Genomic DNA, 72,089 nt, shown 5'->3' on the forward strand with positions numbered 1-72,089 from the left:
TTAGTAGGCATGGCTGTGATGGCTTCTAAGGGCACACTAGTTAAATGCTTGTTGATTGGCTGCCCTGCACCAGTTGAAACCGTGCCATTAAAACCACGCCAAAACATTAAAACCGCACCAAAACATGAAATAAAATTACCGAACAACGGACTGTATGCCGAATATACAGTAAAATGTTCGGGTCCGTGTCCGGGTGCCGAACATCCAAAAGTCCGGTACGATCCCGAACAATACAGTCCGTGTTCGCTCAACCCTAGTCAAGAGGTTATGCTTGCTACAAAATAAAGCAATGTAATATAAAGGTTATTTACTGATTATTAATTGCTTGATCATTTATATGTAATTTTCCTAAATGCTAGATCCTGTAAATACATGATATCTCAGATAACCAGCTGGCAATTTGTGTTTATTCAGATGTAAGGAACAGCAGCTTTGTTTATATAAATGTATTTACAATTTATCTTCCACTATCAACTGACTGTTTATTTGCAGTCTAGAACATTTCCTTTAGGAATATAAATGGAAATCGAAAGATTAGATTTAACTGGGTGTGGCGGTTAAAAGGAAAAAAAAAACAACCTTTTGGTCAGTTTTTAGTATTATTATTATACAGGATTTATATAGCACCAACAGTTTGCGCAGCGCTTTACAATGTGAGTATGGTTTTATTTGAAAGTATGCATTTCTAAACTGATCCTATATATCAGTATTTTCAATGTATTTGTATAAAATCTTTTTTTTAATAAATAAACTCTACAGGGTGCTTTAATAACACAATGTTTGCACAAAATGATGGGCTTTCTAATATGAGAGCCCAGCACAGCCTACTTGCTTTTTAGTTGCTTAGGTGAACTAGCAAGTGAAGAGGTTGTCATTTCTGCTGTGAGAAAAGGAGAGGAAATATGACTGTTTTTGTTATGTGTTGTATGATATTCAGCTGTTGAAGACTATATACTATCTAACTCAGGCTATTCACACTTCACAAAAAATGAGCTTATCTGAACATCTAATTTATGTAGATCACAACAGACGGGGGATAACACAGAGCACATACATGTACAAAGGCAATTGTTGTGCTACCAGATGTTTAAACTCTGATGTTTTATGCCGAGTTCCCATAGATTGGAAACTGATCTCTAAATTGCTTTACAGGATGTTTATATGTGAACTATAGCTACCATGGTATCACTTGCCTTCTTTTTGCACAGCATTTACCAGAAATGACCTCCAGTAAATACAGGAAAATTGTACTGTTATATACTGTTATATATACTCACCGGCCACTTTATTAGTACCGGGTTGGACCCCCTTCTAGCTTCAGCACTGCCTTATTCATCGTGGCATAGATTCAACATGGTGCCTGAAACATTCCTCAGAGATTTTGGTCTTCCTTGACATGATAGCATCTCTTAGTTGCTTTAGATTTGTCAGCTGTGAATCTCCCGTTCCAGCACATGCCAAAGGTGCTCTATTGGATTCAGATCTGGTGACTGTGGAGGCCATTGGAGTACAATGAACTTGTTGTCATGTTCAAGAAACCAGTTTGAGATGATTTGAGCTTTGTGACATGGTGCATTATCCTGCTGGAAGTAGTTATCAGAAGATGGGTACACTGTAGTCATAAAGGGATGGACATGGTCAGCAATAATACTCAGGTAGGCCGTGACGTTTAAACCAAGCTCAATTGTTGCTAAGGGGCCAAAGTGTGCCATGAAAATAACCCCCACATCAATACACCACATGTCTGAATCGTTGATACAAGGCAGGATGGATCCATGCTGTCAAACATGCTGATAAACATGTTGTTTATGTCAAATTCTGACCCTACCATCTGAATTTCACAGATGAAATCAAAACTCATCAGACAAGGCAATGTTTTCTAATCTTCTATTGTCCAATTTTGGTGAGCCTGTGGGATTTTTAGCCTCAGTTTTCTGTTCCTAGCTGACAGGAGTGGCACCTGGTCCGGTCTTCTGCTGCTGTAGCCCATCTGCTTCAAGGTGCCATGTGTTGTGCATTCAGAGATGGTATTCTGCATACCTTGGTTGTAACAGGTGGTTATTTGACTTACTGTTGCCTTTCTATCATCTGCAACCAGTCTGCCAGTCTGCCCATTTTCCTCTGACATCAACAAGGCATTTTTGTCCACATAACTTCTGCTCACTGGATATTTTCCCTTTTTTGGCCCATTCTTTGTAAACCCTAGAGATGATTGTATGTGAAAATCCCAGTAGATGAGCAGTTTGCGAAATAATCAGACCAGCCTGTCTGGCACAAAGAACCATGCCATGTTCAAAGTCTTTTCAATCCCCTTTCTTCCCCATTCTGATGTTTGGTTTGAACTTCAGCAAGTCGTCTTTACCACGTCTAGATGCCTAACTGCATTGAGTTGCTGCCATGTAATTGGCTCATTAGCAATTTGTGTTACCAAGCAATTGAACAGGTGTACCTAATAAAGTGGCTGGTGAGTGTATTATGTAATGATTGTCTCATATTGTACAATGATATGCTCTTAGCCAAAAGTGGAGATTTGATACATGTTCCAATTCACAAAGCATAACCAGGTCTTTAAGCCTGCGGGGGAGGGAAGGATCGGCCGATTATATGACCACTCTTATTCGCTGTCACAGTGGTCACATGATTGGGTGTGCTTCCCGCTGGCTACCAATCAGCAGAGACCCAGACCTGTTTTTGACAGCTTGGTCACTGTGCTATTAGCACTCTTTCGGCACAGAAATTTCTGCTGCCCCCATGGGCGCATATGTGCGATGAGTGAGCATGTGAGCATTAAAGCAAACCCTCTTTGTATCACACATGTGCGTTTCATGAATAGCAAAAGGTTGAATATGCCAGATGTAATATTGCTTCTATAATATGCTTCTTTTCTTATGAACTATACACCATACGATACTTAAAGGGAAACTCCAGTCAAAAATTACATTTTTCCTATTGATAGTATGGTAAATATCTTTATCTTTGATAATATTCATTTTTTGGCTAACTGCTTGCGAATCTTACAAAGTCTTATCTAGGTTGGACAAACAGCTTCTTCCTGTTCTTCACTGACAACTCTCTTTCCTGTTATCTGAATTTGCTAAGCTGTCTTTCACTTCCAAATAAGGTTTAGGTAGAAAGTAACACTTAAAAGAAAGTGTACTCCACGGGCCTAGTGTTTAAAAATATTCTGGATAATATAATGTAATATAATTAATAGAGGGGGAGCAGCAGCAGTAGTAAAAAAGGTAATTGTAGAAAGAATAGTCCTAATAATTAGGGCTATCTACAGCGCTTGCTAAAAATCAAAGTAGTTAGTGGGTGTTCAAATAAATATCATAAAAGTGAATATCATAAATAAATATCCAAAAACGATTAAATTGATATATCAATGTGCAATAATTATTGTGCAAATGGTGTAGAATTAATAAAAAGTGATCCAAATTAGATTAATAAAAATTATGCAAATATTTAATCAATCAATTATGTGACATGAAAATAAATTATAAGTAAGATCAGCAAGTGACAATAAAAAGTCCCAATTGAATTTTCTTCAGTGCAAAAAAGTTCTTCCAGATGAGTTTATAAGTGAAGGTGCTCAGTGATAGATTTTTCTCCAATTTTTTGTGACTTTTAAAGTGCAGGTGCAGGTCCCTTTTTTCAGTGGTATTTTAAAAGATGGGTGACTTACCAGATGTAATGGGTCTCATATATCATATGATATTAAGACCAATCACGCTTGTAGGCCCTTAGGGCCAAGGTAGGTCCCCTTGTACTGCCTCCTGGATATGTGGATTAAGGTTTCCTCCTCACCATCCCTCGTATCAGCATATGGCAGGTGTATGGAAAAAATATAAATGCTCCAATAGTGTGATATGGTTAACGGACTTTATTCCCCATGAATTGGGTATTGCAAATCAGGTAAAATCATATAAGTAAGCAGGGTAAAAGGGTAAAAAATTCCCGTGACAACTTGTACAGCAAAGCAGAGTGGCGAGCGGAGGTTTTCTGGCTTGCTTTACAAATCTCTGTGCGTATGCCACGTTGTGCGTTCCACGTCCTGACGCGTTTCGTCACTTCCTGTGACGTTTTCAAAAGTGTGGACGCACATCCGTTCAGCGTTATTTATACAGCGGACGCCGCCCCAACTCCGCTTATTGATTAGCGAAGCCGGAAGGAGCCGCAAGTGTCCCCACACCTTACTTTGATGCGAGACACAAATAATTTCTTGATAATGGCATATATTACATGAATAAATGAATTTGATATGTCAAACTTCCACACACCAGTTACAATATTAATGCAATTACATATATACCAAAACTAAAAACCAAAATTACGATCTTTATAATTTAATTAAATCATAAAACTCTATTTTATACTCATATATATGCACGAATGAACCACAACTATATATGTATACATAAAAAGCATGAACTAACCATAAAATATCCATATAATTTCATAAAAAATTTGAGAACATTGAGAACAAAATTGACTTTTTTATTCCATGTTCCAAGGCGTGTTTGTAAGGCGTGAATGGAATAAATGGTATTTCACCAGTAAGTTTCGGTTCCTCTTAGTAATTAAAGGGAGGGGGTATATTCACTCTTGCTCTGTGGAGCTGTTAGGTAGGCCATGGAAATTATAAATATCAGGGTGTGATGATGAAAATGATAGAGAAATTTCAGCAGTCACTATGCAATAAAGAAGCAGTTTGCTAGCCTGCCATGTAGTGTCTTTGTTTTTTTGAATGCTGTAAAATCTTACATACAGTGCCTTGCGAAAGTATTCGGCTCCCTTGAACTTTGCGACCTTTTGCCACATTTCAGGCTTCAAACATAAAGATATAAAACTGTAATTTTTTGTGAAGAATCAACAACAAGTGGGACACAATCATGAAGTGGAACGAAATTTATTGGATATTTCAAACTTTGTTAACAAATAAAAAAACTGAAAAATTGGGCGTGCAAAATTATTCAGCCCCTTTACTTTGAGTGCAGCAAACTCTGTCCAGAAGTTCAGTGAGGATCTCTGAATGATCCAATGTTGACCTAAATGACTAATGATGATAAATAGAATCCACCTGTGTGTAATAAAGTCTCCATATAAATGCACCTGCACTGTGATAGTCTCATTGGTCCATTTAAACGCAGAGAGCGTCATGAAGAACAAGGAACACACCAGGCAGGTCTGAGATACTGTTGTGGAGAAGTTTAAAGCCGAATTTGCATACAAAAAGATTTCCCAAGCTTTAAACATCCCAAGGAGCACTGTGCAAGCGATAATATTGAAATGGAAGGAGTATCAGACCACTGCAAATCTACGAAGACCTGGCCGTCCCTCTAAACTTTCAGCTCATACAAGGAGAAGACTGATCAGAGATGCAGCCAAGAGGCCGATGATCACTCTGGATGAACTGCAGAGATCTACAGCTGAGATGGGAGACTCTGTCCATAGGACAACAATCAGTCGTATACTGCACAAATCTGGCCTTTATGGAAGAGTGGCAAGAAGAAAGCCATTTCTTAAAGATATCCATAAAAAGTGTCGTTAAAAGTTTGCCACAAGCCACCTGGGAGACACACCAAACATGTGGAAGAAGGTGCTCTGGTCAGATGAAACCAAAATCAAACTTTTTGGCAACAATGCAAAACGTTATGTTTGGCGTAAAAGCAACACAGTTCATCACCCTGAACACACCATCCCCACTGTCAAACATGGTGGTGGCAGCATCATGGTTTGGGCCTGCTTTTCTTCAGCAGGGACAGGGAAGATGGTTAAAATTGATGGGAAGATGGATGGAGCCAAATACAGGACCATTCTGGAAGAAAACCTGATGGAGTCTGCAAAAGACCTGAGACTGGGGACAGAGATTTGTCTTCCAACAAGACAATGATCCAAAACATAAAGCAAAATCTACAATGGAATGGTTCACAAATAAACATATCCCGGTATTAGAATGGCCAAGTCAAAGTCCAGACCTGAATCCAATCGAGAATCTGTGGAAAGAACTGAAAACTGCTGTTCACAAATGCTCTCCATACAACCTCACTGAGCTCGAGCTGTTTTGCAAGGAGGAATGGGCAAAAATTTCACTCTCTCGATGTGCAAAACTGATAGAGACATACCCCAAGCGACTTACAGTTGTAATCGCAGCAAAAGGTGGTGCTACAAAGTATTAACTTAAGGGGGCTGAATAATTATGCACGCCCAATTTTTCAGTTTTTTATTTGTTAAAAAAGTTTGAAATATCCAATAAATTTCGTTCCACTTCATGATTGTGTCCCACTTGTTGTTGATTCTTCACAAAAAAATACAGTTTTATATCTTTATGTTTGAAGCCTGAAATGTGGCAAAAGTTTGCAAAGTTCAAGGGGGCCGAATACTTTTGCAAGGCACTGTAGTTACGTAATAGGTAAGGTTGAATAAATAGTCCATCCAGTTCAATCTGTGTAGGTGCACGTGTGTCAGTGTCGATAATCATTTCCCATATCCCTGTATATTGTGTTCACAAAGATGCAGGTCCAAGAGTCTTTTCAAAATATCAATATTCCCTGCTGACACCACCAATTGTGAAAGAGAGTTCCACTTCCGTATCACTCTGACAGTAAAAAAAAACCCTGCGCAACTTTAGGTTAAACTGCTTCTCCCCCAATCTCATTGTGTGGCCCATGTCCTCTTATATTCCCTGAGACTAAATTGTTTTTTACTATGCCGGGATTACCATTGACGTATTTGTATATCGCTATCATATCCCCTCTGGAGCGTCTCTTCTCCAGCGAGAATACATTTAGTGCTTGTAGTAGAGAATACATTTAGTGCTTTTAGATTTCTCGTCAATGGTCACCAGTGCGTGAGAGTTTGGCTCTCCCCTGTGTATACACAGCCATAAAAACCCTGACAGGGGTTTCAAAACTTCCCCTCTCAAAATAAATAAATCAATTCAATGTTCAGTGATGCACAATCTGATATATTTTTACCTTTAGGTTGGCAATATATATTTTGCTGTATTCTACTCAATAGAACATTGTCTGCATTATTTTTTCTTTCAGGATGAACATTATAGAGCTTATGGCTTTTCATCCCTTGAAAGACTTTGAACTAATGTTGTTTCTTCCAGCCCACTTCTTGCTGCAAGATCTGGATCCAGTTAATACATATACTGTATATTACAGTTTTGCAGAGCAGGCACTTCTATTTGCGCTATTTATATGACTTTTAATAATCCAGATGTGTAGTTATTTGTTCCAGACTGCATCCCACAACGACATACTTTCTACTCTCATACTTTTAAAGTAAAATCCATGTTCAACACCATTTCATAAAACTCATATCCAAATACAATTAATCCCTCCTACAGTGATATTAAGGATGCAATGCATTTGTTTCTCGATGAAATGTTCTAAATGGAGATTTTTATACCAATTATGGTTTGGCATTCACAGATCTCTCTTTTGGCATCTGATGACTTTTACTGAGATTGCAGTTGATAAAACGGACTTAACATTGTAAATTAACATTTTCTCATAACAATAAATAACTATTTTAGCACTGTACTGTGGAGTAGTCCAACAACCATGTTTCTATCTTAATAATGTTTCTTCATGATTTTTACCTAACAATTTCACTTTTGCAACCTAAAATATTGTAGCTATTTTCATGAACTCATCTTTTGGGCTTCAATGCAACCAGGCAGCTGGGATCTGTCCATGTCACTTTCCATCCTAACTGTCTTATCTTCTAGTTCCTTCCTCTTTAGCTCACTGTGCTCATAAATCTTCTAGTGCACTTTCTGCCCTTCATCGCCTTATGCTACTTTCTCCAGACTTCTTTTTTAATTTATGTGGCTGAAAAATCCCATTCACAGATTCAGGTGTTCTGTCCATCTACAAGGCATGTACAAGTATGCTCATATGGTGATGGTGTGCATACTAATTAGTTCAAATTCCTTTTAAGAGCAATTGTTGTTACTCAGAGGTTGCCTTCATAGAGTTTATTTCTTGAGGACATTTTATTATGTTTTGAGGTACCCAAGAATGTATGTGTGACTTGAAAATTGTAGACCTCGTCTTGTTTTTTTTGCTGCCTCTGAGTATCCTCTTGTAGGCAGGGCTTCACAAGCCAAATGGGGACCCTCACAAGTGCGCTCGCTAATGCCCTGAACACAGGCCCCGGTCATGAGAATATCAACATTAAGGCGGCACCCCTACTTAGAAGTGAGCCGTTCACCCTGTACAGTTCCACTTTATACTGTACATTGAGAACTTCACTTGTTAAGAGCTCATCCCATGTAACGTCTTTTCCTTTCTTCCAAATACAGCATTTTCGAAAGGACACCACGAAGCCTGTGTCCCGCTCCACCAGCACAGCCTTATGGCACTTTTCCACTGCAAGTACCGGCTCGGCTCTACTCGGCCCTGCTTGGCCCGGGTTGGTTTTCCACTACATGGTACCGCATGGTACGGTGTTGGAACGGTTCGGTACGGTTTGGTATGGTTTGCTTTTCCACTAAAGTAGTACTAAAGTAAGTGGGTGGGATAACAACAATTCTCTGACCAAGCAGTGGCTAGTAGTGACTGCATGCAAAGGATTGTGGGATATGGTACCGGTATGGTACCTCTTGGAACCACAATCGAGGTGGTACTGTTTTAGAGAGCCGTACCGTTCGGTTCCATGTAGTGGAAAAGCGCCGCCGTACCGTACCGAACCGTTCCTACACCATACCATGCAGTACCAGCAGTGGAAAAGCACAAAAGCAAGCCGAACCGTTCGGTTCCATGCAGTGGAAAAGCCCCAATAGTTGCCACCTCACTCCCAGTGACAATGTGATCTCACCATTCACACAGCTCAGACCTCTGTTACCAATGAGCCTTCATATTTTGTTTGTGATCCAGTTCTCTCTCTCCTCCCAAACCTCCAGGCTAGGTCCATAGGTTCCCTGTGCTACGATGTCAGTCCTGTGTAGGGGTGCTGATCACTAGGAAGGTACCCCTCCCCCACTACCAGGGTTACCATCTCCCATGCCAAGGCACCAACCTGCTGAATGGCTGCTTTAACATTCTTCATTACTTCCCTGGTTACCCATGGCAATGGTGCTTGGAAGCAAATCAAGGAATTTCACAGCATGATTAATCTTTCTGTGGTGACCCATTTGCATCTCTTCTTCATCCCCTGTTGTACAAGCCTTGTTCTTTTTTTGCATTGCAAGCACCCCTTTGGTAGAAGCTTCCGACCAGGCATGTGTAGCTCTGAAAATATTTACTGGACTTCTTGTGATTAAAAAATGAATGTGACACAATCTTTCAAAGATTATTTTCCTTATACAGCTTTAGTTCACCCTAGCTTAGGCTGCCCAGTTTATACCTTTTAGATAAGAAAAGTCCTTTCATCAGAGTCCATATCTGACTTCTGGTACCACGAATGGGTATCCCAAAAGGGAGGTCACATGCTCAGCACAGATTCACATGATAAGCTTTTCTATTCCCATGTGGAAGGGCTTAAAAGATCCAGAAAAGGCTGTCTACCCTTTCATTTATAGCCCACCACAAGGAGACAGAGCTATAAACATCCGGGAGTTAGTAGCCTTAACCCCTTCCTAACTCCCTGGGCATCCTGTTACACAACACTAACACAGACTTTATTAGGAACACAATGCAAATCAGTACCATAATGTAATGGGCACCCCTCCTATACACTCTGGAATCCTAGTGTAGCACACCCCTGAAGGGACTGCTGATGAACCTGGACCCCCCCCCCCCCCCACTTCTGCACAGCCAGACACACTGAAGTTTCACAAGCACCCAGAGTCAGAGAACAGACCGTGACTTTGTTTTTAATAATTATTGAGGGTTAATAACTTGGATAGGTATGGGAGCCTATTGGATGCCCCCCTTGACTTCAGCAAAACTTTCAGAAAAAACTTCAGGGAAATCTTCCTATATACCATTTATATACAGTCTCTATCACTTTCCTTCTGCACAGCACTTGCTTACTCCAGCTGAGTCACTTTTATTTATTTGACAGGCTTCTAGTCAGATTAGCAATGGCCCTTTACAGGCAGGAACTTGTAACCCCTTTTTTGTGTAGCACAGTGTAATAAAACAGTTTTTAACTCTTCCTCTGTGGCTTCTGATCCCAGCAGCACCTCTTCAGGCACTGCCAACACACCTGGCTGCAGCTGCCCCTTTCACTAACTCTCCACACTAGTCCACCTGACTGACTCTTCACCAGCCCACTCAGCTGACTCTCAGGAGATCTCTCAGGGAAGGATGAAGACTTAAGCACACCGCTGTCTTTAGGGAGACTGGCTACATGTGGCAGTCTCCTTCCTTGCTAGACCCCAACAGTGTTGCTCTTCTTACTCTGTCCTCTCTTGCTCCCGTGCCTCCTGGAAAACCTCCTCCTGTGTGTTTTAGCAGGAGCCATCCAGCACCCAAGCCCTGGCCCAAGGTAGGACACCCCACCCCCAGACTAGTAGGTACCCCTGAGGGCCACTGATAGCCTCCTAAACACTGTATCTCTATCTTCCACCAGACTGCCCTGCTGGCATGACCCATGTCTATTTATGGAGGGGTCTCAGGCCCCTGCCAGCCTACCTCTGAGGATTGGCTGAGGCTCCATAAATATTCAAGGCAGCTCTTCCTAACCTCCACCTACTAATTCTAGAATATGCTCCAACCTTCTAGACCAGGGGAGGCACCAGGGAGCTGCCAGGATGAGTCACCCAACCCTGAACCTTAGTAAACCCTGACCCAGATTCCATAGCTCAGGCTTAGCCCTGAGCTAAACTAAATTTTCCTACTCTACTTCTAGCACACACTAGAGGGTGCTACACAAGCTTCTCTGCTCAAGCCCAGTACAAAATCATTTCAGCTATATTTGTGCTTTGACAGGTTCAGCAACTCAAATGGACTGTAGTTTTGCTGCAGGAAGCACATTTGTAGTAGTGGAGGATCATTTCGCCCACAAACTCTTCACTGCGCCATGACTGCACACACTCTTCTGCTCTCAAAGTCTTATCCTAAATTCTGCTTCTTATGGTGAGTGGAGATATTCATAATTGACCTTTGTGCTAAGTCTGTTTCCCAATCAGAGAAATGTCCTTTTATTTGCTAAAAAAAACTTGTCTACTCAGCCACACATTGCACAAACCCTGAACCCACCCTTACATGTATATGAGTAATTGAAAGCCCATCTTCATCTTCCTCATTTGGTGCCTATGTTTTGCTGTTAGAAAGAGGCTTATTTGAGCAACACTCGGTCTTGTGAGCAATGTGTTTGATTATCTTTTTTTTCCTAAACTAACATTTCACAGGGATGCTAACTCTAGTATTCCTGACCATGACTTAATTTTAGTAATCTATACTTCATCTTTAAAATGGTTTATTAAGATTTATGCTAAGTATACTGCAGTGCTTCAGTGACCTCTCGCTGTAGAAGCCTCCGGTGATCAGTGGTGGAAAGCAGAGCATGAGTGGACGCTCCAGTCTCCCCAGTGGCAGCAGGGCATATGCTGTAATGTGGCCACACTGCGTTACCCCCAGGTATCCTCACTCCCAGTCTCTTGTTCGGATGTCCACTAGTATGATCTCCCACTGGCTAGCAAATATCCAGACAGGGGTGCTCTCTCTCTAACTCCCTCGGTGCCAAAAGGAAGATCTTTTCCAGGCAGTTTAATAAAAAAACATCTCTCTCCTCCTCCTGCACAGAGCCTATTGGGATCTGCAGTCTAATGTGTCAATTGGCAACAATATATGACTGCCATCTCAAACTACAACCTCCAGGATTCTCAGCGCTCTGCATAGAAGTCTTTGGACTTGCTTGACTTTAGCACTCCCCCTGCTGGCCAGAGGAGAATGGTGCAGCATAACATCAGTATCCCAGTAGAGTGAGAGAAGAATAAAAGGCAATGTCTCCTTCTTCTTATTGCTGTAACCCAGCACCTGGATACATATCTGTCATCTTCCACTGGGGTTCCATTAATGTGGACCCTAGGGCTTTACTTTCAGGAAAAAACTCTTGCTCAGAACTCTGAGGGAAAGACATCTGCCATCTTTACTGAAGCTTTGCCTAAGATGTCCAACACATTTCTCATTGTAAGCCTATCTGCTGATTGTGTGCTTAGGTGCCAGAACTGTTGGCCAATATGCAGTTCACAGCTGGACTGTTGCCGTTGTGGGAGGCTGGAACAAAGAGGCATTGCTGGCTGTACTCTGATGTAGATTTTATGAGTGGGATCTTCCCTACAAACATGATGATCTAATTTCATCAAACAAGAATGAGTCAATGAGCGGTTTATTAAACAATAGTTACCTATAAAAGCAATCAATCTTAAAATACTAGTGAAATTCATTTTGGGCTAAAACTTTAAAAGAAAACATGTTTCGACGGTAATTCAATGAAAACACTAGCACAAGCAAACTCCAAATAAGCATGCATGGTATACTGTACATTGTAGGTACAGATTGTAACCTAGCATGAGATGGGCAAAAGGAGGGTGTAAATTGACAGATGTTTTCCTGAGAATGAAAGTTATGGAGATATTCTCCTAACTTTGATTATTCTGGGATTTACCTTGTAATCTGCCTGAGAGACAGACATGCAGCATGTGCAATCAGTTATTTCCATTCAACTTCTTATTGAAAAGAGTAAAGGATTGGCCCAGTTTAATAAATATTTTTCTAAAAAGTCGATAATGCTATGCATGTAATTACAAGCTCATGTTATCTAGAATAATCTTTAAAAAAATGGTGCATCTTTATTTTAATTTTGCTGTGATAGCCATCCTTATTACATCCCATTAAAATACTCAATTCCTCTGTGTTGGAGATCTGTGCACCCGCCTTTAAACTCTCTCTGGTTCTCTAAAATTAACTAACTTAGGAAGACCTTACAGCTACCCTTCATAAACGAGAGGAGTCCTTTCTTGTCACCTGGAGACCATGGCAGCATTTCGTTTTCACAGATGCCTATATACAGGAGGTCTTGCAACATGGCTGATTCTTCTAGGGGCTGCTGAGAGGCCCCGGGTGAGAGAATACAATCCATTGCTATGGTCCTTCATGTCTCTGTAAGTCTTTGTTTCTTTCCTCCGTATGTGCTTCCCCTCCCTCTTTTCCATCTATTTTTCCCCATCTTTATCAGTCAGTAGTATGTTGTTTTCTTTTTTCTTTATTTACTCATTTTAGTTTGAAAACCTCTCCCTTGCAGTCCTCTTGCTGGTCTTATGTATATGATCGTGTTTGGTCGACCCCGGTATTCTTTACTCTATATCCCACAGGTTTGCAATATTATGTTAGGGCCTTTCCATGTAGGCTGGAACTTTTGGAGTTATTTACCATTATGTCTTCCCGGCTGTGTTTTAATCATCTGACTTGGAATTTGTCATGCTATATATAATATGTTTTGTTGAGCTGCCTTTGTAGTCCTATTGCTGATGTTTACTGTATGTTTTCAGTGGACTTACATCATTATATTTTGCTCTACCCCTACCTTGGTTTGTACAATGCAACCTTTGGTTAAATAAAGGAATTACAAAAAAAGACTCAGTTGTTTTAAAAATTATTTCCTACATTCAGACTTGGATAGATTTGATCGATCAAAAAACAGACTGGATAGATCACCAAAACAGAACCATAACCAAGACAAAAATTCAAAGTTGCCTACATTTAAAACTGAATTTTAGACAGATAAAGAACATGCAAATGTATGCAGCTCTATAATCATTAACCACTTCAGCCCCGGAAGATTTTACCCCCTTCTTGACCAGGCCCTATTTTGCGTTTCGGCACTGCGTTACTTTAATGGACAATTGTGCGGTCGTGCAACGCTGTACCCAGACAGAATTTACGTCCTTTTTTCCCACAAATAGAGCTTTCTTTTAGTGGTATTAGATCACCTGTGCGATTTTTATCTTTTGCGCTATAAACAAAAAAAGAGCGACAATTTTGAAAAAAAAAAAACAATATTTTTCACATTCTGCTATATGACATTCCCAAAAAAAAAATTAAAAATCAAAATGTTTTAACATTTTAGGCCAATTTGTTTTCTGGTATATATTTTTCTGGCATATTTTTGTTAAAAAAAAAATCTCAATAAGCGTATTTTGATTGGTTTGCGCAAAAGTTATTGCATCTAGATTTATGTAATTTTGTTGTTATTTTTTTACTAGTAATGGTGGCGATCTGCGATTTCTTGCATGACTGCGACATTGCGGTGGACAGATCGGACCCCTAACTGACAGTTTTTGACACTTTTGGGGGTACCAGTGACATTACTACAGTAATCAGTGCTAAAAATATGCACTGTTACTGTAATAATGCCATTGGTAGGGAAGGGGTTAACCCTGTGGGTGATCAAGGGGTTAAATGTGAGCCTAGGGGAGTGATTCTAACTGTGGGGGGCGTGGCTTCTGAAATAACCATAGAGACATGTGATCCTTTATAGCAGGACCACATGGGCTCTATGATCATCCCAGGGAGAAGGACAGTAGGCTGTGTTTACAACAGCTGACCGTCCTTCAATCTCAGCAGGGAACAATCGCGGGTATCAGGCGGCAATTGGAGCCACCTGACACACGCATCGGCTTCCCCGCTGACGATCAGTGGCGGGAGCGCGGCGGCCGCGCGCTCGCCGCCTAGACTCCTGGGAGTGAGCGCTGTACAGTTAGAGCAATTGCCTGGGAGCGGCTGCCTGCCGCAGTGCATCTGTGTCGGGCAGTCGTAAACTGGTTAACCACTTAAGCCCCGGAAGATTTTACCCCCTTCCTGACCAGGGGGTATTTTGCGATTCGGCACTGCGTGATTTTAACGGACAATTGCGCGGTCGTGCGACGCTGTACCTAAACGAATTTGACGTCCTTTTTTTCCCACAAACAGAGCTTTCTTTTGGTGGTATTTGATCACCTGTGCGATTTTTTGATCATGCGCTATAAACAGAAAAAGAGCGTCAATTTTGCAAAAATAACAATATTTTTCACATTTTTTTATATGAAATTCCCCCAAAAAAAAAAGTAAAAATCAAAATTTTTTAAAATTTTCGGCCAATTTGTTTTATGCTACATATGTTTGGTAAAAAAAATCGCAAAAAGCGTATTTTGATTGGTTTGCGCAAAAGTTATCGCGTTTACTAACAAAGGGAAAGATTTTTGTCATTTTTGTTGTTTTTTTTTTTAACGCGTAATGGCGGCGATCTGCGATTTTTTTGCGGTACTGCGACATTGGGGCGGACAGATCGGACCCTTAACTGACATTTGTGACACTTTTGGGGTTACCAGTGACATTTCTACAGTAATCAGTGCTATACATATGCACTGTTACTGTAAAAATACACTGGTTGTGAAGGGGTTAACTTTATTTGGAAGGGAGGGGCTGTGTGTATCCCTAGGGGCGTGCTTTCTACTGTGATTGGCTGTGGCTTGAGCTGTAAGGACACTGATCAACGGATCTACATACTAGATCCGTTTTATCAGTGTCTTTACAGCGAGGACAATGACAGGTGGCTTGTTTACACAAGCTGCCTGACATTCTCCCTCTCCCCCGCCGATCGCCGAGTGACCGGCGGACATCGGGTCCGCTGGTCACACGCGCGGGGGGGTCCGTGACCACGCGGGAGCGGGAGCGCGCCTCCGGGGGCGCGCGCTCGCTCCCTAGACCCTCACAAGCTAGTGACGTAGCCCTACGTCACTTTGCCTGTGAGGGGCTGACTGCCGACGTAGATCGGCGTTAGGCAGTCGGCAAGTGGTTAAAATGTATCTAAAAACAAACATCTAATATACAAGTATTGCAGTGTACACGTCCTTAGATGCAGTGGCTTTTTTTCCCGATTTTCCTTTATTTTCATCTGGTGATCCTGATACTAATTGTAGCCCTGTCCTGGGCTGGCAACATTTAGTTGTACCATGGCTAAGCTGCAGCCAGCTAAGCTGAAATCTATTTGTTAGTATTCTGCAGGTTTTCCCTAAACCTGGTGCTTGATTACTCCTCCTGTTGTTGGAAAAATATTCCAGCAAATAGTGTGGGATCAACAGTTTGAGTTATAAATATTAAAGTGATTGTAAAGTCTTGTTTAAAAAATAAATAAACAACAAAGATGTTATACTTACCTGTTCAGTGCAGTTGGTTTTGCACAGGGCAGTCTGGATCCTCCTCGGGTCCCTTTTCACTCCTTCTAGCACCTCCCTCCTTTCGAGTGCACCCACAGCAAGCAGCTTGCTACGGGGGCACCCGCGCTGAGCTGCAGCTCCGTGTATACATATAGTCACGGAGCTGTGGTTCGGCCCCACCCCCTCTCTTTTGATTGGCTAACTGACTTTAATTGACAGCCCAGGAGCCTGTATCTCAGCCAATCAGGAGGGAGAGGCTGAGGGACTCATGGACATCGCTGGATAGAGATGGGCTCAGGTAAGTATTAGGGGTTGCTGGGGCAGCTTCTGCACACAGAAGGCTTTTTATTTTAATGGAAAGAATGCATTAAGATAAAAAAAAACCTTCTGCCTTTTCAACTCCTTAAATCCAACTTTGCCAATCCTGGGAAGTTAGCCCTGAATTTATGGCTGGGGAGAGGATAAATATTTAGTCATGCTGATCAGACTCTCCGTACCCTGGGGCTTCCATGCTGCTTGTACTAGGCCCAAGCATGTGCTTTGGGTTGGAGCTATGAGGTAACTTTTTGAACAGGCTAAGACCTCACATCTGAAGACCATAAGGCAAGTTTCTTTGGCATTTGGTTACCTTGCAGAACTACCGGTTGCCAATGCGATATGGGGTTTTTACGCACAAGTTCCCACGATTGCTGCCACTTTCCAGCTTCCTCCAGACATGGTCCTGCAACCAGCTTCTAAGCATATTCATCCAGGTCCTCAACCTTGACACTGCTGAGGCCTCTAGAAGAACTACACAGTTCACGGGCTGTCTGAGGACAGAAGGCTTTGGAACCCTCCTGGGGATAGAGCTCTCCAGTGCCTCAGACTATTTATCACTCTTCCAGCCCCCTTCCTGATACTCTTCCGCAGAGATTAGCTGGAGCATGATAAATATTCAGGCTGATTATTTAAATCTCCCGCCCTAAGCTCTGGAAGATTATCCCAAAACAAACGATCACTGCTCCCTTGATTGCAGGAGGAGCCAAAAAAACAATTTACCTACCATTCTACGCTAGGAGGGTGCTACAGAAAATGACTTAGAAAGCAGATAACATTGCATAGGATTTTGAGTTAGCACACAGGAAGTTACAGTGACAGTAGATTTCTATCAGGATCAACTAGGGTTTATCTGTGCTTTCAGAAAATGTACTTACCTTGAAAAAAAACAAATGCAGCCACCAATGTAAGGGCTTGTAAGCTGCCATATATTATATTTATTATTGGGTTTAGATATAACTGAATTATTAATAATGAGGTATCCAAGTGAAGCACATTCATGCTATAAGCTCAACTAGAAAAAAAAAAGGTTATCCAGTTCTGTATTCATTTATACATCATTTCTTAAAAGCAAGCAGTGTAAGTCAACCAAAATGCAATACCACTAGTTGCAGATTAGTTAGAAGTAGGATTCTGTTTTCAAGTATACTCAAAATGTCCATTGTTATTAAGATTCTTTTTGACCTGGCTGCCCATTTATAGGCAGGGGGGTCTACATATGCACATAAATCCAAAAACAGACAGAGTGCACTGGCCCAGTGAAGGATGTATAGTATATGTTAATTATAGCTAAAAACAAAGCATACTCACAAAGATAAAAAAGTGTTAGGCCCCATTCACATGGGGCAGATCCATTTAGACTGACTCCGCTTGCTCAGCAAGGATCGCTCAGCTGATCCCCCGCTGAGCAGGCAGATGACAGGTCCGTCTCTACTCACTGAGCAGAGAAAGACCTGTCAGAGTCCTGCTCTCCTCTATAGGGAGATCAGATGAAAACGGACAGCCTGTCCATTTTCATCTGATCCCATCTGATCCGACCTGCTGGATGGATGGCGAACATATCGCCATCTGTCTGTTTTCAGTGGATCTTGTTGGATTGGATGCCAAATGGGTGTCAGCGGATCTGCCTCCCCATAGAGGAGAATGGGTGGCCCAAACAGGTCTGCCTGAAAAACAGACAGGTCAGCTACAGTATTTGTAGCTGCTAAGTTTTAACTTTTTGGGGGGAGCCAGTAGCTCCTCTGTAATTTGTCTCCTCCTAAGCACTAATATAGCACAGTATTATGATGCGTTTCTGAGGTAAAGGTGCCCCTTTTCTAAGACCTGCAAATCCAGAAGTGTCATTGCAAGGGTTTAGTTTACCTATGTGCCCTAACACCTGTTTAATTTTGTGAGTACAAGTTGTTTGGGTTTTCGTTAAAGTACAATTCCTGCCTAACCATAATTATTCCTTAAAATGTACCCTTCACCCTCCTCTTACCTATCCTGTCTATCCTATGTAAAAAAGATCTGTATACTTACCTATTTGCAGCCCACTCTGGTCCGGTCACATAATCCCCCAGCTCTGGCTACCCTGTGTCAGTAAGCCAGCTGCAGGGGAGAGGAGGGAGCGCCAACGACAGCTCAGACATGGATACCTATGAGTGATGTGACTGCTCCCAGAATTTCCAGCTATTGTTGAGCACTCACTTCTCTCCCCTGCAGCTGACACATTGACACTAAGCATACACATTTATATTTATATGGGGGGGTGCATTTTTAAGAATAATTATGATTAGGCAGGATTTCCACCTTCATAAATACTTAATATACACATATTTCACTGAACAAAAGCACTGTTTGTGTTTTGATTTGCAAGCAGTGTTAGCAATTTAAGTGGAGGGAGATATCTGTCTGAATGAAAAAAATAATATCCATGTATGGCCAGCCCAATAAAGCCTGGAAAATATGATCTGCCTTTAAAAATTCCAACTGTGCCAACAAAATGAATCACCAGCCAGTGAAGTCACTGTGAGGGTGACATTTCCAGAGCTTACACCATTAAAAACAAGTAAGCAATGGCAGCGCCCATATTTTTTTATCAATACAGGTTCTTTTTAGTACAAAAAAACATTGTTCACTACAAAATCCTTCTGAAAAGTTGTGCAATTGCCCCATTACAGCTTTAAAGAACACTCTGTAGATTTCCCAACAGCTTGAAAGTGAAACAGATTGTCATCACTTTTAGTTGGAAGCTCAGAACAAATATGACATACTATGTCAACACAAATTGAGTTAACCTGTCAGGGTCTACAATATTTGTAAAAAATGTACTTCTTAGGTTGCTCCTCCATACTGTTTGTGCTGCTGTCTTTTCCCCCTCTTCTGTAATGACATAAACTTGATAAGTCGCCAGTGACAAGCATGTACATATATGAAGAGTTGTATAGCAGTCTGAAGATCTTTTGAGGGTAGCTGGATTGTATCCAAATGTCTGACCGGCCTCTAATGTCTCTAAGCCTGCAAGGCCAAGTGCTCATATTAGGTCAAGAATATTACAAGCGTCCTTGTCCCTATTGTGAACGTCAGCTGTGGGGCATGGAATCTCACACCAATGTCTAAGTTCGGACAAACTTTGGTTCAGACTAAACCCAAGCCTGGATCCGAGCTCATCACTAGTGATGTGGAAGTAAGTTGGTTAGAAAACCATTCATATTTGTAAATTGCTCATTTGATTTTCCTGAATTTTTGCATCCAGATCTATTCAATCTGCATACAAGCATATACTTTTAATACATTTAGTAGGGTGTCCCTTTGTCCTTGGATCCCTCCAGCTGTTCGTCTGTGTTGCTAGGGCTATTCTGGACTTCACTGTAAGGGATGCTGTCTACAAGAATAAGCACAAATACTGTAGTTGTAATCTGTACTATATTTACTCAATTAGTGATTCCCAGCTAGATCCCATGTTGTTATGGTGTTTATGATATGCTAGTATATGTTATGCTATGTATTTTGCTTGTTCGAACATAAAATATTTTTAACCCCTTCCCATTGAGCATATGAAGTGGGATCAGCTCTGCGTCTGTGCAGCCACATGTCCCAATAGACATGAATGGGACTGCCTGCATGCCGATGCACGTAACATGAGTGCAGCTTGTGTGGGCAAACACTGACTTCGCACAACTGTACACTTAAGTACACCACTGTGAACATGGCCTAATGCTCCAATACTCCCTGCCATAGTAAAGTATAGAGCTATAGAGTTGTACCTAAGTAAGGAGCATGTCATACCACTGCAGATAGACCATTTCTTTCATACAGAGAGCAGTGGTTCCCAGAGCTCAGAGTTTTCTATTGCTGCTAAAGCTAATTTAGGGTGTATCTAATAATATATTTTAGCTGCTCAGTCCTTAGATGTGGTGGCTGTATTTGTTTTCTTTTTCTGAGTTTTGTCCTTTAACTTCACCTGGTAATTCTGCCAGTAAGACAATTCCTGTCTTGAGCTGCCCATAGATAGATCAAACAGATTCTCCCATCCACAAATTTGTATTTGATAGAATCCTCCCAGCTGCACCTTCGTATTCTCACAGCAGAGACTCCTCCACTGTCAGAATACAATGTTCCTGTTTGTGAGAAGTCGATCATTAGAATGACTTCTCACAAATGGGACCAGCCAAAGGTCTCTGCTAAACCTACCAAACTTAAATTCATCCATGGCCAGCTTTAAATAACAACACTCACCCACCCTTCTGTATCCCTGCCCATCTCATATTGCCTATAATATTGACAGGTGTCCTCCTGTAGGCCTCAGAGAACAATGTGATTGATAACAGCCAGCAGAGGTAGAGAGTGCAGGAAATTATCAGATGACACGATTTCTGGCAAGATCTATAATGTTTTTTGAGCTTATCACACACATATAACTATAACATATATAATTAATATCAAAATGCTAACAGCATCTTACAAAGCCATCCACAATTTAGCCCCAGCTACATCACTAGCCTAGTCTCAAAATACCAACCTAATCGCCATCTTCGTTCCTCTCAAAACCTCCTGCTCTCTAGCTCCTTCATCACCTCCTCCCATGCTCGCCTTCAGGACTTTTCCAGAGCCTCTCCAATCCTATGGAACTCCTTACCCCAATCTGTCCTATTATCTCCTTCTTGATTAGCTTTTAGACGATCCCTGAAAACCCTCCTCTTCAGGGAAGCCTATCCTACCCACACCTAACAAATGTACTTCCATTTTCAGCTCATCCTCTACAGTTATTGCCTTTTGTTTCGCTTGACCCTCCCTTCTAGATTGTAAGCTCCAATGAGCAGGGCCCTCTAATTCCTCCTGTATTGAATTGTATTGTAACTGTACTGTCTTCCCTCATAATGTAAAGCGCTGTGCAAACTGTTGGCGCTATATTATTATTATTATTATATAGTATTTATATAGCGCAGACAGTTTACGCAGCGCTTTACAACTTGAGGGTAGACAGTACAAATACAATACACTTAAATACAGTAGGAATCAGAGGGTCCTGCTTGTTAGAGCTTACAATTTAAGAGGGACGGTCAAGAGATACAAGAGGTAATAACTGTGGGGGATGGGCTGATGGAGAAAATAAAAGTACAGTTGTTAGGTATAAATCCTGTATAATAATAATAATAATAATAATAATAATAATAATATATAACAAAACACTTTGCAGACTCAGGAGGCTACCTATTCTCTATGATGCACTGAAGCCGAAAGCCCCATACACACAGGCCGAATGCCGCCGACATCAGCCAGTTCATTAAAAACCACCGGACATTTGGCTCGTGTATAAGGCACTCAGTCCAACAGAAGACGACCAAGCTTTCTGGAAAACCAGCAGGTGACCAACTGTCGATCAGCGCTCTCATCCCCCTGTCAGAACATAACAGCTCATTGGGGGGAGATTGATGTACTAATGTCGGATTGTTAGTACAGTGGCTCTGACCAGAGCTGACAGTTTTTTTTTTTCATTCAACCCTGGGCTGATGGTAAAAAAACGAATAGTGTGTATGAGGCTTAAGGCTCTCCATACCTATCTAATATAATGACCTACCTAAACTATCCAATCAATCAGTATCTAGTCAGGCAAGACCTTGCACTACATATTTGTTAGTAGATAAGGTTACCATAAAAGCAGGGCCAACTGTGATGAAGTCATCCACACTCTGCACTAGGGGGCCTTCTTCACTGACTAAGACCTGGTACACTAGTTGCCCACAGTCCACAGCCCATGCAGAACTCCATTTGTGCATCTTGTGTGCATATATGGGGGGTTATAAACCCATCGCCCACCATACTTCTGGTCACCATAGCCACGACCCTTCGACAGCTGGAGACAGTTCCTGTGCAAGGCCTTGCATTTTCCTCATTGCTACAGTATAGGACTGTATACCAAATAATTAAGGATTGTGTGACATGGGGGTCTAGGTCACTTGCCGTATGCTACACGGAGAGGGTTAGATCTCATCTCCTATCCACCACCGGCCCTAACCTGCCCAGGTTTGCACTAAAGTTGTTTCTCTGAGATCCTGTATCCCACTGTGTGTTGCTCCATGAGGGGCATCAGTCTAGCATTGTGGCCTAACAGTGTGCTCCCCCAACTCACATCTCCAATGGTAACAGCCATCAGCTTCAGTCACTTCAAAGCAGTCAGAGGCTTGGTACAACTCCAACAAGTTAATTTTTACATGGAAGTGAATATCTCACAAACAAGTATAGGTGTGCCCATCCTAGGGTTGAAAAACTATATTTAAATCCCTAACTCATCTCTCATACCAAGGGCTCTGTTCTTCCCATCAGCCAACTGAACACTGGCTAAGCTCCATCCAGAGTTTAGGTATAAGGATTCTGTCAGGAAGGAAGTGAACTCACCTCACTTCTTGGGAGGATTAAAAATAAAACTCTTAATTTAAAGCGGCAGTAAATGAACCCCCACCTGCACTCCCGCACACTTTTTCTATGACACGCCCACAGGCCATGACAGGAGCACTTACAACTTTGTAATAGTTGGTATACTGAAGACATTTGCAATTACACCAGCATAAGATAAATATTGGCATATATCGCTTGGCAGAAATGCGATAAATAGAATGGCATAGTAACATTACATCACACAGTGCGTCAGCACAACAGGTGCAAAAGCGATAAGGCATAAGAGAAAAAGATCAAGAGCAAACACATTGAAAACATTTTAAAGCCTGTTTTTCAAAGTACAACTAGAGTTCAGATAACATGGAAATACAGGAAAACTACAGCAACAAGGTCCCTAGACAGAGTACCTTGGATCAGGTGCATTGGCTCATTTCTCAATCTTTGGGGGAGGATGCCGGACCTACAAATGGATGTCCTCTCTCTCTGGCCACAATACTGTCATCATCCTTAAGGGAGCGCAAGTGTTTAGGTATTCTTAGGTGATCCCATAAACAGCACTTATAGATGTCTTGTCTCTCTTTATCAAGGATTTGGAAAAGTCCTGCAGGGATGTATGGAAACAAGTATCCATACTCCTCACAGATAATTTGCAATAAATAGCACTAAAGCCAGGAATTTTGGACCAATCTCCTGCCACAACCTCTGGGATGGTCCTCGCTTGCAGGTAATAGTTCCTCCATTTGCAGAATATCTGAACCAGTGGGAGTGTTTCTAGCCAACTCACGGCCTGTGAAGTAGTCTCAGCAGGGAGACTCCTAACGTAAAAGGGGCAGTAAATTACCTTTGCCAATATCAGATTTTCAAAGTGAAATCTGGGAAATCCTACTAACGTTTTTACCACATGCACAAAATAGGGCCCCTATTTCTGTCAAGCACTATAGCTGGCTCTGTGTTCTATACCAAGTGCAAGGAAAATAAAGAAAACAACATTTTTGCTTGCACGTAATTGGATGATGAAAGTCAGCAAAGCTTCTCTTCATTTACTAAGCTGTGGAGCAACTGCACTTGCAAAGTGCTGTCTATTTGCCTTTAGTAAATCAACCGCTTTGTGTCTGCTTTAAAGGGTTCACCAAAAAAATGTTTTATTTACAGTCAAAGCCTGGTGGCCTGAGTTAGGTCTTTGGTTCTTATACAGTATCCCACAAAAGTGAGTACACCCCTTACATTTTTGTAAATATTTTATTATATCTTTTCATGTGACAACACTGAAGAAATGACACTTTGCTACAATGTAAAGTAGTGAGTGTACAGCTTGTTTAACAGTGTACATTTGCTGTCCCCTCAAAATAACTCAACACACAGCCATTAATGTCTAAACCGCTGGCAACAAAAGTGGGTACACCCCTGAACATGTCCAAATTGGGCCCAAAGTGTCAATATTTTGTGTGGCCACTATTATTTTCCAGCACTGCCTTAACCCACTTGGGTATGGAGTTCTCCAGAGCTTCACAGGTTGCCACTGGAGTCCTCTTCCACTCCTTCATGAAGACATCACGGAGCTGGTGGATGTTAGAGACCTTGTGCTCCTCCTTATGTTTGAGGATCCCCTACAGATGCTCAATAGGGTTTAGGTCTGGAGACATGGTTGGCCAGCCATCACCTTTACCCTCAGCTTCTTTAGCAAAGCAGTGGTCGTCTTGGAGGTGTGTTTAAGGTCGTTTTCATGTTGGAATCCTGCCCTGCGGCCCAGTCTCTGAAGGGAGGGGATCATGCTCTGCTTCTGTATGTCACAGTACATGTTGGCATTCATGGTTTCCTCAATGAACTGTAGCTCCCCAGTGTCGGCAGCACTCATGCACCCCCAGACCATGACACTCACACCACCATGCTCGACTGTTGGCAAGCCACACTTGTCTTTGTACTCCTCAACTGGTTGCCGCCACACATGCTTGACACCATCTGAACCAAATAAGTTTATCTTGGTCTCATTAGACCACAGGAGATGGTTCCAGTAATCCATGTCATTAGTCTGCTTGTCTTCAGCAAACTGTTTGTGGGCTTTCTTTTGCATCATCTTTAGAAGAGGCTTCTTTCTGGGACGACCGCAATGCATACCAATTTGATGCAGTGTGCGGCGTTTGGTCTGAGCATGGACAGGCTGACCCCCACCCCTTCAACCTTTGCAGCAATGCTGGTAGCACTCATATGTCTATTTACCAAAGACAGACTTTGGATATGATGCTGAGAAACTTCTTTGGTCAACCATGGCGAGTCCTGCTCTGAGTGGAACCTGTCCTGTTAAACCGCTGTATGGTCTTGGCTATCGTGCTGCAGCTCAGTTTCAGGGTCTTGGCAATCTTCTTATAGCTTAAGACATCTTTATGTAGAGCAACAATTATTTTTTTAGATCCTAAGAGAGTTCTTTGCATGAGGTGCCATGTTGAACTTCCAGTGACCAGTATGAGAGAGTGAGAGCGATAACACCAAATTTACGTTCAATGGTTTTTATTGAGTATTAAGGAATAAGCATTAATGAACAGACAATAACAATGAATAATAACAGAACAAGATCACAATATACAAAGTGCCAAAGGCCTTTACAGTAACGAGGTGATTACAAAAAGAAGAATAAACCAAGCATATAAAAAGGCCAAATCCATTCAAATCATGAGTGCAAGCCCCTTACACACCTGCTCCCCATTCACACCTGAGACTTTGTAACACTAACGAGTCACATGACACGAGGAGGAAAATCGGCTAATTGGGCCCAATTTGGACATTTTTACTTAGGGGTGTACTCACTTTTGTTGCCAGCGGTTTAGACATTAATGGCTGTATGTTGAGTTATTTTGAGGGGACAGAAAATTTACACTGTTATACAAGCTGTACACTCACTACTTTACATTGTAGCAAAGTGACATTTCTTCAGAGTTGTCACACCAACAGATATAATAAAATATTTACAAAAATGTGAGGGGTGTACTCACTTTTGTGAGATACTGTATGTCCAGGATATCCCTATAGTGAGAGCTTCCTGCCATAATTTACCAACTCTTGACCCCTGGGAGAATTTGATGTTCCTACTCCTGCTTTGCATGTTAGCACCTCCTACTGCATTCTATCTAAAGTGGTTTTAAACTTCTGACATGAAATATGTACCAAGCATATCCCTCTATAGTGTGTACTTGTCTCAAGCCAGAGCACGAATTGTCACTTATATCTGCTGCTTCATTCCTCTGCTTTTAGCATGAGTCACTTATGATGAGTTTTACTGAAACCAAGAGAAAAAAGGTGGCAGGCAGGGATGACACATTTGTCATTGGCCAAATCGAATATTTCCTCAATTGGTTGACAAAGGCTCTGTTCAATGACCTTGTATATTACCTCTTTGAGAGATGCACAATACAGAGCTTTCAATACTATAAAAAAGAAGGATGGCGCTCTATGGCATACATGTAGAAATTTACAGTATGGGTAATTGACCAGAGAATGTCTCAGGATGAACCATGAAAGTTTAATAATATCACATAATGAAAAAATAAACATAAAATTAAATAGCCAGCCAAACCAGTCCTGGGACATCCGATCTCCCTGGGGTGCTGTGGGAATCCCTGGTGGTAAAGATAGGGAAATCCAATCACATCAGGTGGTGCCAATTGGAGAGAGGCAATCCTGCGTGGCACACTTCGTCACTGCGGTGATGAACGGCTGAGTGGGTACTGTGTGCGGCCGCTACACAGACCCAGAGCCGAGTCCTCCTCCGTCGCTGGATGTGACCGGAAATGACGCGCGAGTGACATCACCGGAAGTGACGGTCGGGAGCTCGATAGGATGCTGGGCTGGATCTTTGCGATGACTCGCAAGCTTCTGGTTGCCGCAACTACATGTTTCGCGCGCATGCGCTTTGTCAAGTTGCGGCAACTGGCAACCAGAAGCAATATAAAGCCAGGATCATGGGTGGAATTAGACCAAATGGCCAATAGCAAACAAAGCGAAAAAAATGCGGGAGGAGAGAACAAAAGGAAAACAGGAAATGGTACGGGGAATCCCAAAGCAACCCTAGAGATATGGGGACTACAATATACTCCATAGATAAATACATTAAATACATAGCAATATTAAATTATAAAATTATAAAAAGATGAGGCACAAAATTACCACAAGCATAATCATATTAATTTATTATAATGGGAAACTAAATTATAATAAAAAAAATTATAATAAAAAAACAAAACAAAAAGGAGGATGTTTGACATGCCAGTCTATAGTTCACACATGCACCTCCATTGACAATAAGGGTGACACTTTTTCTATCAAGCACTTTATCAAGTGCTCCACGGTGTACGTGATTTACGTGTTTAGGTGTCCCTGTGGATTGCTATATGTGGGGCGCACTATGCGTACTTTACACAAACGCATAGGTGAACATCGCAGATTTATTCAAAAAGGGTGTGATAAACACAGCGTTCCCCGCCATTTCCTCAAAATGCACAATAAGAATTTCAAATGTCTTGAGGTTATGGCAATTGAAACCATCCCAAAGGGCACATTAACCGATAAGGAACGCTTTTCCCTTTTGTGCAAAACAGAGGTATTTTGGATCTATAAATTAAATTCCTTGGCGCCTAACGGCTTGAATGAGGAATTGGAAGTTAATAGTGTTGTTTGACATCCAATACTGATCTGGTCCATATACCTGTAACATTGGAGCAGTGACATGGCATACTTCCCCTTTTTTAAGTATTTTTTATCTTGTCTTAATTTGTATTTTATACCTTTTAAATTTTTTTATATAAATTTATACATATATATATATATTTTTTAAAAAAAATTTCTATATGGATTTTATCATTAATCATGATATGTATATGAGGGGACACCTATAGGTTCACGTGGTTATGTTGGTGTGGTATGCATAGGTAATTGCTATGTATAGTCCTTCTCATTTTATTTATTATCATATGTTTGGATTTTTAATATATTTCTTACAAGAGTTTTTATTATAATTTAGTTTCCCATTATAATGAATTAATATGATTATGCTTCTGGTAATTTTGTGCCTCATCTTTTTATAATTTTATAATTTATATTGCTATGTATTTAATGTATTTATCTATGGAGTATATTGTAGTACCCATATCTCCAGGGTTGCTTTGGGATTCCCGTACCATTTCCTGTTTTCCTTTTGTTCTCTCCTCCCGCATTTTTTTCGTTTTGTTTGCTATTGGCCGTTTGGTCTAATTCCACCCATGATCCTGGCTTTATATTGCTTCTGGTTGCCAGTTGCCGCAACTTGACAAAGCGCATGCGCGCGAAACATGTAGTTGCGGCAACCAGAAGCTTGCGAGTCATCGCAAAGATCCAGCCCAGCATCCTATTGAGCTCCCGACTGTCACTTCCGGTGACGTCACTCGGACGTCATTTCCGGTCACCACGGAGGATCCGGCGATGGAGGACGACTCGGCTCTGGGTCTGTGTAGCGGCCGCACACAGTACCCACTCAGCCGTTCATCACCGCAGTGACGAAGTGTGCCACACAGGATTGCCTCTCTCCATTTGGCACCACCTGATGTGATTGGATTTCCCTATCTTTACCACCAGGGACTCCCACAGCACCCCAGGGAGATTCGGACGTCCCGGGACTGGTTTGGCTGGCTATTTAATTTTATGTTTATTTTTTCATTATGTGATATTATTAAACTTTCATGGTTCATCCTGAGACATTCTCTGGTCAATTACCCATACAGTAAATTTCTACATGTATGCCATAGAGCGCCATCCTTCTTTTTTATAGTATTGACAGTTTTGAACATCATCCCATGTTAGGGATTTGGCAGCCTTGGCATAATAGATCACAATTGGTCACAGCCATAGCATCACAGCATTTTGATTTATGACCTTTCAGGAATCTGTTTAAAGGACTAGAGCAGGGATCCTCAAACTACGGCCCTCCAGCTGTTGCAGAACTACACATCCCATGAGGCTTTGTAAAACTCTGACATTCACAGACATGACTAAGCATGAGGGGAATTGTAGTTCATGAACAACTGGAGGGCCACAGTTTGAAGATCCCTGGACTAGAGCCTGGACCTTTTTTTGTGTTTGATAATACAGAACTTTATGCTACTGTATTGTTTTGTTTTTGAATCTCAAATGTTTGTGGTTGATTTGATATGTTTTTAACATTGTTTGCTTTGTATCATGTCAGCCATTGCTCCTGTTTGTATCGCAACCTTTGACTAAATAAATAAAGGAATTACAAAAAAAAAAAAAAAAACAGAACAAAGGTGTCAGGAAGGGCACAGCCTATGTTTGACAGCTTCAGCTCTGTTTCTGAGTGATGTGTGAGGGGGGGGGGGGGGCATGCCCCCTCCCTCCAATAAGCTCTCAGAACTCTCCTCACTGAGCTCTGCAAAGTGTAACTTCAACACTCCATTCCCTGCTTTTCAAAGCTAAGAGATCCTGTGTAATTCTGCACTTAGAAAGGCTATAGAGAATATATTGCTGAAGATAAACAGGTACAGCTTATGGAGGAGGATTAGTTGTATCTCAGTGCATCACCTGTGGCCTGTCACTTCACTCGGTATATGTAAGGATTTACAAGCACTTTTATATAAATACAAAATCTTGCAGATAGAGTGGGACCCCTCATAATAGTCACAGCAGGTATGCAGATGCAGAAGCTTTAACATTTGACAGTTGAATAACAAGTTTGAAATCTGCAAAAATTGATATTAAAGCTGAACTTTACCCATAACAACTTGATGAAAAATAATGTTCTTTACCTACATTCCACATTAATAATTATGCTACCAAAATGAGTGCGTGCTGTAAAATGCTGGAGGCTGCCATTTTGCTGTAGCCCAAAGCCCCTGAACAGCAGTAAATCATAAAGTAGAACTAAATGCATCAATGCCAATGGTTTCAAAAAACAGTTACATTCCCAGAATGTCAGGATTGCTTACTCACATTTGCTTGTGTCAAACTATCAAATGGCTGGTGTCATAACTGATCATGTGCAGCACCATGGCAGCTGCAGATCAAACAGAAGCAGCTTCCTTGGCTGTAAAGACTAGGAGGGTTTAATTCCATGTTAAGGCTGTCAGCAGATAAGGCTCTACGAATTTGTCAGTGCCTAAAAAATGGAGCGCAATTCAGCATGTGCAGATCAGGGTGAGACATTGTATTGCTAGATTTTAAACTGTATAGGCACTTGTTTTTAATATTTTACAACAGCTATACCTGCAAAAGGGGGCAGCCTGAAGTGATTCAGCAGGACTTAATTTTCTGTCTAAAGTTTCACTTTCGGCAGCCCATACATGAGTTTTTTTCATTCAACTAGCAGGTCGAACGAAAAAAAAAACTGACTAATTTTTCCCATTCATACATTCAATGTTGATGGGGGAAATCCTCCCCACTGAGCTACTGTCTTCTGACAGCGGGAGACTTCCTCAACGACAGCATACAGTGATCAACGCTGCAGTCTATTTTTTGACTAAATTATATATCGTATAGTTCATATTCCTATCGCACACCTTCCCGGTTTGTAGGCTCGTGTGTATTGGGTGCTGAAGCGATCATCAGCTGGCAACTGGATCAGTTACAAGTAAATACATATTCGCCAGCACACCAAGGATCTTGCAAAAGCAGTCCAAAAAACTGTATTCAAGTTACGATCACATCAAAAAATAGTGCAACGTTTCGGAGCCTGACAAAGGGGTCCTGTGCGGCTCCGAAACGTTGCACTATTTTTTGATGTGATCGTAACTTGAATAACGTTTTTTGGACTGCTTTTGCAAGATCCTTGGTGTGCTGTCGAATATGTATTTACTTATTTTTTGACTAAAGTTCCAGTTTTATGTTTTGCCTCTACCCAGTACTAAGCCATGATACCTGTGATTAAACTAATCAAATTCCAAAACCTCAGGGGGCACCAGAAGCTTTGGCATTTAACAGTTGAGTACCTGAGGGTGGATTTAATCTCTCTTGAGAAGAAGTCAATTCTCCATGCACATTCTGGGTCCAGGGTCCAAAGGGACTTCACAGAGACAGATGGACTGATTTACCCTTAAATCATCAGAGACGACTTGAGCTTAGATGTCCAGATCAAATATATCAGGGTCAGTTAATGTGACTATACTGTACCTTTATCACTAACATTTTGCTTTGACAGCAGGATCTTAGAAGCAGACCATGCACAGGAGCACATTTCTAGTTCGTTCTTGCAAAGTTAGTTACCATTCTCATGCTATGTACTGTGGGCATGAAGGTGGTACTTTAAGGTCGCAGACAATGCTGTGTTGTTACCTTAGAAATGTTAAGCTGACATTAATAGAAGTGAAAAGGATAGTGGAGGCACATACAGCATGGAAACCTGTCTTGTGCCTCTATAGGGGCAGTTCAGTAGTTGGAACCTCAGGAAATTCCTTTTCCACTGGGCTGTATGCATTTTTTTTACAAACCACTGTGTTTAATAAATAAATCTGACTGCCACATACTTAGACACTGGAGTACTGTGGAGCTTCCCATGTCATGTAGGAGGAGAAGAGCAAAAAGAGGATGCAGTTTTCTGCTGGGTTAAATCAAATGAACTTGTGCTCTAGAGCAGGACTAATAGTAGTAGTACAACATCTTCTCTGTCCCTGAGATTACAAGCTTAATCACTGGGAAATCCCATTTCGCAGTCAGGCACGCAACAGATCCGTGAGTACTATTTTGTCAATTTTAACGGACAAAGTACCATGACTTCTAGCTCCTGGAAAAAATGAAGAATTTTAACCCATTGACACATCCCCCTCTGCTGATTCATTGATCTAAATGCTTTAAATAGAGGGAGGGGTACAAGCCTTTCCTTAGTCTGTACAGCTGCAGAACACAGAAACAGCTCCAGCATCACTTGAGGATCATATTCAACTACTGGGGTAGGTAGTATCTGGATGTTATGATTTTTGCTGTCATGCAGTGATATATAATTCTTCATAGTTAATGATTTTCTCACTACATAATTGTGCAGACCCTGAAATAGAATCAGCTTAGAAGTAAAGCAGAATTAGTGAATCAATTAACACACATTACTTTACTTACTTTAACTTATTTACTAGAAGTTTAAAGTAATGGATAACAGCTGTTGCAATTATATATAAGAATGGTTAGTAACTCAAACATGTGCTTTGCTAAGACTTTTCAATAACAGCAATACACTTACATGGTTAAAACTAAATCAATAGTTATACAGTTTGTGTGTCACATTAATCTGTAATTCAGCAAATATTTTTTTCTCCCTGCTCATTTTTATCACAATGATTATGCTATTCACAGAAATATTACATTTAGAGGGATACGTTTTACTTTGGCATGTTTTTTTTTTTTTTTACTACATCTAATGTTCTCCAGAATTTTATTCAACACTCACACTAATTATAGTGCAACAGGTCCAAATGTGTATACACAGAAACCAGGACAATCTAATAACACAAACTGCTGATGTGCAGAAATATCAGACCTGAAAGAGCAGCGCTGGACTGTCTCCAGTCAAAATGACGTTATTTTTGGAAGGATGCAATGCATGTAAAGTACAATATTGGGACCACATGAAATTGTTTGTCAGGAAATCCTTCTACAATATGAAGACAATATTTTGGCTGCTTGTTAGGCTGCCTCCAAGACAAAATGCAGCTTGTTCATGGCTAAAGTACTGCATTGAAAAACAGTGACTTATTATAGAAAACTATTTACCATTTTTTTTCTACAAATTAAACTGAGGTGTGTGCGCTTTTTTTTTTCTATTTTTTTTTTTTTTTTTACAAAAATACACTGTAAAGTGCAGCACTGAATTGTGGTTCATAATTTAGATTGTGTAGCAGTGAATGCTGTAGACAACTGGAAGTTGTCCAAAATGTCACTCACTATTTGATACTGCTTTTAGTAAGTTATCCTTTGATAGTTCAGGCGTCTTCAAATTCTTTGAACATCAAGTATCTAATATCACTACAATCATTGATGGTTTTGTGTATTTATCTTAGAGTTGTGATAAGTGGGAGTAGGCTTACTAAATTTGATTTATAGTGATAATGTGTTCATAACTAGTACATATAATTTATGTTGTTAAAGAGTGCTGGCTCAAAGTCATGAAATAGTCAGTGTGTATATAGAGCTCCTAGATATGTAGGACTCTCTTTCAGTCAGTAGAGTGGCATATGATCATGTTAGTCCAGCAGCATTTCAGCTTTGCATTCCCTGCTTGTATACTGGGCTGGTAACCTGGAATAGGCTGCCCAGACATCCCCGATTTCTAGAGACAGTTTCTGCTTTCAGGAGGCTGTCCCCCCCAAAAAAGGATCCCTGGATGTGTTCCCATTTTTTAAAATGGGGTCCCCAGCCTGACGGCAGCATAATAGTAAAGTGGCATTGACAACTGGATCCACCACTCAGCGAACCAACATCACTGGTTGTTGGGATCCAGGCGGCCAGGCTGCACATCATCATGCATTTCCATGGCAGCAGCATTTTTGTCCTCCCACTGACACAGCAGCATATTTTCCTTCTACTGACACTGAGGCATCAGCTTTTTTTTTTTTCGTTCCATTGACACAGATGCAGTAGGATTCTTTCCTTTCATTCACGCCAACGACATATGAACATTTTCTCTATTCCCCCCATGCCCCAATGCCATTTCTTCCTTTGTCACTGTTAGCCTTTTATCTTGCAACACTATTAAACTCTTCCACATGCTGCAGTGGGCCACAATCAAGGTGTCCCTCCTAATTATGCATGCGTATCTTGGTGCCATTTGGAATGCAACTTTGACTCAACTTTGACGCAACTTTGAAAGGGTATGACTTGGATGTGACTTTGGCTTTGACCAAAGATAACGGACAACTATTGCACAAATGTTGCCTATTAAACATTCGGGTATCCACCTAAGTTGAGACAACTCTTCAACCTGAATTTCCCTCCCCTGTTGGCATTAACACGGATCCTTCTAGATAAATTTCATCTGGGTTTTCACTCTTGGTTTGGCAGATGCAACCTCCTGAAAATATGTATCCTCCCGAAATTCCTCTACCTATTTCAAACACTGCCAATATGTATTCCCCCCAAATTGTTCAAGCAAGTTCACTCCCTGTTATCTGGTCCCATAAAAAACCTAGGTTCCTGAGGCATCTACTGACCCTCCCCAAGATGTATGGAGGGATGCCTCTCCTGGGCATTAAAAAATACTATCAGGCATCTCACCTTAGCAGGGTTGATGATTGGGGTCAACACTCCACTACCAAATTATACGTGCAAATCGAACAGGCTCAGCCACCCTTCGCCTTGAGTGGGACCCCCTGGGTGTTCCGTGACCTTCCTCCGGCCTTGAAGGCCCACCGTTTGATAGGTACCACCCTGCTGACCTGCAAACATATGTGCAATCTCCATGGGCTCTTCATCAATGAGTCCCCACTTTACACGATCCTCGGTTACCCCAAATTTAACCCCAGGCTCTCTAGAGCAGTCATTCACTCAACTGCGTGTCGATTGGGCACTTTTCAAGCCTCACATTTCCTTCTACTCTCACAATGGCCTTCCATTTCTCACCTTATGGATGCTCAGGGCCCCTTTAATCTCCCTTTTTGGAGCGCTTTACAAGCTCACCATTTTCTCCATTCGCTGCCACCTCCGAGCTCATTCAGTCGTCCCTTGACCCCCTTCGAAGAGCTCTGCTCCAGACAAGGCACCCTCACTGAAAATGTATGGTCTTCTCATCTCCCCGCCGGACCAGCCTGATCTGCCTTGGGTGCGTAGATGGGAGGATGACCTGGGTCATTCTTTCTCCCGGATCAAATCCGTTACATGCTCAGATTTGCACTCAAATCATCCATGTGCACTAAGCTAAAGGAGACCAACTTCAAGATTCCCCCCAGGTGGTACTACATGCCCACGAAACTCCACAAATGTTTCCCAGAGGTGTCGTACTGCTGCTGGCATTGCCAGGGAGCCGAGGGAACCCTGTTGCACATCTTCTGGTCCTGCCCTTTACTGACACACTTTTGGTCAGAGATACGCAGGATTATCCAGACGCTTACTGATCATGTTATCCCGAACGATTCTGCCTTCTTTTTATTGCATCTATCGGACATACTGGCGTCTTCCTACAAAAAGTTGATTCTTAGACATCTCCTTAATGCGGCCAAGTCGTGTATTCCCCTTTGCTGGAAGCGGTCCCCTCCCACGGTTGCGAGTTGGGTGCGTAGAGTGGAGGACATCAGTAGGATGGAGGACCTGGTTCTGTCATCCCGATACCAACACGAGAAATATGCAGCATTTTGGGTGAAACTGGGACCTATTTGCTGTATTGGAGGAGGGAGCTGCTCTTTTGGGTACGAAGTCTCCTCATGGATGGTACATGCGCTTCTCCGTTAGGATCATCTCTTGCCAGTCACTCTCCTTTCCCTATATTCCCTTCCACACCCCCCCCCCCTTTTTACATTTTCTTTTCTCCCTTTCTCTTCTCTTCTTCTCTCCTCTCCTTCGTCTCTCCCCTCCTCCCTATTTCTTCCTTCATCCCCTTCCCCATTCCTCCTTTCTCTTTTCCTTTCTCTTCTATAAAAGCAAGTGAGAGAAGTGTTAAGCCTGTTATTGACACACCGTTGATTTATGCAAGAATTATTTCTTTCATGTACATGTATGACATATCATCTGACTTGCTTGTATACTGTATTTTTTTGGATGTCTCTCCTTCCCTGCTTCAATAAAATTTATATTAGAAGAAAAAAAAAATTCGGGTATGACTTTCCTGCAACCTTAGAGGCTTAACATTGAAGTCTATGGCCCTCAAGTTGCATGACAGTCGGACCAAAGTAGTGCATGAACTACTTTGAAATCGCTGCAACTTTGAGCCGCCCATAAATGAGCGGTTATCATTGGGAAACATGGGGTACGACTTGTCATTTGACTTTGATGTCCAAAGTCGGATGAACAGTCGTACAAGTGTGAATGGACACTAAATGTCTGCCTCTTGTTCTAAAAGTCTGTGACTAATTGTTTGAGGGCATGTTTAAAATGGTAGCTTGATTTTGTGGGTGTGGCTAAATATTGGGTCATGGTTTTATAAAGGGTGTGATTATAAATGGGCATGGTCAGTAGTATGTACCTGGATTTCATTTTAAAAAATTGCCCACCTTAACCTGATCAAAAATCAATAAAAAAAAAAAGTAATACGTTTTTAAATGACGTAATATGCATGTTGTAGAAGCCAACAACAGGCTATCAACAATTTTATTTCATCGTTTTGATAGCCCCAAGCTTGTTTATTTGTTATATTTATTTTCATGCATTTATTTTTTCAGAGACATGTTTAGCCAATTCTTACATCACAAGTAAACTACCATTAACTTATTGGTTTATTGGTATATTGGTTTAAACATATAATTGATTATGGGAATGTATATAGCACTGACAATTTATGAAGCACTTTACATAATGTACATTACTACATTCACATTAGTCTCTGCCTTTACAATCTAAAGCTGGATATACATGGATCAAAATTGGGTTGGTTCAACATAGAGCGGAATTTCAATTAATGTATGGGCACTTCTGTACAACTGTCCTGTCAAATTTTCCCTGCTCAATTCCCTGCCTGCAGCGCTGATGACTGTATTCTGACATTGGGGAAATGTCCTGCTGTCAGAAGACAGTAGCTCAGTTGGGAGGATTCCCCTATTCACATTGAGTGTGTAAATGGGGAAATTGAGTCTGTTATTTGTCATTCAACCTGCTGTGATAGACAAACACAAAGTGGCACATAGTTGTGAAGTGGCAGGAAAATGATTTTCCAAATTGTTTTATAAATAAATATCTGAAAAGTGTGGCATGCATTTGTATTCAGCCCCCCTGAGTCAATACTTTGTAGAACCACCATTCGCTGCAATTACAGCTGCAAGTTTTTTTGGGTATGTCTATACCAGCTTTGCACAACTACAGAGTGAAAAGTTTGCCCATTCTTCTTTGCAAAATAGCTCATGCTATGTCAGATCTGATTCAGAGCATCTGTGAACAGCAATTTTCAAGTCTTGCCACAGATTCTCAATCGGATTTATGTTTGACTTTGACTGGGCCATTCTGACACATGAATATGCTTCAATCTAAACCATTCCATTTTAGCTCTGGCTGTATGTTTAAGGTCATTTTCCTGCTGGAAGGTGAACCTCCACCCCAGTCTCAAGTTTTTTTCTAAGATTGCCCTGTATTTGGCTCCATCCATCATCCCATCAACTCTGACCAGCATCCCCCAAAACATGATGCTACCACCAACATATTTTACGATGGGAATGGTGCATTCAGGGTAATGTGCAGTGTTAGTTTTCCGCCACACATAGCGTTTTGCTTTAAGGGCCAAAAAGTAAAATTTTGGTCTCATCTGACCAGAGCACCTTCTTCCATGTGTTTGCTGTGTCCCCCACATAGCTTCTCACAAACTGAAAAGGAGACTTCTTATGACTTTCTTTCAACAATGTCTTTCTTCTTGCCACTCTTCCATAAAGGACAGATTTGTGGAGTGCACGACTAATAATTGTCCTGTGGACAGATTCTCCCACCTGAGCTGTGGATCTCGACAGGTCCTCCAGAGTTACCATGGGCTTCTTGGCTGCTTCTCTGATTAATGCTCTCCTTGCCTGGCCTTTCAGTTTTGGTGGCCGTGTCTTGGTAGGTTTGTTGTGCCACACTCTTTCCGTTTTCGGATGATGGATTGAACAATGCTCCATGAGATGTTCAAAGCTTGGGGTATTTTTTTATAGCCTAACCCTGCTATAAACTTCTCCACAAATGTATCCATGACCTGTCTGGTGTGTTTCTTGGCCTTCTAGATGTTGATTGTTCACTAAGGTTCTCTAGGGCTGGCCATACATGTTCAATTTCCTTGTACAATTTTCTGTTAGATTTACCACAAACCAGATAATATGAGGTCAAAGCTAAACAACACTTTCATTTGTATCCAATTAGGCAGGCCTTTGTACTACATAGTTGAAGGTAAATTTCAAGAAAATTGTACAGAAAATTGTATATTGTATGGCCAGCCTAATAAATCTCTGAGGGCTTCACAGAACAGCTGTATTTATACTGAGTTTAAATTACACAGAGGTGAACTCTTTTTTCTAATTAGGTAACTTCTGAAGGCAATTGGTTCCACTAGATTTTTAGTTAGGGTTATCAGAGTATACTGAATACAAATGCTCGCCTCACTTTTCAAATAATAATTTGTAAAACATTTTGAAAAGCATTTATCATTTTCCTTCAACTTCACAATTATGTGCCACTTTGCGTTGGCCTATCACATAAAATACATTAATTTTTGGGTTGTAACTTGACAAAATGTGGAAAATTTCAAGAGGTATGAATACTTTTTCAAGGCACTGTACATTTTATTTAGTAAAACACATCACTAGTTAGGTGGAATACTTGTAATCACAGACTATATAATATCACTTAAGGGTATGTACTTCATGAAGCATTCACAGTCAGCTCAGGACTGGTCTGGTTTCACTGGTGGCTTGGGTGGGGAGTGATGGCATCCCACCAATATGGAACATTGGATGTATAACAACTTTTCATTAGAATAACCTCCCATTATTCCCAATTTTCCACATTGTTTTAATATTTTTGTGTACCTATAAACAAAAACAAGAAAAGCAGAAATTCTCTATTTTTTTACTACGTAGAGATATCCCAACCTTTTGTCTCCTCTATTAAATATCAGGACTGTTATACTATGCCGGACTCTAAATTTGCCTGGAGATCTGCTTTAAAAACAATTTTCATTACTTATCTACTGACCACAGAGCAATATCTATCATAGACCAATACCTCCTATCAGCTCTGTTTACTGGAAGGAGTAGCCAGTGCAGTGTTATTTAATGAAAGCTAAACCCATGGCCTTGCAATGTCCTCTTCTCTTCTGTTTTCTCAGCAGTATTGTGTGAATGTATGTGTTTTTCTGTCTTTGCACAAACTCTATACAGCTAATGTGTCATTTCCCATGTACTCCATAAACGCTCATACTAATAAACAGAGATCAGCAAACCCTGTTTTAGATGCATTGCACCAATTTACTTGATGTTGTTATCTGAACTTTAGAGGATTCTGCTTTTCTGCCCAGCCATCTTTTTACTACAGCCAGCTTGGCAGGATTCTATTATAACATCAGACACAATTCTCTATATACAGTAAAACATTGCAGGAAGAAAGTAATCACCGTTTCCCGAACGCAGTGGATATTTCCTCAGTGGTACTGAGTGCCATGAACAGTCACTATTTTTTGGGGGCTGCCATAATGTCATCATCATCAAAGATAAAGACAGTGCACTTGCTGTCACAAATAGCTGACAACAGATATTCTTACTTATTTATAGCTCATTGTACTGTCAACATATAGATTGCATACGTAGAGAACCAGCAGGAGTTGTGTATTGTGAGTTTTAGAGTTTGTTATTGACTGAAGGTGACACAGAATAAACTGGAAGTAATAATGACAGAGTTTGTGGACTAGATTTAAGGTGGGTTCACAAATGTCCAGCTGCAGTTTGCAGCCCACAGTCCGGAGCATTTCTGTTCACTAGTTCAGGTGAGATTCAAGACCAAATTTTTCCCCGACTTCGCACCTGAACCCGACACAAAAAACGCACAGGACTCTTTTCAAAACAGCATCGTGGCCACCCTGGACATGTGTGAACTGCCTCCATTGAAAGCTGGTCACATTCACATGTTATGCGATTTGGATATTAGTAAAAACGTATCCAATTCGCATATATGTGAACTCAGCCCAAAAAATCAAAACATATTTTTTGTGCTGTTGAAGTTACACAACAAATCTCAACCTTGTAGTGTTCCCGTTCCACTGACCTAATACCAGTGGTATCCGCTTGATTAATCCATTTATGGTTGTGCCGGATAGCAGTGATGTATAGCTTCAAACTTGCAAATTTTAATAACATATTAGTTGGGCAATAAGCCTAAAGCCTGGCCATACGTAGAGGGAAATTCATGTATAGCCACCCTGGTTGTACAAAAGTCAATCTACCAAATTACCTCTGTACACCCACGTTATCGGATAAATGCCGCTCGATTAGCACTGCTGGCTATACCTCGCAATACTGATCAGTGTATTCTAAAGCTGGATACACACTATCCAAGTTTTGTGGTTAGATTTCCTTTAGATTTACCTTTTCTATGTAGTGCAAGGGCCTGCTAGATTGCATACAAATTGAAAGTGTTTAGGTTTGACCTCATATTATATGGTTTTGGTAAATCTAAAGGAAAAAGTCTTCAGAAAATCTTATAGTGTGTATGGCCCATTACAATGAGGAAGTCTCCACACATGACAAAAGTCAATCTACATGACACTCCATGACAAAAGTCAATCTACCAAATGACGTCTGTACAACCACACTGTCGGATAAATGCCGATTGATCAGCGCCACTGGCTATACCTCGCAATACTGATCAGTGTATTCTTACAATGAGGAAGCCTCCACACATGACAAAAGTCAATCTACATGACACTCCATGACAAAAGTCAATCTACCAAATGACGTCTGTACAACCACACTGTCGGATAAATGCCGATTGATCAGCGTCGCTGGCTATACCTCGCAATACTGATCAGTGTATTCTTACGATGAGGAAGTCTCCCCACTGTCAGAATACAATAGCTTAGTGGAAGGATTCCCACATACATCCCGAATGTGTGGATGGAGGAAGCGGGTCCGTTTTTTTTTTTGTTTAACCCACTCACTGGTTGATTGAAAAAAAAACTGACCCATCTATGGCCAGCATAAATTTATCAGTCTTCTACATGTGCTGTCAAGTAAATTTTGTGTGTGTGTACAGTTATTGGTTGACTGTGTTGTATTTTCACTGATGCACATCCAGGTAAAATTCCGTATGAATTAGAAATTGCTTGATCAAGTTGAAGCACCTAATTGTGAGGGTCTAAACAAATAATGCACATTTTCATATCCTTCAAGAAAATAATACATAGTTGTGACATGTTTGGGGGGAAAAAACAATGATTTGGTGCATAATAAATCACAGCACAGACCAGCAGTTACAGCAATGTCAAAAAGAACGAAGACTCAAATTACAGCGTGGTGTGTGGCCGCCATCACTTTCCTAGCATGCACTTTAAAGTTTATATACACTCAACTTACTTGCCTCTAGACATCCCTTGTTTATACTAATTAAATCCTACTGCTAAACACAGACTTCTTTTACAGTATGTATATATGTTTATATCCACGTAAAGGTTTACATCCATAACACATACGTATGCAGCTACATAAAGTTGCTTAAAAAGTAATATTGTTGATTCACCTACATGATACTAAATCCTATATAAAAGAATGTGCATACTTCTGCCCCAAACCCTGTGATGTAGTATTATCTCCTTTGACTACAAAAACAAGCATCTGTACCATGGTGCCACCTCCTGTCCAAATGAACAGTGGATAGATACTGGTTTGAGGGCACATCATGTTTTTAAATTCAAATTATTATTTATATTTTACAGGATGCATATAGTACCAACATGTTGTGCATCGCCATACAATATAAAGGTAGACAGCACAGTTACAATGCAAATCCAGACAAGAGGGTTAGAAAGGCCCTATTCACGAGAGCCTACAATCTAAAAGGGATGGGAAGTAAAACAAAGGATAATATTGAATGGGGATGAATTAATGAAGAAAGTAAAAGTTCTGTTGTTCAGTAGGGATACTAAAGGCTTCCCTGAGGAGATGAGTTTTTAGGGATCACCTAAATGCAGAATTGAAAATATCTGGATAGATTGGGGTAGAAAGTTCAAGAGGATGGGAGAGCTTCTGGAGAAGTCCTAGAGGTGAAAATGGTAGGAGGTGACGAGGGAGCTGGAGGGAAAGTGGAAGCCAGTGAAGGGATCAATAGAGAGGGCTGGTGGATAGTGAGTGGCTGGATATGTGGATGAGTCTGGCAGCAGCAGTTATGATAGATGGGAGAGTCGGTATAGACTTTGTAGGGGTAAGCCAATGAGAAGGGAGCTGCAATAGTTGAGGCAACAGATAACAAGGAAATTAATTAATAGCTTGGTGGGGGTAGTTGATTAGGAAGAGGCAGATGTATTTGTATGTATTTCTTACATCAAAATATCCATATCTGGTCATTTTCAGTCTGTAGCCCCACTCTGAGACACCCAACCTTTTGTTTGAAATTGGCCACTTCATACTGTGCATGTGCGCCATGGCCTTTAGGTGCATCTTAGGTGCCTGTTCACTTAAGAAGGCGTGTTATAGGGCAGCTGCTGGTGTGCACTGTAAAGTAAACAGTACCAATGCTCAGATTACTATGCATCACACCACTGTCTACCCTTTTAATATCATTTTTTTGAAACGTCATAATTACATTTCTTTCACTATACTCCACTGCAGTGTGATATGGTATAGTGCAGTGAAAAAAAGTAATACATATCCTTTCAGCGTACACCACAGTGACATGGTGGTGTGAACTGAATACATAAGACACAAGGCAAATTGTCCTGTCTAAGCAATGGGCTGGTTTTGGAATGGTTGCTCAGTGCAGAGAAATACATATTGCTGTAAACAGACCCTTATAGTAACACTGACACATGCTGTAAGCCACTCTGTTGCTAAAATAAAAATGAGCAAAAAATGGCTTCTTCAAAGAAGAAACTTTAAGTAGTACTAAAAACAAAACTTTTTTTTTTTCATTTTTGATAAAAGTAAGAGAGAGTTATAAGCCCCTGACAATTTTTTCCCATATGTGACCCATTGGGTAGAATTCAATTTACGTACTGTACCATAGCCAAAGCAAGAAGTGTTGGGAAATCCCTCCAAAGTGAGGGGTTCCTTGGCTGCCACCAAAACCAGTGTCCCCATTGGAAGATTTCCACTGTGCTCCTGTTCTGGTGACATCCCAAAATGTGGGATTTTCTTTCACTTTCGGTGATAACAAAAAAAATAGAGAGGGTGAAACTCCCCAATGGGGGCACAGACAACAATAAAAACCCACCAACTAATTCCTCTCCACTCTATCCAAAATGAAAAAAAAATGTTGCCTTTAGTTATACTTTAATAGTCACCCATATTGCTGCCTGTGCCCCTAATCTCTTGAAGAGAAACCTTTGCTAATGTTGTGCGAGGAACAATGTCTTTGGCAGGTTTTATTACTTATTTATGTTAAGCACTGGGCCCCTTGATTTTAATTTTGGTAGTAGCATAGTATTTGAACATGACATGCAGCATAACAGATTTTAATCTTGGGTGATGAGGCTCAACGTAACTGAAATGCTTCCCGGGAAAGTGAAGTAACTGTGTAATTAAGGCAAATCACATCTGAACAAAACCCAAAAGTTGTTGCAAAATTCCTCTTTGAAAAGGTTGAAGAGCATAGTTAGTTATAGAATGTCCTGCAATACCTGCATGACAGAAAAATTCAGAACTATATGTACTTGTTTGTACATAATTGCAGCTCTATTCTGTGAATAAGGAGTAACTATAAGATTCTTTCTCTTGCAGCAGCCTTATGAAACTGGACCGTTAGGATGTGAGGGCAGATGAGGATAAGAGGCTGCAGGCTGGATTCTTCTACTATGCTGTACTTTTGATAAGCACTCATGTTTATAGCTTCAACCAAAAAAAGCATACTGCAGGATTATGAATATGACAGATCAAGGGAAAGTGTAAACTGTTAACATAGAGCAAGGTAAATTCAAAGGGCAAATACATATTCATTTTCTACTCTGTGAGAAATGCATGCAAACATGCCTGCATAAAATAATTAAAGCAGAGTGACTACATCTGACAAGGAAAAGTAAAGTTCAGTTAGAGCTCAGCCAGTTTCACATTCTTGGACTTTTAGTTCCTCAGCAGCTGCTAGTCTACAGGTTGTCAATTCCTGTAGACCGTTAACAATAGCTACAACCAAGGAATGTTTAGAGCAGTTACTGTGCTTATTTCCTAGGAATGGACCACCAAAAGTGTTTCATCAAGCTGACCACTGTGTATTGCTCAAAAGAAAAAAATTAGATGCAGATATTGTTTTACATTCTGTAACTAGCAAATAACCTAGAGTAGGGATCTACAATCTTTTCAGTATCAGGGCCACGTTATATATTAAGCAAATAGTCTGGGGGCTGAAAAAAACGTATTAAAATTTTAAAAAAGATAAACATGCTATAAGAAATACCTTCACATCAGAAGTCCCACCATTCACATGCAAAGTACCCCCTTTCCCATCAGAAGCCCCCCCCCCCTATCACATCAGAATCTTCCCCATCATATCAGAGCCCCCTTTTAAATCAGATGCCCCCTACAAAATAAGAAGTCCCTCATTTTTAACCAGAAGTCTCCCTCCTTTACATCAGAGGCCCCTTTTACATCAGAAGCCCCCCCATCACATCAGAGCCCCACTTTCATCAGAGTCCTCCTTTGACATCAGATCTCCCTTTCAAACTAGAAGCCTCTCATCAAATTAGTCACCCCTTTCATATCAAAGTCCTCCCTCACATCAGAGCCTCCAATTCACATCTAAGTCCCCCTTTTATATCAGAAGTCCTGCATCACATTAGAGCTCCCCTTTCATTACAGTCATCATTTTACATTAGAAGCCCCCCATCACAGAGTTGCAGTGAGCTGGGTAAAATCTTGTAGTGGGCTGGATGAGGCCTATGGAAGAGGAGACCCCCTAACCTACAGGCACCATACATTTATCTGCATAGTTTTGAATAGATTATGGAATGGTTAAAAACCCATCATGTTATTTTGGTGTCTGTATTCCACTGGAGAGGGTTCTCTACACTTCCTGTCCTAGGGATGCAACAGGAAACGAGGGGAAATTTCCCTAAAGTGAAGGGAATTTCCATATTAGCCAGCGGTCACAAAAACATTTGTTCCCATTAGATAATCTACCATCACATCCTGCTCTGATGTCAACTATAACATTTTGGATTCCTCCTCACATCCTGTCTTGGTGACAATGTGACCAGGACACATAGTGGGGTGAATTTCCCCAAAAATAACACAGACAGCAGTAACAACTCCATTCCTTGCTCTAAAAAAAAAAAGTTTTGCCTTAACATAGAGGATAAAGTGAATATTCAAGAAACAGAAGTAGAAGGCCTTCCATTGCTAATTTGTTATTAGAGGTGTAGGCTGTGGGGCTGTTACCAAGATCCTAATTCAATATCTAGTAAGTCAATGACCTGGAACAAACATACAGCCAGTGCTGAAGTCTGAACTACTATTCTTTATATCTGTTTCATACTAGTAGTATACAAAGTATTGGGGTCTTGCAAAAACAATTCAGCAACAAGAGCATCTTTAGTTGAATCCTTATAGGTGTAGCACTACCCCCGCAAGGGCTGCTGGTGACAGGCTCCTCTACTTCTGCACAGCCAGGCAACACGCATTCTTTGCTTTCATCGATACACGAGAAGTCAGTCTCTTGGCTTTGTTATCAATGTTTAGTTGGGGTAACGACTTGGATGGGGTGAAGGGATTCATGCAACAATTTAAAAATAAAGCCCCGTACACACGTAGCGATTGTCGGCCGTAAATATTCGGCCACCGTCCGATCGGCCGATTGTCGGCTTGTTAGTATGATGCTTCCGACAACCGACTGCGACTTTTCGGCCGAACAGAATCTGGTGTGCAGGCTTTAAAATTTTTGTTGGCCAACACCAGAACGGCCGATTGCTCCTCAGTCTGTACAGAATTCGGCCGACAAACAGCAGATGAGTAAGACTGAGCATGCTCAGAGAAGAAAAAACACAAGGAAAGTTAACCATCACATTACATCACTTCTGCAGTCGGCTGTTATTGGCCGTCAAAATTCGTGTGCAGTCTTTAGCACTTTTCAACCGATAGGACAGCACCAGACAAAAGACGGCCGATCGTTCGGCCGACAATTGGTGCGTGTGTACGGGCCTAAAGAACAACAAAGGGGGACAACTTTACTCTTCTGTACAAAAAGATCCTGAACTGCTTTCTTCCTTTCCTCACACAGTCCTTAGTAGATTAATAGCAAAAGTCCATTACAGACTAGAAGCTCTTAGCCCCTCTTGGAAAAAAGGGGGGCAAACTGCATGCAGGAGTGTATCCTCTCCTTGTATAGAACTGCTCCCAGCTCCACTCTGTCCTCCTTGCTCATACTGTTCTCAGGCAAGATTTCAAATCAAATTGCACTGCTGAATAGATCCTCCTGAGCCAGCCTGAGTCCAGCCTGGAGCTTGGGTCTCCCCTAGACCTAGAAGTCTCCTCCTAGGTCACCGACAGCCTCCTCAGCACTCCATCATCCACCTGACTCCCCTGCTAGCAGGACTCATCCATATTTAAAGTTTTACTTAACCCAGGACCCTGAATTCACTATATCTGGTCTCCCACAGTACACAGAACATGGAAATGCAATTATTTTTGTAAATATAAACTGCTAAATACGTTTTCTCATCAGCAGTATATAGCAGTCTAATGACTTCTATCATTGTCTAGTTAAAGCTTGTAGGAGGAGTTTTCATTCTCCCCTGACTGTCCTATGAGGCTTCAGGACCCCTGACCCTCTGTCTGGACAGTTCTGACTGGCCCTGTGCTGATCACATGCACTCTTCCAGAATAAAAACTCTCGAGCAATACACAGCAAACTGAACCTCTGGCTCTGTACTATCAGCAGATGGATTGGGGACGGTGGAAGAAGGGGAGGATTAGCAACGACAGGATAAAACAGCCTCACAATGTGCAGGCCTAACCCCTTAGGTTCCACAGTGAGTATAAAAAACATGCTTTACTGCATATACAGACTGGTTTTTCTGTTGTGGGTTTAGTAAAACTTTAAAGGCTAGCCTAGCCACCCTGCCAGGACAGAACCCAGGGGATTGGCCAAGTACCCCTAAGTATGCAGATCAACCCTCCTGGCCTCCGCCCACTAACTTCTAGAAGTTTCTTCAAACTTCCAGAACCAGGGGCAGGCACCAGAGACTTGCCTGTATGAGTTATCCAGCCTGACCTGCAATATGCCCTGACACAAATTCCAGACTCACAGTTACCTTGAGTCAAATACATTTGCCTGTACTTCACTACTAACACACTAGAGGGTGCTACATAGATTCCCATTAATGTATTAATTGTAATTTGCTCTATAACAGGAAGTTACTAATTGAAATGTTAAAGCAGAAGTCCAGCTATTTTTCCAAAGTTTCTGTATATACATAAGGCACTATACTGTACATTTATAAATGTCTACATTTTCAAAGTGTGCATCGCTTGTGCTGAGTAATAGGTTATTATTAGTATTCTGCTTTTAGTTAATAGGGTCGGTCTATAGTGGTAATAAAGTTCATACATTTCATAGAACTTGGCTGCTTATTGGACATTCACAAAATAATCACTGTCATCTATCCAGACTAATAATTCTAGGGGACTGTGGTGGGCCAAATCACCAACTAGATTCTTATATCCCACAAACAATTTTAGCAAAATTTTAGCATAATATCTCCCAGCTGAAGTTCCTGGCTCTGCATCTCCCCACAATGCAGGCAGTCCTCCTTTTTCTGTGCTGCATATCAGAAAATTAAAAACAAATTCCAAGCAATAAGTCCACTCTCCACCCTCAAAAACCCCCTCTTTCAGGCACAAATTAACCCCCCCCCACCCCAACAAACCCCATTGAATTTGGGGCAAGCACCAACATTTGTTGTGTGGAGGCATGACAGATATCTAAAATAAATGCTGTAGACACTCTTTATAAATTCCTCAGAATGGATTTCTTTCTTACTCATCTCTTCCTTTCTTTTTATGCACAAATCTGTTTAAAATGTACTTGTCAGAAATGTTTATATTACTTACAGTACACCCTGTTAATGGATGCGTGTATTTCTTAAAAACACTGCAATAATGGAAAAGCAATAATTTGGCTGATATCAACTAGTCATATGTTTGTCAATTTTCTCTCTCCAGAAACGTGATGGAATTTGATTACTGTACAGAAAAATATGCAGTTGTGTCAATAAACCAGAACTTCAGAGACTAGCTAGGAGATAAGTTTAATCAATATACACCCCATGTCTGATGTCTCTAGTGGGGCAATGTGTTCTGTTCGCCCTTACTAATCAGAAAATGATAATACTGCTGTTTTGTAGAGCTTGGCATGCTGGACTTCCTGGCCCAGGTACCAGGGATTCTGTTAGAAACCATGGGGCCCCTGATAGACCCCCGTACTGCTAAACTCACATTTGCCCAAGATAGAGCAACATATCTATATAAAAACTGCCATACTTCCAAACATGTGGGTGCAGGTGTACAGCCCCAAACACAGACAGTGTACATTTGGGCTGCTTACCCGCACCTATATACCTGTCAAATTATGACCTGTGGCTGTGTTTGTACAGCCTCTGAGTCCCCATAAAGTAACAGCTGCCTGAACAAAGCACTCACACGGCCAGAGTGCCAAGAGATTGAGGACATAGATTCCCCCAATCTTTTTTTTGCAGTCTCATCCTTTGGTTACAACTACAGAGGGCTGAACTATACTATATGCCAGATTTCAGTCTTTTGGCCATTTCCTTTGTTTTTCCAATGTCAACCTTTTCTAGGTATCTATAAATACACAATCTCAAGGTATTGCTGGCCTGTTTCTGTCTGTCTAAACAAGGGGTGTCCAAACTATGGGCCTCCAGCTGTTCAGGAACTACAATTCCCATCATGCCTAGTTATGTCTGTGAATGTCAGAGATTGGGCATGTAGTTCCACAACAGCTGGAGGGCCGTAGTTTGGACACCCCTGGTCTAAACAGAAGTATCACTTGTCTTTTATACAAATATTTTGGTAGAATACCTTCCCTCTTTAAAATGTCAGTAAGTTGTTGGTATGCATTAAGTTTACCTTAAAGCTAAACCCCAGCCTCAATTTCCGTCTTGCACAGTTGTACATTCCTATACTGAAAATGCTTACCTTGATTTTACTGCACATTGTAAACTTCTCACATTGTGCATTAGAAGCTCCAGCAAGTCAGATAGAGCCCACCTTATTTCCAGGCTAGAGGACATCCAGCATCATCTAGTGTGTTTCTTCCCAGCCTTAAGCCCCGTACACACGCAACGATTATCGGCCAACTGATCGTCCGTCTTTTGTCCAGAGTGGTGTTTTGTTGGTTGGAATGTGCTCTAGACTGCACACGAATTTTCTCGCCCAACAAAAATCTACTTCAGAAGTGATGTCATGTGTTGGATTGCTTTCTTTGTGTTCTTTCTTCACTGAGCATGCCCAGACTTGCTCATTAGATTTTTCCCTGTCGAAATCTGTACTGACTGCACGAAAATTGGCCGTGTTTTGACGGCAGACAAAAATTTTATAGTCTGCACACCAGATTTTTTTCGGCCGAAAAGTCAGAGTCGGTTGTTGGAAGCATCATACTAACAAGCCGAAAATCGGCAGAACGGTCGTTGGACGAAAATTCCCTGCCAATTTTCGACGCGTGTGTACGAGGCTTTACAGTCCCTGGCCTGCCCCCTTCATTCATTGGACTTCAGTTCTTTCAATTAATAGCATGTTGCTGAAGGGGGGAAACGAGGGACCAGGGAAGACAAAATATAATCAGATTAAACTTCAGAATGAAAGCAGAACACACCATAGAAATGCAGCCATTTTCCTCCTTCGCACAACCGAGCACATACTGTACCTTGGAATGCAGAGGTGAAGTTTCCAATCTTGGTCACAGACTGGGCAACATTTGCTCGCTATTGAATAGAGGAACTGAATTCAAGCCTCAGGCTTGGCAGTTGGAAACTCTTCAGTCTTAACCACTGATCTGGGTAATTCAGAGACAGAGCATGAATGGAAATCTTACTCTGATGTGGAAACTCTCTCATGGATTCCTGTGCCAGTATACGTTTAAATGTGAGTTTAACTGTTCATCGTTCCTCTGGTAGGTAGAAACAAACATTGAGTTGGCACTGCTTCTAGAAATGAATAATGTTCCCCTACTAACTGAACAAATAAATGGTCTAAAATGAAATAAATATACACTCACAACTAGATATTTGAATTTGCATCTCATCTTTCTCCCACAAGAAGACATGGTACTCTTCTGTAACTGCAAGTAATTGTTATTCTGCAGTAATAAAGTGGAAGTAAAATTTTGTTTTTAAAAAAATGCTGGTATGCTGCTTTTTTATTACAAAAGAGACTGGGTAAGGCTGACCATAGAAGGTTATTTTTTTTTTTTTTTTGGCAATCAGAATAAAAAACAAATGGATTCCCGATTCACACAGGCAAGCTGGGTGGAGGAATCCTCCTTACTGTGCCATTGTATTCTGACAGTGTGATTCCTCTGCTGTCAGGATACACTGATTAGTGGCTTCGACCAATTGGCTGCTAGCTGCTGATGGCAAAAACAGTCCTGCTCAGCAAAAGTGATCATTAGATCGACTTCTGTTAAGCGGGAATGGCCATAGATGGATCGAAATTTGTCCAGTCCCTGCAGAACAGGCTGAATTTGGATCCAATTGTGTGCAGTTTTATTTTCTTGAGCCATAGAAGCTTCTGAAGCTTTTCCCTGCTGGTCAGCACTTTTTTCTAAAAGTGTACACTGAGCTGTGCATGCGCAGCTCAGTGTACAGTCTTGGTATAATTGTGTGCCAAGAAAAAGTATCTCCTGTGTGCATGCAAAAAAGTTATGTCATCCGGGCCAAGTCAATCAAAAGGATGAAGATTTTAAACCTGGAAGAAGACAAGGAGAAGCATCAGCGATGGAGGAGAACACTGACATCGCAGCTCCTACTCTGATCCTCAAGAGCAGTGGTCCTCAACTCCGGTCCTCAGGGCCCACTAACAGGCCAGATTTTAAGTATTACCTTGGGGAGATGCAGACTAGAATACTGCAATCACTAAGCAGGAAATTAATTCACCTGTGATGTAATTTAGTTATCTTGCAAACCTGGCCTGTTAGTGGGCCCCAAGGACTGGAGTTGAGGACCACTGCTCAAGAGGATTGCTTTCTTAGATAAGCATTACAAATTATGTGTGTACTTGCACATTATGGCAACAATCCCTGAGGAGCCCAAAATTTTGCTGTTTACTCCCAATTTAAGAGTATGACACCATTATTTGCTTTATAATGACTACAATATTAGGGCAAAACTGGGAAAAAATTGCACCAATAAAGTCTCTGATATAAAAAGTCTAGATATAGTTTAATGATGACAAATCCCTTTCTGCGCTTAGCTAAAAATACCAAAATAAAATATATACATGATAAAACATGATGCAAAAATAACATACATAAAATCCCCAGTGTGCTGCCATAATAACACCCCTCAATAACGTGTACCAAAAGAGTCATCCAAAACTCCTCATAAAATAATGCTTTCCATTCAAGTGTACATCAGTAATAAAAAAATATATAATAAATAAATAACAATATCTCTTAATCCAAACAGCATGACCCTGTTAAGAACCTTGTTTGAACCAACTGTTACTGCTTGATTAGCATCTGAGGTCATTTTTGATTCCAACAATGCGTAAAACCAAAACAATGTGTAAGTGGAGATTTGTATCAAGGATGTATACATGATGCTCCACATAAAGAACGACTAATCCTCACATGTTACACAATGGCTGATCTCTAGGCTATTTATATCATGAAAGAATAAGGATGTCTGTGTTCCATAAAGCTGGACGCTAACACTAGACAAGCATGTGGTTCGAATTAATGTAGTTTTCGACTTCTCCACCTACTTCTGGCTTGTCTGACATGATAGAGACAACATAACTACAGTCTCCCAGAGGAAGCCAAATGTATTGATGGCAGGAGATAAAGCCCGGATTGAAAAGATTTCTGAATGGAATTTTATCCTACATACGATTTTAAATGTTCCCTATCTATTTTTAATTCCTAAAATATAAAATCCTGAAAAATGATAGACGATTTACGTCAGAGGAGTTTAATAGCTCAGGAGCCTGAGGTACGTGGCGGTTTGCTCTTCTGTGCATGCATATGGACACCAGGTCACCTCAACCAGCCAGTACAGAAAAGTTAATTGACAAGAAATAGGATGCAGCTGGCTGCACATAAACCACCAGGGATCTGGAGTGCAGGAGCAATGTGTGACAGGCACAGGTGAATGGGATTGCATGCGTGATGTATGTATGAGTGTAGGACCATGAAGCTTATTACAGTTGGAAAAAGGAATAGACACCAATGATAAAGGCTGCTTACAGATACAGTGCATCAGGAAAGTATTCACAGCGCTTCACTTTTTTACACATTTTGTCATGTTACAGCCTTATTCCAAAATGGATTAATTTCATTATTTTATTCAAAATTCTACAAACAATACACCATAATGACAACGTGAAAGAAGTTTGTTTTAAATCTTTGCAAATGTACCGTAATAAGAATAAAAAATGAAAAAAAAAACACATGTATTCACAGCCTTTGCTCAATACTTTGTTGAAGCACCTTTGGCATCAATTACAGCCTCAAGTATTTTTGAGTATGATTCTACAAACTTGGCACATCTATTTTTGGGCAGTTTCTCCCATTCTTCCTTGCAGGATCTCTCAAGCTCCATCAGGTTGGATGGGGAGCGTCGGTGCACAGCCATTTTCAGATCTCTCCAGAGATGTTCAATCGTATTCAAGTCTGGGCTCTGGCTGGGCCATTCAAGGACATTCACAGAGTTGTCTTGTAACCACTCCTTTGTTATCTTGGCTGTGTGCTTAGGGTCATTGTCCTTTTGGAAGATTAACTTTCTCCCCAGTCTGAGGACCAGAGTGCTCTGGAGCAGGTTTTCATCAAGGATTTCTCTGTACATTGCTGCATTCATCTTTCCCTCAATCCTGACTAGTCTCCCAGTTTCTTTCCCTGAAAAATATCCCCACAGCATGAGGCTGCCACCACCATACTTCACTGTAGGGATTATATTAGCCAGGTAATGAGCTGGTTTCCTCCAGACAAGACGCTTGCCAAAGAGTTCAATCTTTGTTTCATCAGACCACAGAATTTTGTTTCTTGAGGGTCTGAGAGTCATTCAGGCTCCTTTTGGCAAGCTCCAGGCATCATGTGTCTTTTACTGAGGAGTGGCTTCCATCTGGCCACTCTACCATGCAGGTCTGATTGGTGGAGTGCTGCAGAAATGGTTGTTCTTCTGTCCTCTCCCCAAAGAGAAACCCTGGAGCTCTGTCAAATTGACCACCGGTTCAAGGTCACCTCCCTGACTAAGGCCCTTCTTCCTCATTCGCTCAGTTTGGCGGGCGGCCCATTCTAGGAAGAGTCCTGGTGGTTCCAAACTTCTTCCATTTATGGATGATGGAGGCCACTGTTTACAGACAATTCCTTCATGGACTTCATAACTTGGTTTTGCTCTGACATCCACTATTAACTTTGAGGCTTTATATACTTAACATCCTTACATCTCAAGGATGATCAATGAAAACAGGTTGCGCCTAAGCTCAGAGTGTCATGGCAAAGGTTGTAAATACTTATGTCCATGTGATTTTTTTCATTTATTTTTATTTTTTTTATAAATTTACAAAGATTTCAAACAAACCTCTTTCATGTTGTCATTATGGGGTATTGTTTGTAGAATTGTGAGGAATATTAATGAATTTAATCCATTTTGGAATAAGGCTGTGACATAACAAAATATGGAAAAAATTAAGTGCTGTGAATTCTTTCCGGATGCAGTGTATAGGAGGACGATGGAGATGTAAGGTAATTAGGAAGCTAAAGAAAACACTACATGCCCTGTTCAGAATTTTTTTCAAATACAGAGGACCAGATCACCCACAAGAAATCTAGAGAAAAAGGAAGACAGAGCGATCGAAGTGGGAGTAATGCTATGAGACAGAGAGGGATCCCAAGAAAGGAGAAACTGATGGAGGAAAAATAAAAATACAGAAAGCTATCAACACTGTCTATACCTCAAAATAGAAAACCCAGAGCAACAGGCACAGAAGGTTCATAGGACATAGAAGGATTCATGGAAAGCTGCAAGATGTTGATCGCTTGAGAGAATTGCCATGAAAACATGAACCAAACTGCTACCAGGGAACCCCCCAGGGGGATGTGTTAGAGAGATCAAGCCTGGTGGATGGGTTGTCCTTGACTAGTGTCATTCTTATATCAAGTAAGATGGTATGATCTCTAAACATAATGGGCTCTCTATATAAAGATAGCGTTTTTTTTTTTTTTTATTGAGATGTGTTTTGAATCAGAGTGCTGTGTGCTATAGTGCAAGCCCCTCCAAGTGTTACTTTTTTGTGTAAGGTGCCAAGATTGCCATAAAACCCAGGCATTAAAAAAAAAAAAAGCAACTGTGTCTCTACCATGTTCAGAGTGATCATGGACCTCTTGGCTGCATCTCTGATCAGTCTTCTCCTTGTATGAGCTGAAAGTTTAGAGGGACGACCAGGTCTTCGTAGATTTGCAGTGGTCTGAAACTCCTTCCATTTCATTATTATCGCTTGCAGAGTGCTCCTTGGGATGTTTAAAACTTGGGAAATCTTTTTGTATCCAAATCTGGCTTTTAACTTCTCCACAACAGTATCTCGGACCTGCCTGGTGTGTTATTTGTTCTTCATGATGCTCTCTGCGCTTTAAACGGACCTCTGAGACTATCACAGTGCAGGTGCATTTAAACGGAGACTTGATTACACACAGGTGGATTCTATTTATCATAGTCATTTATGGTAGGTCAACATTGGATCATTCAGAGATCCTCACCTAACTTCTGGAGAGAGTTTGCTGCACTGAAAGTAATGGGGCTGAATAATTTTGCACGCCCAATTTTTCAGTTTTTTATTTGTTAACAAAGTTTGAAATATCCAATAAATTTCGTTCCACTTTATGATTGTGTCCCACTTGTTGTTGATTCTTCACAAAAAATTACAGTTTTATATCTTTATGTTTGAAGCCTAAAATGTTGCAAAATGTCGCAAAGTTCAAGGGGGCCAAATACTTTCGCAAGGCACTGTATGTGTGGCACATACTGCTCTATCTACAGTTGAATCCAAACCTTACTAAAGTTTTATAAAGGGGGCCTACTTCTTCCCCACTTCTGAACTTTTGGCTTTTTTAGAGGTATTGTAACATATGGAAGCACTATTACAGTAGGATATGGAAAGTTACGCTACAGTTACAAAATATTATTAATGTGCGCTACCTTTCTGCCTACAAATCATCTGCCGGCAGCCAGTGACAAAAGATACAAATAAAGAATTTTGTGATCACTTCTGTAACAGCGTATTAATGTGTAATGTGTGAAGCGATTTTTTATTATTTTGTAATCTGCTTAAATGCCTATTCTGATTTGTTTTACAATTATTTTTCAAACTGGAAAAAGGAAAATCCAAGTATTTATACAGAGGTTCAGAATGAGTAAAATTAAAAATGCATTTTTCTTTCTTGAAAACAGTAGTAATATGATTGTCATAACTGCCAAAGTCATATTTCCACTTTCCACTATCCTATGTAAATATAGTGGTGTCTTTATAATCTGCTACGTCAGCTTTTTCCAACCTTTTCCTTTTCCCAAAATATAGAGCCAAAGAAAGCTAAACACTACTCTTACTGAAGTGCAAATTTTAACATTTGTAAAAAGTCAACCTATAAGCCATCTCCATTTCTACCATCTCCCCCTGGCCGCTGATGTATGCAAACAGCAGTGACCTGTGACTGTCACAGGAGAAGCTCAGAGGTTTTTTGAAGGTAAAGCTGTGACTGACAGTCTAGCTTCATCTTCTGGGTTCTACAAGAGTCAAGATGGTGGAGCCCAAAGAGGAAATAACTGGGTCCCTGGGTATATACTGGAGCCGAAACTTTGTTTACTGGCTATGTACTGCTTTATTCATAAGCTGAATAGATCACATATAAAAATGATCACTGAATTTGAGTGGGCATGGGTAGGTGGTCTGTTTAAACCTTTTGGAATTCCATCAAGGAGACCTCTCATCCACTAACAAAAGTCATGAAACTTTTCATGGTGTTATAGTGAAATATGACATAACCTGTGTAGTTCTCGTATTGATAGATACTCTTTAAATGAGTAGTCTTTGCAATACTTTTCAGATTAACATACAGAAGAGATCGGCTTATTGACCCTATGGACAAGTTTTACAAAGTATTATCTTACACATCATTTGTAATTATGCATTGCATGGGTCAGACAGTTTTGCCTATTGCAGGTTGTATCTTGCTTTGCAGTGTTAGAAACGTGTTATGCTTTATTGAATCTTTGAGTTAACTGACTCACTGAAAGCAGTGTGGCTAAAATCTTGTCTTAACAGTTGTTAACAGAAAGGCAGAATCAATGCACTAATCCAGTGAGAGCTCCCTCCAGTTACTAATTAACAAATCAGTACATATAACAAAAAAAAGAAAAAGCATATGGGAAGGACATAAAAAAGTAAAATTAGTAATCTGATTTCTATGGCTTCACCCACTAATTAATGTTTATTGACTATTTATGCTAATACAGAACGAGCAAACAAAAAAAATGTTTTATCCTCTTCCTTTTTTTTCCCTAGATATCATGAGGTCGAATTGGCACTTCAGTGGAATTTTGATCTTTATTATCATCCATCTCACATATAGTCAATGCCCTAAAGAGTGTAGATGCCTTAGAGCAGGACAAATAGATTGTTCGGGAAGTGATATTGTAGAGATACCACGCTCCATTCCTCAGAACATTAGGAGCCTTCAGATTATAAACACAGAAGTGACAGAGCTACAAGATGGTGTTTTGGAAAATATGACAGCACTACTGGCCCTGAGGATTGAGAAAAGCGAACTGTCCACTATAGGTCCCAATGCATTAAACAACCTCATGTCCCTTCGATTTCTCAGCTTGTTTAACAATAAATTACAAGATTTGCCAGCTGGGTTGTTTAAAGACCTGGGGAAGCTGGAAACTCTTATTCTCTCAAACAACATGTTGGCTCAAATTCACCCTTTACTATTTTATCCACTAATGAATGTAAAAGAGCTGTCCCTTTTGGGAAACAATCTTCGTTCTATACCAAGAGGTGCTTTTGATCAAATGAGTGCTCTCACCAAACTTAATATTGCCAAAAACAACCTCACGCGCTTGCATCCCAGAATTCTGGAAAAAGTCACTAAACTTCAAACTCTTCGAGTTTACGAAAATCAGCTCAAGGAAGTTCCAGAAGGGCTTCTGAGTGCACTTAAAAGTTTGCAAGAAATTTCAATGCAAAACAATCAGCTCGGTCAAATATCTGCCGATTTATTCTTGAATAACCCGGATTTACAAAAAGTGTACCTATCCAATAACCAGATTACTTCATTGCCACGGGGTTTATTTACACACACACCACAGCTGTCCAAACTTACATTATTTGAAAATGCAATCAAACATATTGACACCGGAGTGTTTGGGTCAATGCCAAAACTAAAGGAGCTCTGGTTATATGAGAACAAAATTGAAGAGTTAGTAGATGATGTCTTCTTCAATCTCACCCAACTACAACTACTTATTGTATCAAGAAATCAGATCCACACCATCTCTCCGGCTGCTTTTAGTGGATTAGCTGAGCTCCTGGAACTTTCGTTGCATACCAATGTACTTACAACTTTACATGAAGATGTCCTTCAGAATTTACCCAAGCTAGAGAACATATCTCTTCACAGCAACAAGATTGAGCATCTTCCTACAGGTGTCTTTAGAAATATGGACACTCTGAAGGCCATACAGCTACAAAATAATTCATTGCAGAGGCTTCCAGAGGGGATTTTTGATACTATTGTGCATTTAGATGAGGTGAAACTTCATAGTAATCCATGGAACTGTGACCTTCATCTTCTTCCTCTGAAGACTTGGATAGCCCATAACCTAAACAAACTTGGGAACTACAGCCGGGTTGTGTGTGCTAATCCACCCTTCGCAGGCATGCCTGTAGCTGAACTAAGTGACCAGCAATTAGTATCTTTGGTGTCTACAACTTCCCCAGATATGGACCATTACACATCAGTGCTTGAAACCAGCACTTCTCATGAGCCCGCCAAATTTACTGAACCACCAAGTCAAGAAAGAACAACTCTCACATTTGTAACAACCCCACAGCCAGGATTCTCTGAAAATAACCCTACAATGGAAACACAAGATGAGTATTCAGACAGTGGCTCTGGGTTTGTACCAACCTACTCTCCGCCTGACAGGGAATCTCGTGGGAACAGGCTGGTTGGTGTTGTGGTTGCAATAATAGTTTTATGTTGCATAGCCATTGTTTGCACAGTTATTGCTTGTATATTATATAACAGAAAGAAGAAAAATCATGTGGTACTCATGAGAATGAAGCAACAAAATGAAGCATAATGAAACTGATATATAACTTAAAAATTACTGAAATAACCTTCACAAATGGTGGTGGGAACTAGAAGACACACTGTTATATGACTGCTTCAGTCTCTGACTTAGTCTGAATGTACTTTTATGTTAATGCCTGTCAACCAGTTTTGAAAATGTATCATTGATGCTACACCAAATGTTAAAACCTAACTACTATGTTGTCTAGTAACAAATATCCTCTTTTAGGGAAAATGTCTATCCCCTTACTGGAGTAAAGTATTATATAAGTTAGAAACATATGAGAAAGTGGCATTATCATGGCATCGTCTTTTTAAAAACCAAGTTTAATGTATGGTGACTGTCTGATAATGTCACAGACATTTTCTCAGGGGCACAGTAAAAACGTCTTTGAGCTGGTTTTTAAAAACCACCAAGGTGAATAATCTCTGTAAACAGCTGAGTAAAATAGTTAAAGGTGAATTCCTGGTATGATTTTTGATTGGCACAATGTAAGTATGCATATTACATATCTGATGCACCACAGGGGGAAGCTGACAATCCCTCTAGTAGTTGGTGCTACTAAAGTGGCAGTTGGGATCCTCTAGGCTAGGTCCTGGGCAAGTGGCTTCCCCTCCGCACACTGACATCAGGGAGTCACTTGCTTGGTAATGCTTCCCTCGTAGCCCATCTATATGAGATATGAATATTTACATTGTGCCAAGCTAGACCAAGAGTGGACTAAGTATGTAAAAAGTATCATGTTAGGTTGCTTTTTTTTGTAATTTCAGATAAAACTGAGATTTTTGTTGCTAGAAGAGGAGTTAGAGATATATTTTGGTCCCATTATGAAGTAGGAAGATACCAGGAAGCTTGCTTTAGACATTAGCACACCTGTGAAGATACTGGTGAAAAGTGAGGAAAATGTAAAGAAAACCTAGCAATTGCTCAATTCCACGCTAGAAAGAAGTACCTCATTGTCAAAGGGCAAGCAGATCAATCTAGATCATTGATGTATTCATAGAGGTGTATAGACAATCTGTTTCAATTCCAGTGTCCCCTTATCAAGGTTTTTGGATAGAACTGGCATTCCTGAGTCAGTCAAAAAAAAATCTGTAATATATGTCAGTTTGTATAAGTAGCAGATTTGCACAAGGGATTTGGACCACAGAGAACATTGACATGTTGGCAGCAGTCCTGCCTATAGATGGATGCTCTCTGTGATTTAAGTTTTTTTTTTGCAAATATGCTTAATATACAAATGGACTTTTATGTAATACAAGTTTAACTGTCACCTGGTTTGCCTCAGAAACATTGTTTCCATACAAAGAGCCCTGATGAAGGGGGCATTGTAATTTCTCCAAAGTGTGTTGGCTATAAACCTCTACAAACAATAAACACATCCATGATCAGTCAATCTGCCTACCTTTTGTCATTAAGGTCCACTCCTCTGGTGTGGAATTTACTTTAAATTAAAACGTTTTTGTTGTTGCCGTTTTCATCAATATGGAATTTATAATCTACTTCCTGTCCTGGGTGGCAACGGTAACTAGAATGGGAAGGGTAATCTTCCAAGTGGGCTCAAAGAAAGCAAATAAAAAATCCTGAAAGATGTTCTACCACTTCCTCCTCTATACAAAACTAATACAACATGTTTTGGTTAGACTTCTACTTTAACCGGTTGCCGACCGCCGCACGACTATTTACTGCGGCAGTCAGCCCTGGCCAGGCAGAGTGACGTAGATCTACGTCACTTGCCTGTCACTTCCTTGTGAGCCTATAGCGGGCGAGCGCACGCCTCCACGGGGCTCGTTCACAGGGAAGTCAGTGCCTGTGACCGGCGGACCCGATGTCCGCTGGTCACTCGCAGATCGTCGGTAGAGAGGGAGAAAGTCAGGCGGCTGATGTAAACAAGCCGCCTGTCATTCTCCCCTGTGTAGAAACAGTGATCAAACGGTTCTACTATGTAGGACCGTTGATCACTGTTCCTACACTAGTAGCCACAGCCAATCACAGTAAAAAGCACGCCACTAGGGACACACTTAACCCCTCCCTCCCCAATAAAGTTAACCCCTTCCCTGCCAGTGTCATTTTGCAGTAACAGTGCATATGTATAGCACTGATTACTGCAGTAATGTCACTGGTAGCCCCAAAAGTGTCAAAAATGTCAGTCAAGGGTCCGATCTGTCCGCCGCAATGTCGCAGTACCGCAAAAAAAATCGCAGATCGCCACCATTACGCGTTAAAAAAAAACACCAAAAATTACAAAAATCTTTCCCTTAGTTAGTAAATGCAATAACTTTTGCGCAAACCAATCAAAATACGCTTTTTGCAATTTTTTTTACCAAACATATGTAGCAGAAAACAAATTGGCCAAAAATGTTAAAAAATTTTGATTTTTACATTTTGTTTTGGGGGAATTTCATATAAAAAAATTTGAAAAATATTGTTATTTTTGCAAAATTTACGCTCTTTTTTTGCTTATAGCGCAAAAAGTAAAAATCGCACAGGTGATCAAATACCACCAAAAGAAAGCTCTGTTTGTGGGAAAAAAAGGACGTCAAATTCGTTTAGGTACAGCGTCGCACGACCGCGCAATTGTCCGTTAAAGTCACGCAGTAAAAAATCGCAAAAAAAACCCTGGTCAGGAAGGGGGTAAAATCTTCCGGGCTTAAGTGGTTAAAAGAGCCCCTAGACTGACAACATAATATTACATTTATCACATCCCAGGGCTGGTTTACCTAATTTTATCCATAGCCACTGGGAAAAAATAGATGTAGGAGGTTTTAGTAACCAATCATTCTTGGATAGGCTTCTACTGTAAAAAACAGTTGTGATGAGGTTACATGTGCTCTTTAATCTCTTTCCAACGTCCCTTCTACAGGAACACCTTTTCTATTGTGTACTATTGATTTCATGTCTTGTATTTTAAGAAATTCTGCATTGTGTATTTTTTTTTACCAAAAATGGCTTTCATGTTATATATTTTGGGATGTTTTCTTACAGTTGATTGAATTTCAATGATTGAAACAGTTAGCTGACAAAACTAATTTTTGCAAGTGTTCAGCCATATTGTATAGTATTTTAAAGTCAATGGCAGATCAAGAAATTAAATATCTCCAGGTAAACAGATGTCTAATGGGTTCCCTCCTCTAACTTTTTACAGATAGTTACTTAGCGTGGGCCCCTTCTCCTTTCTCAGTTCAGGGCTGGTATATTGTACTGCAAATATTTCCATCCCTGTTAAAAATATATTATTACCATGAACTGAATCACCAATATAAATATTAAAATACATTTTAAATAATTGGGATACCCTTGTGAGGTGAGGATTATTGAATGCATTATTAACCTCAAATCCCAAAAAATATTGCAGATTACTCATTCTTTGACATGGTGGCTCTGTACTTTCTTTTTTTAGGCTTTTTTCCCTCTGTTTTTACCTGGTGGTCTGGCCAGTAACACGCATCTTGTATTAGAGTGCCCCACTCTGGATTAGGGAGCACAGGGGCACCTTTGGACAGCAGCATTGTTAATCTGGGGGGAGTGTTAGATTTTAGATACACTAACAGATTGAAGTCAAACTCCAGCTCACACTACAGTTAGGCAGGCCATATATTATGCAATGTTATTTCCTTCAACTACTTGTTGATAGAAAGAAAATTGCTTGATTCCTCCATTAACACAGTCAGTGTTGATGAGGGGGATCCTCCTGCTGTGCTATTGTCTTCTGATAGTGGGAAGTTTTCCTGCTATTAAAGTACAGTACTGCCAGCAGTGATTGAACTGAAAAAAAAAAAAAAAAACAGGCTGGTTGTAGTGAAGTTGATTGATAGAATGGCTTCAGTACAACCAGCCTGCCCATACATGGATCATATTTTCGATCCAATTATGGCTGGCTTAACACAAGCATTTACAGCAGACAGTTTTGTTAATTTTTGGGATAAAGAGTTTACATAAATAAATAAAAAAAGGATCGTTGTAAACATCCCTGTCAGTGGTAAACGGTTTGTTTAAACCCTCTAACTGCTACATCTGTTGGACAGCTTGTTTCTCTTAAAAATAACAAACTTACTGGCAGGATCACCAGGTGAAAATAAAAATAAAGCCTGAAAAAGAAAACGAATGCAGCCACTACAATAATTGGTAAGCTGCAATATAATAAATGTTTGCTTTTGGGTTTAATAACGCTTTCATTACTAAACTGGATCTTCATTTGCTGCATGTAACACAAAAAGAGCACTATTATATGATCATAAATATTTTGTGCTTTTTCTATTATTGGTGCAGCAAAAAGGTGCTAAAATATGCCCACTGCATAAACTGGACCTATAGGAGTTGATTTACTAAAAGCATATAGACTGTGCACTCTGCAAAGTGCTGTTGCTCCAGAGCTGAGGAAATGAGGTAACACTTCAATTTGCAAAGAATACCCAATCACATGCAAGAAAAAAAAATAAAAATAAATAAAAAACAGCATTTTTGCTTGCACGTGATTGGATGATGGAAGTCAGCAGAGCTTCTTCTCATGTACTAGCAACTGCACTATGCAAAGTGCACAGTCTATTTGCCTTTAGTAAATCAACCCTATAGACTTCTAAAGTAATTGTTCATGCATGGAATATTGTAGATTTTAAGCTGTAATGAGCAGGGCCCTCTTATTCCTTCCGCATTGAATTATATTGTAACTGTACTGTCTGCCCTCATGTTGTAAATCAATGCGCAAACTGTTGGCGCTATATAAATCCTGTATAATAATAATAATAATAATAATAGAATCACACATTATTAGTAGAATGAGGGTAATGTGGAGGACCTCTCCCTAGGCCTACTGTATTCTGTGTTGCAGGGGATGATTTACTAAATGCAAATAGACTGTTTCACTCTGCAAGTTCAGTTGTTCCAGGACTTACCCAATCACGTGCAAGGAAAATGAAAAAAAAAACAGCATCATTGCTTGCACATGATTGATGTGCTCATTTATTAAGCTCTGAAGCAACTGCACTTTGAAAAGTGCACAGTCTATTTGCCTTTAGTAAATCAACCCTACAGCTCGTGGGCCTAAGCAAAGATAACCCTTGCGGGCCTGCACCTCTTTTTTATAACTAGACTTTAGCATTTCAAAAACAAAACATACCTGAGTTTATCTAACAGTATAGATTATACTTTTTTAAAATATTAGCTTTATTATAAGATCATGAGTAAATCTAGAATTACTGCTAGCTCGTGTCTGTTGGTACTTTTAGGGCTCATTCACCCTGATGAGTTTTTGTAACACCAGTTTTAATGCATTTTACCTTAATACATGTTAACAATGCAGTGCCGTTCATTTTAAATAGTATCCCATGGTACTCTGCCAGGTCCATCTGTGTTGTGATGTGCTGTGATGGAAAAAATCAAGTGTTGAGTTGTGCTGTCAGCTCTTTCAAAATGAAAAGGCCGACCTAATGCAGTGTATTTCAATGTATGAAGACATATGCACAACACTTACTGTAGTTTGGGACCATATATGTGTATATATATGTATATGCAGTAGTTATTGGTGGCCAGAAACAAAATAAACCAGATTAGAGCTGCAGAACAATTTATTCTTAGTAAAATGTGGTATATTTTACTCAAAATGTATACTGTGCTCATATGTGCCTTACCAATTCTTGTGGCGTATGCATTTTTATTACAAGTCAATTTTAGGATGAAAGCCTGGTGACAGTGCACAGGTTGTATACAGGTCAGTCCAAATCAATTCACGTGCTAGTAATTTGCTCTGAATCAGGTATCTCCCATAAGGTGCTCTGTTGGCATTCTTCATGGGCATCATACTGAGTATGAGGGAATACTGATGGGACTCAGCCGCTCTAACACGACATATTTACATAGGCCCATATACAGTAGATGCAGAAATTTGCATCACTAATGTTAAAGCTCTGTTCACACTCCCACGATGGGAAAGTAGCGCGACTTAAGGTGCAACTTTGTCACATTACTTTATTGCGGCTTTTTTGAGACTTTACCAGGAGTCAATGCAAGCGGTGTTGAAGTTGCCCCAAAGTAGTGCAGGAACCTTTTTCTAAGTTGCACTGATTCGAATGGTTCCATTGCAGTTAATGAGGTGCGAGTTGTCATGAACTCTCAAGTTGCATGACAAGTCGCGGCAGTGTGAACCGAGCCTAATTTGGCACAACAGTTATATTTCAGGCTCGGTTCACACTGCCGCGACTTGGGATCTGACTTGTGAGACCCAAAGTTGTGTGACATGTGAAATCCCATTTTAGTCAATGAGAGCTGTCCTAATGAGCACTACTGAAGTCTGGCTTCTATCCAACTTGTGCCCATAGACTTTAATGGAAGTTGACTTTAGAAAATGTTCCTGTACTACTTCAAGGCGACTTCTATCCAACTTGTGCCCATAGACTTTAATGGAAGTTGCCTCCAAGTCAGATCCTTATCTTAATTGATGTGATTTGGATCCAACATTACAGGAAGATTACACAGGCATTCCCTGATGTTGTCTGGCAAAGTGGCACTGCAAGTCATGTGACTTTCAGGTCACGGCAGTGTGACCCAAGCCTCAGGTGGAGTGTCACAGAATAAGATAAGGTCACTTTTTGAGTATTCAAGCAGTCATAGGTGTCACAGCTGCTTGAATACAATAGCTGGTAGTGAAGTTTCCTCCATCCACACTGTTTAGTGTGGATGTAGAAATCTATGTGTTTATGCCTAGCATAAGGCTGGCCATACTTTGTATAATTTTCTTACAATTTTCTGTACAATTTTCTCTAAATGTACCTTCAACTATGTAGTACAAAGTTTGTAGATACAATGGGAAGTGTTGTTTAGTTTTAACCTCATATTATATGGTTTTTGGTAAATCTAACAGAAAATTGTACAAGAAAATTGAACATGTATGGCTGACCTCAGTTGTAAGAATTCTGTACCTGAAAGGTAGTACATTTACTTTGCTGACAGGTGCTGTCTATAAATTTTAAAGCATCGTGTTATATATCCACTTAAAGACCAGTCCTTTTTCTGACACATGTTTACAAGTAAAAATCCTAATTTATTGCAAGAAAATTACTTAGAACCTGCAAACTATACATATTTTTATTTTTTAGCAGAGACCCTAGAAAATAAAATGGCGATTGTTGCAAATTTTTATGTCACACGGTTTTTGTGCAGCAGTTTTTCCAACAAAAAAATGGCATTACTTTTATTGCTATCGCAAGGAATATAAACATCCCTTGCGATAACAATACAGCATGACACTTCCTCTTTATGGAAAGTTCTTGGGTATAAAACACCCCAAAGCTCCCCTCTACCCTTAAAAGCAAAAAAAAAAAAAATAAATAAATAAATAATTCTTTGCTTTAAGAAAAAAAAAAAGCCATGTTAATATGGCCTGAGAACGGAAGTGACCTCATGACGTCGCTCCGATCCTCCAAGTGTTTAGAGATCAACGGCGGCCATCTTGCCATCTCTATGGCAAGCCACCCCTGGTGCCGGATGGTTCCTGGGCTCAGCGATCAGTAAGCCCGGGAAGCTGCGGAAAGGGGCACCCCTCACGCAGCTTCTAAAAGTGATCCTGCAGCAAATCCTTCAAGGGGTTCATTTTTATCTGAAAGTCCGACGCCTGAGGGAAAATAAAATACTGGGGTTATGGCATCTAGCTGCAGCTAACCACTGCACAGAGCAGGTAAGTATAACATGTTTGTTACTTTTAGGCAAAAAAAAAAAACAGACTTTAGTATCACTTTTAGCGTTAATTAATTTCAATGGCCAGAATAAATTATTATTCTGGCCAACTAATTGACTTAGCATCCACTTGCTTGATGCTCCTAAGCACCTTACACGATTTTACAAGCATTAAGTGTTTTTTTTTTTTTTTCTGCTAAAACTCTGTTGCTAGGAGGAAAGAAGTCTAGGAGAGTTAGTAAAATGTCCTGTGTGCATGAAGCCTAAAACAAATTCACAGTTGTGCTCAATAAAAAGCTGTAAAGCATATCTATGTTCGAAATGTTAACTCATAGATTAATTTGCATATGACATTTCAATTCTTTCTAACCTACTCCCATTAATCTGAATGATCTTGAAGTTTGTAAACTTACTTTGTGACACATATTCATGATGCCCTGTGAGTAGGCACTGCTGTGTCATACATTTCTCAAAGCCTGCCTTCTCAACTACAGAGGTGCTAAGGGGAGGAGTTTCAGAAGGCGGAGTCAGTACAGAAATCACAGCTTGCAAGCAAGGTACCATGGGATATATAGTCCTTAGAAATAGAAAGTAAATGGCAGAGGAGTCACTGCAAAGCATGCAGGGAATCCAGGAAGTTATGGAAAGAGATGGCCAGCAGACAGGCAGAACTGACAACATGAAAGGAGATTTTTCAAGTAAGCTTATATTGGATAGTCAAAAATAACTATTGTTTGTATTGATATTAATGCTGATGTTTTAAAATGAAAGCATTACCAGGGACCAAAGATTTCCTTTTACTTTAATGTACTGGCCTAGTTGAAAGCATTAATAGCTTCCTAAAAATTCAAATTAATTTGACCAGATCAAAGTTCTAAAATAATTGTAAATAATGAAACTATGATGTCAAAGGACCTGTCAGGAAAGAGATGTGAAGGCTGGCCTGGAACATGTATACATGCTCATTAGATGTTTCAACACATCACTAGCTTTATGCATGTTCTAGGACAGCAAGCCACCAAATAGTGAAGGAAAAAGAAAGGAGACAGCCTTGGAGCTTGAACCTGGAACCGGTACGATGATCAGGAGTTCTGATTTTCCTGTGCCTTCACTAGTGGCATAGTTGTTGCAGGTCACAGACTGGCACTGAGGACAGACATAACCAAACAACTAGCATTTTCATTTTTGACAGCTTTTATTTTTTTTCTTCAAAGAAATGAATGAACAAAAACGGGTAGTGCTTCATGGCCCAGGAGGTCTAGCCCATTGTACTGCCCATTGCAAAGGTATTATGTACATAGGTTCTAAAATATGAAAAGATTTTAAAGTGGTTTTAGATTGCAGCCCTGTAGATTCTCTTTTTAAAGTTGTAATTTAGAAACTGCATTTGCTAATTTGATGATTTTTATGTTATAACAATGCCTTCTTATTTTTAAACATTTATTATTTTTTTTTTAATAAAAGTTCTACTTTGTACAAGTGTGTTGCTTTTTTAAATGTATTTATTATTTTTTTTTTTTTAATAAACTGTGCTACGATTTACAACTCCCTAAAAATCTGACTTAAACCCAGGGAAGCTTGGCCTTTAATAGATTTGGCTGCACATAGCTATTCATCACCATATCTCCCTACACTGTATGATTGGTGTGCACTGTGTAGAGCTAAACATATGGGTCGATCTGACCTACAGTAATAAGTATTCCTTCAGTAAACAAATAACATATGGGGCAGAGCAAGAGAAATCTCATAGATTCCTTTATCAATGCTAAACACTGCAGCATAGATGAAGTACACTTAGTTTCCGGCTAGAAGCTACACTGCTGGCTATTGTATTAAAGCGCCGTGACACCCGCGACTACTTGAATACCCAAACAATGCCTGCATCTAAAAGGATGTAGTTAAGGTTTGGCCAACAATTTTCCACCCGGCACGTTCAATTTCTAAATTGAAGTTTGTTAAGCCAAGTTGTACCACCAGGGCGATCCAGGGTTTTTGGTCAGTTCAGTAGGAATCAGCCAAAATTCAAACCATGTACAGCTAAATAAAGACTTGCCATAAATTGATCTAACTGGCTCCTGGTTTGTTGCTTGATATTACACTTAGATGACAATTGGGCTGTTCATTACACTATGGGTACAAAAGTAACTGCTTCCAGTTTCAGAAATAGCTACTGACCTCAGCATATTGGAGAGATGGAATACATTTTTTAATCTGTACACTTGACTAATCCCCATGAAGGTAGCAGGTTAACAACTTTCCCATAAGCCCAAGATTCACCTTTCTACATTATTTTATTTATTCAATTGTTTAGGACCCCTTTTTTCCCCTGCCTTCTCTACACAGATGTTAGCTACCTGATGTGTTTGTAAGAACATTTATTGAGACACAAATCTATCAGGAGCTGCTGAGAGGTACAGGTAATGTACAAGGCAAAAATGGCTCTTGGATACCTTTGCAGGTTTATAGTCTGTATAGTCATAGTAAGTGCTGTGCTACTTCTGAATAGGCAGTGATTAACTGAAATCTATTACTGCTAATAGTGAAAATGATCGAATGCAACAATTTATCACACCAAATTTATACACGTTTTATAAAATGATCCCCGGGTATACAATGATTGTTTCTTTATGTAGAATAATTATGATAATGCAAAGATTAGGAAACTATGGCTAATCCTACCATAAATCTGCCTTTGTAAGTCCACCTAATAAAGTAGTACCTATATCGGTATCAACAGACCCAGTCATAATTTATTTCATAAACAGAAGTGGAAAAAGCTTGTTCATGTATAAGCACCACTATGAAACTGTCTGCTGAAGTTATGTTAATCAAAACACTCCCTTTTCTGGGAAATGAGGGGTTTGTATGCTGTGCTTCTGTGGTTTATGGATGGAAGCCTAGAAATCCTTTATGTGCACATTGAGGATATTTACATAAAGAGAGAACATAAAAGAGCAGGATTGGTGCTGTACATGGTTCTAGAGCGCTGCTACTCAACCAGCAGCCTTGAACCACCAAGCCCTTCAAAGCTTCTTTTTCAGGCTATGCTGGATAAAAAATACTGGCTTCTTCAATTGATTATATAAAAAATACTGGCTTCTTCAATTGATTATGTAAAAAATACTGGCTTCTTCAATTGATTATATAAAAAATACTGGCTTCTTCAATTGATTATATAAAAAATACTGGCCCCTTCAATTGATTATATGAAAAATACTGGATCCTTCAATTGATTATGTAAAAAATACTGGCTTCTTCAATTGATTATATAAAAAATACTGGCTTCTTCAATTGATTATATGAAAAATACTGGATCCTTCAATTGATTATATAAAAAATACTGGTTTCTTCAATTGATTATATAAAAAATACTGGATCCTTCAATTGATTATATAAAAAATACTGGCTTCTTCAATTGATTATATAAAAAATACTGGCTTCTTCAATTGATTATATAAAAAATACTGGCTTCTTCAATTGATTATATAAAAAATACTGGCTTCTTCAATTGATTATATAAAAAATACTGGCTCCTTCAATTGATTATACAAAAACTAAAGCAATGAAAAATATAGCTGTCCCACAGCAACCAGATCTCTTGTTTCATCCAATTAGATAGCCTCAAATTTAATCCAGTTTTCAATAATCAGCTGCTATAGATTTTACAACCCAAGAGACTACAACAGTTCAGTAAGGCTGCTAGAATATTTGTCGTTATTAGTACTGCCTGGTGATTTTCATACACATTTATGATTTAAGACCCTTGCGCATGGGACATGTGCAGGGGCTGACTGGCAACTTTCAGCCCAGGGGGCAAGTACAAACCAGAGGGGGCCCATGGTGCAGAAAACTCGCCCCCCCCCACTCTACCTCTTTCCGGCCTCCTCCTGACCCCCATTCCAAGCTGAAGCTCCACTCCAGGTACTTTTACTCACTAGCTAAATCCGGGTTCCCAACCTGGCCAGCAGGGGGTGGTTAGGGGAAGCTGGGATAGCTCAGTTGGGGCTGGCCGGGGGAGAAGAGTCTCCAGTGGGGCATGGAACCGGCCTCTGCTCAGACACAGTTTACACCATCCATGTTTGGGGGAGGGCTGCGCTCTGTCCTTGTCTTCAACCTGTACTTAGTAGGTCAGCAGCAGGGACTTTTTACTTCTCTTCACTAGGAATCTCTTAAGGCATGTCTGTGGCAGAAGTGGTGCAGCCTTTTTACGAGGCATCCGAGTGGCCCAGGGGGCAAATGCTGCCCTGCCCCCTTGCCCAGTCCTCCCCTGGATGTGTGTGCAACCCTAGTGTAGCATGGGTGCTCCATCGAGCCTCACTGTCTGCAGTGTTGTGTTTTTACGTTTTTTTTGCACAATTTGTCATGCATTTTTGAGCATCATTTTGTTACACTGTTTTCATGCGTTTTTAGAGCTCAGACATTTCTGTAAAAGCCAGTTTAAAATGATATAATCTGAGATATCATTTGTTGTTGTGTGTTTCTGATTCCTGGGTTACTAGCAAGTTAGGCACACCTTGCTAGTACCGTGTTGGACCCCCTTTTCCATTCAGAACTGCCCTAATTCTTTGTGGCATAGATTCAACAAGATGTTGGAAACATTACTCAGAGATTTTGGTCCATATTGACATGATAGCATCACGCAGTTTTGTCGGCTGCACATCCATGATTCGAATCTCCTGTTCCACCACATGCCAAAGGTGCTCTATTGGATTGAGATCTGGTGACTGTGGAGGCCATTGGAGTGCAGTGAACTCATTGCCATGTTCAAGAAACCAGTTTGAGATGATTTGAGCTTTGTGACATGGTGCCTTATCCTGCTGGAAGTATCCATCAGATGTAGTCATAAAGGGATGGACATGGTCAGCAATAATACTCAGGTAGGCAGTGGCATTTAAACGATGCTCATTTGGTACTAAGGAGCCAAAAGTGTGCCAACTAAATATCCCCCACCCATTACACCACAACAACCACCAGCCTGAACTGTTAATACAAGGCAGGAGGGATCCATGCATCTGAATGCCGAAGCTGAAATTGAGACTCATTAGACCAGGTGTTTTTCTAATCTTCTATTTTTCAATTTTGATGAGCCTGTCTGAATTATAGCTATAATTTCCTATTCTTAGCTTACAGAAGTGGCATCCGTGGGGGTCTTCTGCTGCTGTAGCCCATCTGCTTCCAGGTTCAGTGTGTTGTGCGTTCAGCAATGGTATTCTGAATACCTTGGTTGTAACTAGTGGTTATTAGAGTTACTGTTGCCTTTCTGTCATCTCAAACCAGTCTGTCCCTTCTCGTCTGACATAAACAATGCATTTTCATCCACATAAATGCTGCTCACTGGATATTGTATCTTTTTCAGACCATTCTCTGTAAACCCCAAACATGGCTGTGCATGAAAATCACATTAGATCAGCAGTTTTTGAAATACTCAGACCCGACCATTTGGCACCAACAACCATGCCACGTTCAAAGTCACTTAAATCCCCTCAGATGCCTAAATGTCTTGAGTTGCTGCTATGTGATTGGCTGATTAGCAATTCGTGTTACCAAGCAATTCAACAGGTGTACCTAATAAAGGGGCCAGGGAGTGTATACCTGGGTATATACCTGTATAGCCAACAATAAGGATACATCCAGATGAAAATTACAGCAAATTGCAATTGCAGGGGCCCCTGAGGATTGTGATGCAGGATCTGTCTTTGTGTGGGAGACATGATGGCAGATCAGCAGTGATGGAGATATCCTCTAGCTGTTGTGTGGCACTAGAAATCAAAGTCAGCTCATCAATTCTGTATCTTAGTCCCTAGTAGTTTCGAATCTGTCATGCAGCTCTAACTACTAGAAGTGGCCATCGGATTCCTAACCTGGCTCTAGACTATGCTGGCTATTGAGTCCTAAAATAAAACTAAATATTGAATCCCAGACCAAAAGGGGCAGGGTTAACTAAAATAACAGGAGCTGCATATAAACTCTATTATAGTAAACAGCAGAGGCGTAACTAGAACCTTCAGGGCCCCGATGCAAGAAACCATGAAGGGCCCCCCAGACCCCTGGCCGGGGCCCTTCCCTTCAAGCCCGGGGCTCTTCCCACTAATCCTGGGGCTCTTTACTCTCGTTGCATGGCCTTTTATTATGGTCCCGCAGCAGGATCCTTTCACAAGTTCTGCAGTGGGCCCCCTTCCTTCAATCTTGGGGCCTCCCCACAGTGGTGCAATGCCAGGGCCCGGTCGCAAGTGTGACCTTTGAGATCCTGGAAGTTCAACCACTGGTTTGCTACTGGGCCCC

The 72,089-nt window shown here is 40.5% G+C and overlaps 1 protein-coding gene across 1 annotated transcript; it reads left to right on the top strand.

The window, feature by feature from the left end:
• The first annotated feature begins 31,415 nt into the window (after positions 1-31,415).
• Positions 31,416-58,891, top strand: LOC309551490 (uncharacterized protein). The gene is made up of 2 exons (XM_082252094.1): positions 31,416-31,716; positions 56,344-58,891. Exon 2 carries the CDS (start codon positions 56,349-56,351, stop codon positions 58,146-58,148), a length of 1,800 nt encoding a protein of 599 aa, XP_082108220.1. The 5' UTR covers positions 31,416-31,716; positions 56,344-56,348; the 3' UTR covers positions 58,149-58,891.
• Positions 58,892-72,089: the final 13,198 nt, after the last annotated feature.

This window comes from Pelophylax lessonae (assembly GCF_965119305.1).
Source record: "Pelophylax lessonae genome assembly, chromosome: 3".
NCBI classification, from domain to species: Eukaryota; Metazoa; Chordata; class Amphibia; order Anura; family Ranidae; genus Pelophylax; species Pelophylax lessonae.

Bases quoted from the DNA above. Each gene is read 5' to 3' on its own strand.
- LOC309551490 (XM_082252094.1), top strand. From the start codon at position 56,349: ATGAGGTCGAATTGGCACTTCAGTGGAATTTTGATCTTTATTATCATC.